Source organism: Hordeum vulgare, chromosome 6H, assembly GCF_904849725.1.
Source record: "Hordeum vulgare subsp. vulgare chromosome 6H, MorexV3_pseudomolecules_assembly, whole genome shotgun sequence".
In the NCBI taxonomy this organism is placed as follows: domain Eukaryota; kingdom Viridiplantae; phylum Streptophyta; class Magnoliopsida; order Poales; family Poaceae; genus Hordeum; species Hordeum vulgare.
Genome location: NC_058523.1, coordinates 552,201,300 through 552,273,070, shown reverse-complemented (window position 1 = coordinate 552,273,070; position 71,771 = coordinate 552,201,300). Strand labels below are relative to the sequence as shown.

General features: G+C 47.5%; 4 protein-coding genes across 5 annotated transcripts in view; 1 reads left to right on the top strand and 3 right to left on the bottom strand.

Moving 5' to 3' along the window:
* LOC123404598 overlaps window positions 1–3,827 on the bottom strand; it is a 4,939-nt gene extending 1,112 nt beyond the window's left edge. Inside the window, exons 1-5 of one of the 2 annotated variants that reach the window (XM_045098535.1) lie at window positions 3,720–3,827; window positions 2,244–2,401; window positions 2,023–2,102; window positions 164–1,918; window positions 1–24 (exon numbers count right to left, since the gene is read on the bottom strand). The exon at window positions 1–24 is cut by the window's left edge and continues 136 nt beyond it. In XM_045098535.1, coding sequence (XP_044954470.1) covers window positions 1–24; window positions 164–1,918; window positions 2,023–2,102; window positions 2,244–2,397 — 2,013 coding nt within the window. In that variant the 5' untranslated portion in view covers window positions 2,398–2,401; window positions 3,720–3,827. Of the gene's footprint in view, window positions 25–163; window positions 1,919–2,022; window positions 2,103–2,243; window positions 2,402–2,710; window positions 3,136–3,719 lie in introns of those variants that run through there. The other variant, XM_045098536.1, reaches the window with a different exon arrangement.
* A 36,533-nt stretch (window positions 3,828–40,360) lies between these two features.
* On the bottom strand, window positions 40,361–41,210 carry LOC123405860. The gene is made up of 3 exons (XM_045099390.1): window positions 40,838–41,210; window positions 40,661–40,713; window positions 40,361–40,547 (listed from the first exon to the last, which is right to left on the bottom strand). Exons 1-3 carry the CDS (start codon window positions 41,208–41,210, stop codon window positions 40,542–40,544), a joined length of 432 nt encoding a protein of 143 aa, XP_044955325.1. The 3' UTR covers window positions 40,361–40,541.
* A 2,625-nt stretch (window positions 41,211–43,835) lies between these two features.
* Window positions 43,836–59,715, bottom strand: LOC123405859. Its single transcript, XM_045099389.1, has 5 exons — window positions 59,259–59,715; window positions 54,033–54,112; window positions 52,139–52,605; window positions 44,087–45,024; window positions 43,836–44,002 (listed from the first exon to the last, which is right to left on the bottom strand). Exons 1-5 carry the CDS (start codon window positions 59,713–59,715, stop codon window positions 43,836–43,838), a joined length of 2,109 nt encoding a protein of 702 aa, XP_044955324.1.
* Window positions 59,716–60,507: 792 nt separating this feature from the next.
* Window positions 60,508–64,645, top strand: LOC123405858 (disease resistance protein RGA5-like). The gene is made up of 2 exons (XM_045099388.1): window positions 60,508–61,519; window positions 62,581–64,645. The coding sequence occupies exons 1-2, from the start codon at window positions 60,693–60,695 to the stop codon at window positions 64,643–64,645; spliced, it is 2,892 nt and encodes a 963-aa protein (XP_044955323.1). The 5' UTR covers window positions 60,508–60,692.
* Window positions 64,646–71,771: the final 7,126 nt, after the last annotated feature.

Below are 71,771 nucleotides of genomic sequence, written 5' to 3'. Positions count from 1 at the left end.
AAGACTTGGCAAAGGAGAAACACCCTAATAGAGCAGAGCAAAACTTTAGTAATTTAACTTGGCTAAAGAAGTATGAATAACACCTGTAATAAGAAATTTACAGGTCTGAAAAAGGAAAAGGTACGAACAACAGCTGTAACAAGATAACTTTTTGGGCAATTACCTTGGCGGGGATGCTAGGCACATTATTAGTGTGGCAAGAACTAGCCATGAGTCTTTGCACAGCATCCTCATCAGCATCAAGCAAAGTGTGTTTATGTAGATTATCCAGTGTAAAATGGCTAGAGCATACACTGCCATCGCCATTAGTCACAGCACTTCCATTCTTGAACGCATTATTAGCAGACAAAACTCCAGGTGGACCTAACTTCTCCCGAGCTGATTTCTTGTTTTTAGAGAACAGGCTGGAAACTCTTTCCCTGAATGATGACGACTTCCTACTTTTTTCATTGTCAGCTTCCTGAGAACCAACGGCAACTACATTCGACTCCCTGCCTCCATAAGACAAAGAAACTGGAAGAGACCGAGACCTTGGCAAACATGAGAAAGGATCTGCAGTATCCAGCTCAGGCGATCTGCTCTCTAATGTTATCCCCCCACACTCCTCCTGATATTTTTTTCCTTCAGGGATTGTGAGCATCTCACCTAGCGTGCCCACACTTCTACGTGCTCCACTTTCTTCCTCGCCACCAACAGTCGACGATACCACCGACCATCTCTCCAAAATCCGCCTTTTGGCTTCCTTAACCACTGACGGTTCACGTCTGTTGGACGCCTGACTGGAGCATGATGCAGAGTAAGGGCTGTCGCTCCTGCTCAGGAAATCCCAGGAACGGCCAGAAGTGGGAGTACCAAACTCCAGATCCTCACTTATTTCACCTGACACTTCTTTAGCAGTTTCAACCTCTGACTTGCTAAAGGAGCTATTTTCAACGTAAGTATCATGGTATTCATAAGAGAGCGAACTATCTTCATCCTGGCTATCTTTTAAGCGCATCCTCATCTGCCAAGTGATCTCCTTGGCCAGTCTTCTCGAGGATACTGTTTCATCAACTGCCATCACACTATCATCGTCACTATCTGGTTCTGTCGATGATTCCAACGAGGACACTGGGATCGTATCTTCATGAGACTTTGGAAGTCCTGGCTTTAGTACCACAATTCTTGTTGGTTCGGACAGGGTTGAATTTGCCGGGTTAACATTTAAGCTCTGGTGGCGCCAGCATCTGTTGCCTTCAGCTTCATTTCCCTCTGAATATAGCTGCCTCCCAACATGAATATTGCCCTTTCTCTTCGCTGATTCTGATGGCTTCAGTATGGTTATTTGCTTTATTTCTGAAGGTGGTGCAACAGGTTCAAACCCATAATGGTTGTTTGATAACAGGGGAGTTGGCTCATCTAGGAACTTCAGGAACAAGTCTTTATTTGAGCTCAAAAACTGCAGCGCTTCCTGGAACTCCTTTGAATGGAGAAGCTTCTCGTCTGTGGCCAGGCGTTTTGCTTCAGCAAACTTCTCGCGGACGAGGGACATTCTCCTCTCGCAAGAAGGATCCTTCCCTTGGTGCCTGTTCTTGCTGCTATCCATCTTCGAAGGCTGATCACGTAAACTGCTCCATGTCTCCTCATGCCGTGTTCCTGCCTTATGGTTCTGGTGGCATTTGATTTCTTTCTTTGGCTTGACATTTCGGCTGTCGTCTTCCTTGCTGAACCGTCTTCCTGATGCCAAATCAGATTGGTGGGCGACTGGAGCATCGTTTAGACCCATCAATCTGGCAACAACATTGAGAGGCTCGTCATCAGGCACCCCTTCTCTCCACATGTCCTGCTCCATGAGCATCTTGACGGGTGACATGCCAGATCTGTTGGTGGGCGAGTTTGATCTCTTTGTTGGAGAGCTCCTTCTTTGCTGACTATCTCTCTGCAGTAAACAAAAGAATGGAAATCAGACGACTGAACTTTCAGTTCAACATTTACATAGTCAAAATACAAAAGGAACATGAAGCATTTATATTATCACATTACCTGTTTATCTTCAATCTGAGACGGGAACTGATTGCTTGCCGTCTTGAAAGCGCCGCTCCGGTCCTTACCCGCCGGAGAAACTGCGAGGCACACACGCTACGTCGCATCAGAGATTGGCCAAGGTGAACAACACATAAAAGGAAGCACAAAAACCAGACTACAAGGCATGGCGCAGAGGAACAAAATTTCAACATGTACTACAAGAGAAGAACGAGCCATACCGTCTCGGTGCGCCTTGTCGGTGAGCATCTTGGTGGCGACGACGCCGTTGCCGAGGTCGAACATGTTGATGACCCTCCCGAGGCAGCCGGGGAAGGGCGCCAGCACCTGCAGGTCCTGCTTCTTCTTCTGCTTCCTATCCTGAGCCCCTTTCATCTATCTGCACGGAGGACGGCATTTAACAACCACAGCCTTCAATGCAGGAGCCAGCCGGTAGGTAGGCGCGTACGTACGTGCAAGGAAAGATTTTGTTTTTCAAAATCTGAAGCAAGCAGGACACAGATGAACAGCAGCCAGCCATAGTTTTGAAATACAAAATGTTTTGAATCGTGTGTGTGTGTGTGTGTGTGTGTGTGTAGGTGATGGGGGTAGGGAGTGCGCCGGACGGGACAAGCTCCCAAGAACGGAACAAAAAGCAGTTTGGCGTCGACGACGAGGTAGGGGGAGGAGAGGAGGGGGGGTCACTCACGTGAGGCGCGCTCCCCCACCTCGGAACCACTGGAGCTCATCATGGCGACGAAAAGGAGATGGAGATGGGGGCACGAATGTGCGCGTACAGCGGCTTTTGTTGTCCTGCTCTCTTATCTCGGCGCGCTCCGGTGATCTCCCACCCGACGCGGCCGGCCGGAAGCGAGTGGCGGAAGCAACCGCACGCCGCGAAAGGTGGGGGATTCCCTGCCCGGAACGGGGGGCGGATCGAATCCGGTGGAAAGGGAAAGCGGCGTGGGCGGCAAAGGGCCGAACCCTCTTTCCCCGGCAGCATGAAGCTGCGGCGGCAACTGCGAGAGCGACGGCGGCGCCCGGATCGATGGTGAAAAGCGCCCGACCGCGAGGCGAATCGCCGGCGGTACGTACGGCGGTGAAGGATAAAAATAGAAAATGGGATCGGATAGTGTATACAGTAGATAGATTAATTAAAAGGGGCGCGGGAATCTCGTGGTTGGTTTGGGAGGGAACCTGGTCGGCGAGACGCCGGAGCAGATACGGCCAAGGAGAAGGGGCCGCCCGGCCGGCGACGCGGTGGTCCGTGGAAATGCAAATGCAAAATCGCTCTTCTCCTCCTGCCCTGGTTTTACTGCTGGTGGTATTGTTATTCTGTGCCCCGTGCGCGGCGGGAGGAAGGGGACGCGGGAGGTGAGGTCGGGGTCGGCAATGGCGACGGGCCCCATGGATGATGGATCGGCGGGACGGGGCTGCGGCATTCATTCATGGATTGGTGCTACGGGCGGCGGGACGGGGAGTATTTCTTGACTTTTTTGGATTTATATTTACGGAAAGGAGAGGTTAATCGAGGGGAGGAATGGAGGGAGGCTCGGCCTGGAAAGGCGCCGCTTTTGGGGAAGAGGAAAGCGACGGGGGCGGGCGAATGGGATGGAACGAACGGTCACCTCGCCGACCCCCAAAACGGCAAAGTGCGGCGCCCGCCCGCCCGCCCGCCCGGAGAGAATAAGGAGGCGGCGAGGGAATGGTATCCGTACCTGCGGTGCGGCGCCGCCGGACGCCGGCGAACGGACGACCTGTCAGACGCGGCCGGACGCGCGGATCTCCCCGCCGGTGGCCGTGGCCCGATGCCGGCCCTCACGGCGGCCGGCGGTGCGGGGCCGGCTGGCGGATGGCGTTAGGCCGCCGATCCGTGGGCGGGCGAGCTCCCACGAGGTTTGGGAGCGACACTAGTCCCCTCACGCACGGAGGAGCCCTGGCCGCGCAGCACCGCCGGAGCCGCCTCCTCCAGGATGCCTAGCCACGGAAGCAGAGCACCACCAGGCGAGCGTGCTGGTTCGGCGGGACGGGGAGGTAGAAGAGGCGGCGCGTCTGCACTGCACTGCAGCAGCGAGGTAGGAGTGCGTGGCAATGGCCGCAATGGCGCTCGCTGAGGGAGTGGGAGCTGGAGCTGGAGCGGGGGTTGGGGTTGGAGATGGAGATGGAGGGAAGAGAGGGCAGGGGAGTGGCGCAGAGCACGTGAATGCTCATTAATGGGCCGCGGCGCCCTCGCCCTCGCCCTCGCCACAGCGTCCTACCGTACCAGTAATCCACCCACACTCACACTGGCCGGCCGCATTACCAGTTGCTTTTGGCTGCGTTTGCTTGTCAAATCCGTCAGTCCCGCTCACGCCACACGTGCCTCTCTCTTCCCCCTCGCATCACGCTCTCATCTCATCCCATCTCATCTCATCTCATCTCACTTTATTAATTAAAATCAGTTGAGCAGAGCTGCAGCTGGGGTGATGGATGGATGGATGGATGGATGTCTGCGTTTTCTCAGCCCGTGTGCCGGCCCGTCGTCTCCATGTGCGTCCCCGTTGGACGGCTGGTTTCTTAACCACGACCGGATCGGAGGGTGGGAGAGAGGAAGGATCTTTATTTATCTCTATCTATGTATATCTATCTACATCTACTCCCTCCGTACCGAAAATATAAGTCTTTTTAAGATATTTTACTAGATCTCTACATGCAAAATAAAATGAGTGAATCTATACTTTAAAGTATGTCTATATACATCCGTATGTAATCCATTAGTGAAACCTCTAGAAAGACTTATATTTAGGAACGGGGTGAGTACTTTTGTTAACCTATCACCAACCTACTGTTCGCCCACCATGAACCGCGCCTTCATGAAAAATGCTCTTTTAGCGAAGTGGTATTGGAAATTAGAAACTGAAACTAAACGGTGGCAGGGAACAAATATGTGGGGGGGGACAAACGTCTGTCTAGCGTTAAGCCTAGCACTCGTGGTTCACATTTCTGCTTCCGGTCCAGCATTCTCGGGGTGAAAGACTTATTCTTACCAACGTTGTAAAAAGATGTCGGGGGATGGAAAAAACGCTAGGTTATGGAAAGATTGTTGGATAGATGATAGACCTCTCAAGCTAGCCTACCCTGGATTATTTATGATTAGCTTTGACCATAATATAATAGTTGATGAGGCCATTGAAAAAACTTGGGAATTTTTCTCTTTCCGCACAACTTTGCATGGAGAAAATCTAGAATTGTGGGAGAGTCTTAAGAGTAGATGTGAAGAAGTATCAATATATGGCGGAAAAGACCAGGTTAGATGGATGTTAACTAAAGATGGAAAAAAATTACGGTCAAATCCTTATATACTCCTTCCGTTACTAAATATAAGCCCTGTTAGAGATTTATTAGAGGACTGTATACGAAGCAAAATGAGTGAATCTATATTACAATGTATGTCTATATACATACGTATATATTTTTATAGTACAAACTCTAAAAAGACTTATATTTAGGAACTAAGGGAGTACTTCCTTAGTAAGATCTCAGGTGGAGTTCCCTCCGAAGCTTCTTCGGAAAATTAAAGTCCCAGCAAAAATTAAAGTTTTCTTGTGGCTTGTGAATAGAAAAAGCATTCTTATTAAAGATAATTTGCTGAAAAGGGGTGGAAAGGGAGAGATGGATGTGCCTTTTATGGGCAACCAAAAAACATCGATAATTTTATTTTATTTGTGCTCTTTGGCAAAACTAATGTGGAACATGTTGAAATGTGCGTTCGATCTTCAATTCACCCCTTCTGGAGTTCTAGAAATGATATTTGTTTTGAATGAAAGCAAGTACTCCCTCCGTCTCAGTTTATAAGTCCGGCACATATATCTAGATCGTCAATTTGACCAATTTAATGAAAAGCATATATGACAAAAAATATATCATTAGAAACTTTAGATGTTCTATTTTCTAATGATAAAATTTTTATATTAAACAATATATTTTATATAAGTTAAATTGACGATCTAGGTACACATGCATGCCTTCTAAACTGTGACGGAGGAAGTAATGGACCCAATGACAATCATGAAATTAACTTGTTCTTGGATCAATGATTGGTCCATTTTGCAGATAAAGGAAACCGCGACAAGAATACTGAAACTGGGCCAAGACTTCTCAAGCAGGTTGCAAGTGAGGTCTACATAGCGTCACAAGGATGGAGGCCGGGGATTTTGAGCGTGGAGGACTTCTCGACAGTTTTGACACTCAGCGGCGGGCGAGGACGAGGACCGCGACGGCGGGGTGTGGTAAGAGTGTGAGAGGGAGGGAATGAGATAGGAACGGGCGAGCCGAGGTGTGGATAAGGTGACATTAGTAGTAGCGCGGGTCGTGACATAGCACTACTCCTAAGCACTATAGGAGTAGCGCGTTCTTGTGGCCCGTAGCACGATGGGACCCTTAGCAGTAGGGTCGTTCTGCTAGTACATAACTACCTGTAGCGTCCGTGCTGCTACTACTAACTACTAGTAGCGCCAACAACTACTCATAAGCCTCCATGTACAAGGTTTTTCCTTGTGGTGAAATCGTCACAAGCGCTTGAGTCCGGGAATTTTGCGCGTGAAGGACTAACGACCCTCTTCTTCTCGACTGTTTTTACCCTGACCTCTTGATTTTATCCGAGTTGCTTGGAGCATTTTGAGCCGTTCGGCTCCTCAGGGGCTTGAAATAATGCCACCTGGGGCGCGCCAGCAAAAATTTCGCCCTCGGGGGTTCGGGTTCACAGTCGTCTTTCAATGGTTGTCCGAAAGGGTTTTAGAAAAATGTAAGTCGCCCCAAGTTTGGCCAAAAACCAGTCAAATTCGTACGGAAGTACATAGATTGATTAAAATTTGTAAAAAAAATTAAAAAAACATAATTAAACATTAAATGTAAACTAAAACTAAAACTAGCTAAAGCCGTCGTCGCCCGCCGATACCACCCGTCGCCGCCGCTTGTAGAAGGTGGTGTAGTCGTCGTCGTCGTCATCGCCGTCGCCGTTGCCGCCCGCTCGAGCGTCGTCCTTGCTGCTCCTTGGGTCGCGGAGGCGAACGGGCGCCGACGCATCCTCGTCGTTGTCGTCGAGGATGATGAGGCCGCCCTGCTCGCGGTCGCGGGGACAGGCGGCGATTTCCTCCAGGGTGCGGTGCTGTAGCTCCATTTTCTCGCGGACGTAGTCGTCCCACGCCCATTTCAGGGCAGCCTCGTCGTCGTCGATGGCCATGGCGAGGTGCTCCTGCTTGACGGGCAGGAGCCTCGGCTCCATTTTTGGCTTGACGAGGCGGCAGGAAGAGTCGGGCTCGTTGATGACGATGTCGGCGCCGCGCGTACGTCGCCCCAACGGCGTCTCCAACGGCTCCGGCTTGACGGGGAGCAACCCCAGTGAGCCTGAGGAGCGGGAGCGGGATCCGGAGCTGCCAGATGACGAGAACGTCGCCGTCTCCATCCTCCTCGACGTCCAGGAACGGCCACAACGGCGGGTGAAGGCGGGTGGCGGTGGGTACTCATATTCGTGCGTGCTACCGCCCTCGATGTGCTCGAGAACGACGTCCAAAGTGCGGCCGGGGATGCCCCACCATTCGCTGCGGCCCTCGGAGTTGTGACGGGTGCGGTGAGCTGATCGGTGTGACGGCGCTCGAAGTATGCCGTCCACAGCGAGGTGTTGTCGGCGGCGTACCTTGGGAAGTTGCGCGAGCTCTCCGACAGGCCGGAGCGGATGCGCGCGAGCTCCGCGCGCTGTTCTGCTCTGGTGGGTCGTGGTGGTACCGGAACGCCGCCGACGCTCAGCCTCCAAGACCCTGACACCCGCATGTCCGGCGGTGCCGGCTATTCCGCCTTGTAGAGAAGGCGGGCCTCGTCCTCGCGGAGGTGCCTTCAGCCGAAACCGTTGGCGGCCGCACCGTCATCGGGGTAGCGTTCAACCATCTCTTTCGGGGGGAGGGAAGGTGAAGAAGGGGCCAGTGGCGAAGAAGGAGAAGAGAGAGCGTTGGTGGGGAGAGGTGTGCGGCAACCGGCGGTGGAAGCGTCCTTATATAGCCGCGGACGGGCGCACGCGGGTGCGGCGACGTGTGACCGCGTGACAGAACCTGACGGGACGTGCGTCGCGGCGCGCCTTCACTGCGCCGCCTATGAGGAATTAATGGAAGGCTGACCGATGACGCATCCTTCGCATTGATTTATGCGGAAAACGAGGCGACGAGAACGACGACCGCACACCCAGTCGCTGACTCGGCGGGCCCACCTTCCTTTCACGCCAAAAACATTCCCGCCGCCGCCCTCGGACGTCCCCCAGCGCGTTGGGTTAGGACTTAGGACCGTCGGGCTAATTTTGATAGCCGGCAAAAAAGAGATCCTGGGACGCGACTGTGCCGTTTTTCGACCGTCGGCGTTAAAAAAGGGCGACTGTGCCGTTTTTCGACCGAGTCGGCGCTAAAAAAGTTTCATGGGAGGACTTTTTTAGAGGGCGAGTGGAGATGCTCTTAGATTCAGGTTCTCTGTGGTTTGTGTTAAGATGTGACTTTTGGGTATCTAGAACCGTGTGAGCTCACTGGAGGGTGTTTCAGGTGATGTTGTTCAAGTCTTCCCGCGTGGAGGGGCCTTTTATGTTGGTGATGTTGTTGAGGCCTTCCCGCGTGGAGGGGCCTTTTATGTTTTCTTTTAGTTTGCATGTAGTTATTTGGACGTAAGACGAAGACAAAAAAGAAAAAGAAACATGGCAGCGCCGTTAACGGTTAACCCCTCGCACGGTCGCACCAGACGCCCCGTCACGTCCAAAATCGAGCTGGCCATTATTTATCTGCTGCTACTGCAAGATTTGGAACAACGACTGATGGCTACGGGTCGGGCGCTTGCTTGGTGTTGGTGGTACGTGCATGTGGCCTCACAGCGAGTGAGCCCCGCTGGACCGCCCCGTACGTACCATGCATGCATGCATGCAACCTCGGCCATGACCGCTCGTCTCGTCCCGTGCCGTCGTGCGTTCGTTCGTTCGTTGCCACCGCCCAAGTGAAAACCTACAAACCAAGCCACGAGATGCACTCGCTCATTCATGTGGGCTGGCCCTTGTGGTGTTGCGTGCGGAGGCGACACGTACGTGCTTGCTTGCTTCGTCCAGTGAAGCCACCCGGCGTCATCTGTCCGACAAGCACAGGACGCGAGCCATGCCCATGCCATGCCAATCACAATCACCACCCGGATTCAGATGCTCTCCACTCCCCTCCACTCAACAAAAAGTTCTCGCATCATCTATCTATCCATCCGTTCTACTCACTCCAGCACTAGCTGGCAGTGGCAGTACGTGGTATACTCCCTTTTTGGCCTTGGCAGTCGTGTCCGTGTGTGCGCTCTGCATCTGCATCTGCATCTGCATCGGACCGACGGACACCGTTGGCCGGCCACTGCCGCACACGCCACCATCATCCGACGCTGCGTCGCCGTACGACCGCGCAAATGATCGATCGCCACTCAGGTCGGGGCATGGATCAGCGAGGGTTCTGCCGCCGCACCTCGTGCATGGTCTCTACAAAACCCGACAGCAAAGCGGATGGCCATGAGAGTCTCTTCTTTTCCCTCACAGGCTGGAAAAAAAAATCAGGGTCCATACAATTTATTTACTACTCCCTTCGTCTCAAAATTTTTGGTTTAGATTTGTCTAGATATGAATATATCATCTAATTATATTTTAGTATTTAGATACATTCATTTCTAGACAAATCGAAGACAAAAAATTTAGAACGAAAGGAGTATTAATTTTCACTAGCAATGGTGCATTGCTTTTTTTCCAACAACAAAAGAAGGTGGTGCGTCTGCCGAGATTTTCCACTCTATGGCAACAGCCGGCCACAAGCTCTTGCTGAGAGCAGTAGCTAGCAGGGGGGAGCCATGATTTGATCATAGGGGAGACGAAGAGACAACGATCTAGTCCCGCACAACACCACATAGCTAAACAGATTTTCCAAAAATCGCTACAAATGTTGTTTAAAAAATCATATAAGCATAATAATACATGTTAAGACAACTGTCTGTTCAAACTTAGCGCTAAGATACTACCTACATGGTTTAGTGGTTATTAATCAAGAGTTGAATATAACTTTCCAGCAACAGCAATATGTTTCATTTTCCCGTTTGTTTCGAAGTATGGTCAATAAATGTTACCAATAATTCATTCGGATAAGTGGATCAGACAAATTAAACAGATTAGCAATATCCCAAGTTGTCGTGCTAGAAGATGAATTAGATATGTATCTCTTATCTAAGAACGTATAATTAAATAATATTACCTCCCAAAAACATTACCAATCAATTCATTAGGCATAACCGCGTCAAACAAAACAGATTAGTAAATAACCTGAGTTCCCGTGTTCGAACGATCAACGATCCAACGGCAGTAACGATCAACCCCGGTTGCTGCAGCATCACCGACGGTGCAATGAACTAGCCGCCAATGTGGTTATTCAACTCGTAGTGGAATTGAGTTGTATTTGTATGCAAATCCATTGCTTGAGGCTCACCCCACGTTCATTTTAGAGCGAAACCACCTCACGTATATCCTTGCGGCAATTTTCTATTGGGCATAGGCCATATGGCAGTTAGGAATCTAATCTAATGGCCGAAAGTAATCATAATTAGGATAAAGACTGCTGAAAAATAGCAATGGCCCCTGCTGCAATTTGCAATTTGTTAGGAGTGGTCGAGCCATAGGGGGGGGGGTCTCGTCCCTGCTCGCTCCCCTACTACCTCCGCCCCTCGTAGCTAGTCATCAAGTTTTATCTTTCTTTTTGAAAAAGGAGGATGATCTCCGGCATGTGCATCTTGTAGATGCATTTAACAATTTTATTAATTAATTATAAATATTTTATGAAATAATACATCAATGTATTTAAAGTCGTCATCTTGACAATTGCCGTTGCTACTCCTATCCAATGATGAAGTGTGGTTTGGCATTTCGTCCAATAGGTTGCGGGAGCCGGAAAAGTTGGCCGTAGGAATCGACCGCGGCCCAGGGGTGACGTTGAAGTCGATGACGACTGTGGGTACGGAGGTAGACGTCGCGATCACGCTGCCATCCAACAACATGGAGAACCAGGTCAAAGCATGCTGTTGTGGCGGATGAAACCTCGCCGTCTCGGAGGAGCTCGATGACTCGTACTGCAAAGGGCGAACGGGCGATGAGTCTGTGCTTGCCACGGCCATGGCAGCGGCGGAGAGAACGGCCGGTGCTGGCACAACCCTAGCACCACGAACAAAAAACGTCAGATTTGTCATTTTTGCATAGCCCTCAATTCAACGTATTTAGTCTTAAAAATTTACACCCTTACGTCTTCATCTATCTATGTTTTTTAATTTTTTTAAAAATATTAAAATACGAATTTCACGAAATTCAAATTTTGCATTTAGAGGCCTTCATGAAGCTCGGCCTCCAAAAGCAATTTCTGTTCATGTTCAATCTATTTGAAACGTGCAGACATCTATCTATCATGGCCGGGCACCCCAACCGAATGTCCGCGGACATTTGCAAACGAAAATTCGATCACGCGCGTTGAAGACATCCCTAAGAACTTGTACAATGCATGGTGCTTAGAGGAGATGTTTAAAGACATAAATCAGGCTTTTCATAAGCATCAATAGTTATTTCTACTGAAGAACTGCCTAATTAAGGGTTTATTTTGTATAAATAAGCACCGATATTTAGAAAAAACTGATTTATTTTTCTAAACACCTCTCTTAAGAATTGTACAAGACCTAAGACGCAGTGCGTTTGAAATCACGCAGTTGAGACACGCACGCAGTTGTCATGATGCACCATCATCATTCAACAACTGTGTCTCTTTCACTCTTTGTCGTTAGCAACTATTTTCATGTCAACTGCATCGCTCTCGACTATGTTAACGTCCACTGCATCGCTTTCAAAGTTTACCAAGTCCTCACGTACCAACGTTTACTCCAGAAGCGCGGAAATGGTAAGATGGAGATGGAGGCGAGTATCTCTTGTAGAGTTAGATGACTTTGTTATGTTAAAGCACTTTAAAGGAACGATTCATTTCATCCGTCGTAGTTGGTTTGGGTTCGTGCGGGTAAAATAATGGCCCTACACGTCCGTTTCGTGTCCGTGCTGATTCATTTTTATCCAAATTTGAGACTGAAATGCTCCGCGTCTGCGCACACGTCCTTTCTATGTCCGGTCCAACCATCACGGTCAACATAACTTATGACGGCCGCCCTCCTTGGGCCCACGCGTCAGCGTCCGCGGTCGGTCTTATTTTTTATCCGAGCGTGTGGTGGGGTTCGGCATCTACTTCGAGAACCCCCCGTCCCCATCTCGCCATCTCGTCGGCAACCAAACCCTAGCCATGTCCGGCTCCTTCCAAAACAAGGGCAAGGCCCCCGTCAATCACCGCCGGCCTTGCGAACGCATCAGCGTCCCGGCGCACCAAGCGCGGTGGCTCTGGAAGCACTGCGTTCCGCTGCAGTACCCCGACGTCACCCTCCCGCACCACTGGCACCAGGATCCAAAGAGGATCCCGGTGTTGCCCGTGCCGCGGTCGACACGGATGCACGCGGAGGAGGTGAGCCACCGCCGGCGTCAACTGACGCCGGAGCAGCGGCTCAACCCGGTGTACGCGGTCGACTCTCCCAACTCGGAGGTCTGGTTCGCACTCGAGAATGAGGAGCAGAGCCGACGCGGCGTGCGTAACGTGCGGCCGGGAGTCTCTCTGCCACCCCCGCCCATCGTTAGCGACGAAGACCGGGAGGCGGAGGCCGCCTACCAGGCGGCACTGGCAGCCGTTCTCCGCGAGAGCGAGGAGGAGGAGCGGCGCAAGGCCGAAGAGGAGGAGGCATCATACGAGGCGCAGCTCGTGGAAGCCACCGCGTTGTCCGCCGCCGACGGCTGCGTCGTGCCCCCTCCGCCGAAGAGTGAGCCGCAGCCGGAGGTCCACCAGTGGACCGACGGCCTCCACGAGTGGGTCGACGCGCCGCCCATCTGGTTGGGCGCGACACCGGAGCAGGAGGAAGCCTACCTCCTACACTGGAAGGCGCAACACTTGCAGGCAAAGCGTGTAGAAGGCCATTGATAGATGGAGCTGGAGAAGGAGGCGGAGGAGGAACAACGGGAGATAGCGGAGGAGGAACGCGTCCGTGCTGCGCTGCCACCGCCACCAACACAGCCACGCCGGCGGGACAGACGACGGAGGCGCGGGTAGCTGCGCTCTGGAACACAACGTTCCTTGGACCGGCCCTGCGCCTACGATGGTTGACCTAATTGATCCCGACGTCAACAACGACGACGCTTAGGACTGCGTGCCTCATAGTTTAGTTTTTTATGTTTAATTAATATAATGTGAACGCGTGGACTCTCGTCGGCCTTCGTGGTTGGTTTTTAATCCTTAATGAACACTTGTTTATATACTTTCATAAATGTTACATTTTCTTCCACGCGTTAATAGCACATGGGTCGGTCAACATTGAGCGCATGCGTCGACCTAAACGCCGAAGCGGGTGTGTGTGCCCGTCGAATCGGTCCAAAGAAAAGGAAAGTAAACAAAATCGTCCTTTATTTAGATCAATCCATGGAACGTGCTCCTACGTCGGGCGCTCTTCATCCGTTGGCCACCGGCAGACGCACCATCATCGATCATCCAAACCTGGCATTGCCATGCCATACGCACGGCCCCGCAAATGATCGCCGTGGGTGGTGGATTAGAACTACTGCCGTTTTTGTACCACGGCGTAGTATCATTATTACCGCCACACGAAACTGAGTTCTGGTGAATCAGTACTTGGCATCTTTGCTCATCACCGTAAAAAGGAAGAGGAAGACGGCCCTTTTCGAAAGGAACAAAGACACAGAGAGAAGCTTGTCTTTCGTGAGCTTTCACAGCGTAGCAAACGTCGCTAGTGACTGGCTCGGCAGTCAACTTGTCAACCAAGGCAGTGGTCAGCAGGTACACTGCCTCGATAAACCAAGCTCGAGCACGTGCAAAGATGCATGGAGCCCGACGGCATGCACACGGGCGGCACAGTATACCCTCATGCACCAACCACTGCGTGGAGCAACCACCGGACAAGTTGGAAAATTCAAAACATATGTTACTCTTGGTTCGTACCAAATTTGCTATTAGTCACGACAGACGTAATGTAACCATGAAGGCATCTCTAACCCTTAAACCAGCCACATCAGTTCGGACCACGGGAGCCATCCAACGTGTTGTATCGGGTTGGGGACGATGCGAACGTGATTTTTTCTGTAAACCGAAGACAAAAGTGATGATGAAATGTATGAATTCGCACCTTTCGTCCATACAATTTTTTTTCGAACCCCGTGACTCAATCCTTCTTATTTTCTCTTATTACTTCTTTCTTTTTTTTGTCTTCGCCTCCGCTCTATCACCCCGGCCACCACGCCACATCCTTGCCGGAACAATGTGTCTCCGTCACCTCCGACACTCAAGCACGGCTCCCCACTGCTTCTCCGCTGTCTCCGTTCAACTCATGTCCTCGAACCGCCCCGCCAGGTCCTATCCTCTACTGTTATTCTCATCATGCCCAACAACTGTTCGTTGAATCGTCTGAGGTGAAAACAACTCTCACTTCTTCTTTCTAGCACTGAATTCTGATTTGGAGTACATATCCAACTTCCGAAATAGAATACGATCACATTTGATGAGTTTATTCGAATGCATCAACAAATTCAGCATCGACCAACTCACGAGTAGTTGAAGGAAGATTTGATTGAGCATCAGTAGACGGTGAAAGTGGATAACAATGTTGGAATGTAATATTTTTTTTAAAAAAATTTAAAAACTTGAAAAAAAAGTAAGGCTCGATGTATGCGGCTACGTTTGGATGTTGTCCTCCCGCATTCGTGTCCCCCCCGTCCCTCCTCGGCGGTTTGTGGACAGATGCATGAGGAAATTTGTTGGTTGCTGTTGGAGATTCCGTAAGCAAGGTATGTGAACATACCCTGGATCTAGGCCCTTGCCTGTGAGAGGGCTTCGTTTTTTGATGCTTTTTTTTAGCTTTGTTAGGTTTCTGTCCTGCTCAGAGATGCAAGGCGGTGGCTACCCTATGTAGATGGAATAATGTCCTCCTCAACTAGCCCCGGCCCCGGTAGTGTTTTCAGCATCGTCGGAGGATGCATGGAGATTGGTCTCCAACGGATCTCGTGGGATTTGGTCGGCGTTTGTCTTCGGTGGATCTGCGTGGATCCTTTCTTCATTCTTCTGTGTTCCTGTGTCTACCTGTTGGATCTTTTCGATCTACACTTCTCTTCATCGACAACGTTTGCTATTCTGATGCGTTAATCCTATGGGACCTTAACACGACAATTTCCCAAGTGTCTACTATAATAAGGCTTGCCTGGCTTCGATGAGGACGCTGGTGAAGCCTCTTGGAGTCTAAAGGGGGTCGTGACCTCCCTTCAAAGTGTGAAAATATTTTTTGACTACATATATTAAGGTTTTTGGTACATTTTATCGGTGAAGTATACATACATACATATATATATATATACACACACGCGCGCGCGCACACACACACACATATAATATATACATATATATACGTGCAAAGCTAGTTACCTAAAGTAAATTGATTGATTTTTCTTTGTGTGACTTCAGACCTGTTTTTCAAGCGCATTTTGCTTTTGGTTCAAATTTGGGCCCCTGTTAATTGTGTGTCACGCTTCGCAACTGAGTGAGGCATAGGAAATGACTGCGACGTGCCTTCGACTCGCTCCTGTTTTTGTAATAGTCGTTAGATGTTATATGAAATCTGGATGTATTTTGTTTATTTCTAGTGTTGTGTGTACTACTTCGATAGTTGATGAATTAATAGAGAAATGTTTTCCTTAAAAAGAAGAACTAACGAGATCATGTGCTGACGAGTGAGCGTTCACCCCGTAAGAGTTGAAAGTTGTTGACATAATGAAGACACGAGTTGAAAGTAGTTCACCTCGTTGCTTTCTCATCGATTGTATACATGTTATCACAAGAGACGTGACATAGCAAAGGCGCAGGCTAGCTCAAGACATAAGGCCGAACCAAAGCCAATCATGCTGACTCAGATTCTCCCCCCACTCACAAAAGTTTTCGTCCCGTCTATCAATTCTAGCTGCACCAACTTTTCACGCCTTGGCAGCTGTGCCTGCCCTCTTCAGACGCGCACACCGCCATGATCCATCCAACCACACCGGCGTCGATCGCCGCCACCCCTCGCACGACCGCCCAAATGATCGCCGCAGGGCGGTGTGCAGGATCACTGCCGTTTCTGCCGGCGCATTATTGTCACCGCCACACACCCCGCGCCAACCTGACGCCCATGCATGCCCATCCAAGCCAAGGCCAATGTCTACCCACGGTAACAAAATAAGCCATGCATGCCTACGACGACACTGGTGATCACCAAATACCGGCTTGACAAGCACCCGCAGGAGCACGTGCGAAGATGCATGCGTGGCGAGGGCAATGCAGTGCTCACGGGCGGTACTGTGCCCTCGTGCACACCACACCAAGCACGGCCGGAGGAGCCACTGGACAAGTTGGAAACTTCACTTGTGGAGTATCTTGTATGAAAACCAGCTTCTTCTTCATAACGTACGTAGTACCCTGGATCCAGTACCCGATCACCTACGCACAGCGGTGATCACTGCACGGCATCCTACGATCCTTTCATTAACTCGGCCTGTGGCTTGCCCTGGCCGTGCACACATGGGCATGAATACGCACAGAGAAAATGGACGGCGCTGCTCTGGCGTTGCCTTTGCCTTTGCCTTCGTCGGTAGTCCTGTATGGATTGGACGTCCCGTCCGCGGAACCGGGACCGGCACGGCAGACGGCACAGCCTGCCCGCGGGCGTGGTCACCGCGAGCTGCGCGCCGCCCAGCCGCTTCAGGCGCCAGCCTTTCCACCACGCACTTCAACACGGCCTGCGATGCAACCGCAGTGCAGCACATGGTCACTTGCTTGCTAACTAATCACGCAGGTTTTGTTCGTGGGCACGATCCAGAAATAACGTGCTGCATGCAGGGGTTTTGATGCCTGCAATGCCAACACATGCAGCGCAATGGCGATTCAAAGAGACGCAGCACATGGTGATTAATCAGGCGGCTTGAGCTCGGTCAGCATTCAGAAAGAACATGGAGTTTTTATGGCATTTGAATGCTCATGTTTGTTTCTCCTTTAAGGACAGGAGAGATGGATGTTCATGTTTAATAGCCAGATTAAACACAGACAGCGCAGATGTGCAATGCAGCACATCGTCGACATTGATGGAGCGTGGTTTCAGAACACAACATGCTGCTGCAAGAGTTTTTAAGGTCTTTGAGTGCTCGTGCTTTTTTCCTTTAAGAATAGGAAGAAGAGGGAGAAATGAGTGTCGTTGTTTCTTACCGCCGGGTGGATTTCACCTGTTTTGTTTGATCATCTGAATGAGTTGGAGAGGTACAGTATAGAAGAAGATGCAGGGCCGGGTCAGGGATTCAGGATGCACACATGGGGCGAGCAGTGCACAGGATGCACACTAGTGTACGCGTGCAGCGATCCGAGCCGAGATGCCCATCAACACTGGACAGGGATTTGATGTCTGGTGGATCCAAGTGAAGGTGCCCATCAACATGGTCAGATTATTAGTATTAACTCAATGGGGGTAGGCAGCACAACCGTGTATATTGATGAATCCCTGTTGAATTAACTCATGAACATGTTCTGCATCTCATCATCAATCCTAGGTACTGGTGTGCATGTGATATTTATGGTCTTGCAAGAAGAAAATGAGGTTCCTATGCAGAATTTGCACACTACTGAAATTGCCGTGATCAGATGAGGTTCAGAAGAGGTTTTGAGCTTCAGACTTCTTGTGATTCAGACATCTAGGACTCTGGGAGAGATTTTGTCAAATTTTAAGATTCTAGATGCATGGTGCCATGGGCTTTTGCTCTCGTGATTTAGGCCTCTGGGGGGATGAAAAAAAAAGACCATATTGAAAACAATATCCAGGACTGCTGGTGGGAATGTTGACCGATGAGTCACATAGTCTAGAATGCACAAGAGCTGACTGGGTCGCTCATATTCTTCGTCTTGTGCGAAGAATAGACGCTGAGGCGCATAGTCTTTCATCATTATTTTGTGTTTTTTTCATGAGTGTTCTAGAATTTTAAAAATGTACATGAATTTCAGGAAAAAAATAATGAATTTAAATTATTTGTGTGTTTTAGAAAAAAATAATGAATTTTATAATATGTTCCTGATTTTTTAAAAATATTCTTCAATATTTCACGAATCTAAGAGAATTCCTCATGAACTCTAAATAATTATCGTGGAGTTTACAAAACATTTATGAATCTAACAAATTGTTTATAAGTTCCACAAAGAAAGTGAATAGAACAGAAAAAATGGAACAACCGAAAAAATGGCTGGCAAACTGACGGAAGATGCAGCATAAAACACACAAAACCCAGAAATAAACCAGCAAACCGCATGAAACAAGCAGGTCCAAGTAACGGTAGGGATATTTATTTTTTAAACTTGTACACAATATAAATTCAACCTTAAGATTTAAACCATGCAAGCATTTCCACAGAGACAAAAAGCATATATATATATATAGGAAAAATGGTGTCTACCACCTACCTCAACCCCATATGACAACAAATAACATTTCATATTTCGTACACCCACAGAAATGCTTTGATGACGTTCCAAAAAACAATGTTGCATGTTAATTTAACCTTCCATCAAATATATATAATAATGCTGGCCATTAATTGCCCCTAGTGTGAGAGAGTCACAATTAAGTAATTGCATCCTGTTGCCATGTACAGTAGCTAGTGGTTAATAATTAACGGAAACAAGTGAGCAGGAATTTAAATATGCCAAGATTGTTTCACAATATTACAAAATAAAATATTCATCTTGCGGGGTTGAGGTATGCACATCACAACATAAAGAATAAATAAGATCCCATTTTATACTATTCGGTCACATTAATTAGTATACCCGTCCTTAATTTTTTAAGTACTAGATACCTTGGAAAATTAGTCATCAAAAAGTGTGATCCGTCCTTAAATACTAGATACTTTTTTTTGCGAAATTAAATAGTGGATAACTTGAAAAATAATGTATTATAAAAATACACAGGGATGTCCTGATTATACATACAAACCTTTTGGATGATGAATCAGATTATTTGGTCGTATATGATGCCTTAAAAATCAAAGAATATAAATAATACATTTTTTATTCCAATAGGTATATACATACCCTTGAGTATCTTGATATGCACCTATAGTCAAAGTGTGAAAAAAATTATGTGTGGGTATTAACATGCATGCGTTCATTCGTGAAAGTAATAAAGAACTAAGATCACATTTTATATTATTTGGTCACCTTACTTAGATACCTTGAAAAGTAAAACAATAAGAAAACACATAATAACATTCTAGTTATACATACAAACCTTTCGGATGATGTTTTATATTATTTAACAACATCAGATACCTTTAAAATATTAGAAGATATATACATAACCATTTATTTCATTAGGTATACATACATACCCATGTGTATCTTGGAATGCGGGTATGGTCAAAATGTGAGAAACATAATGCATGTGGAATAAATAGAAGTATACATGTACCCACATCATCTTTTCTCAACAAAGTGTGAGAAACATAATGGATGTATGAATAACTAGTATAATGGTTATCTATGTACGCAGGTCATCTTTTTCTAGAGTGCATTGTTATAGAAAAATAACATGCGGTTTTAATTTGGAAAGGAAACATTCTAGGAAACCAATAGTATATTGTTTTTTGCAAAGAAATCATTGACCATTAATGGTTGGAGTACATGCAAACAAAACTTGGAAAGTCATTATATGGTGGATTATACACATGCATCAACAAATATGACTTTCTATAATAGGACTAGGTGCCCCAGATAATTTACCTATATATATACCGTTTGGGACACCTACGTGCCCAGGCTCCTAACCTACATGGCGTTGGATCATACTTGATTTCGGTGTTAAGATTGATTTAAATTTTACATGCATGCATGCGTTATTACTTTCCTATTTGTTTGCATGCCTAATTGGTACGTGTCATTAATTGTTCTTTTAGTAGAAAATTGTAATTAATTATTAACCATACTTGTTGTCATGTATGGTAGCATGTACGTCAGCGCATATGTATTTTTGTTGGCTATAACATTAACACATGCGTCTTTTCATTTTGTAAATAGCAATACATATATATTTTCTTTAGGTATAATACTCACTAACTTGTATACATATCTCGAATACATGCATGTACCATTTACTAAACGGTGTGTCATTTATGGGTATATATTAAAATAAAATTAAAATTAAGGTATTTATATTTATGTGTATATTCACATTGAGGTATGTATATTCATGTGTATATTTATGTGTACATTCACATCGAGGTATGAATATTTCTATGTATATTTTCATTGAGTATAACACCAAAACATATTTGTTAAAATGTATGATATTTATGTGCATATTTTTATTGAGTATAACACCGACACATACATATTTTCGTTTAATATAATACCCAGTAACACGTATCACGGTCTACGTGAGAATGTCATATACAAGCACATATATACAAACCCATGTATAAATGTTCAGACCATTTTTGTTTTGAAAAGCAATAACCATTTAATATATTAGTACATGCAAACAAAATATGGAAATACATTATTTTGACGATTGGATGACATGCACTAATAAATATGACTACTTTCCGTACTCCTAGGTGTATGTACTCCCATTCTTAATATACTTCATATACAGATTGGTTATAACTCTTTATCATTTTTAATATACTTCATTAAATATTCTAAGATACCTCAGTTTGAGTTTTGTTGAAAAAAATATCAGTTGCGACGTACTTTTTATAATATACCCTTTTCACCTTTAAATAAAGCAGTATATATGTAAACCTTTAAAAATATGTAAACTTACATGAATGTTTTTTCATGAAACTCACTTTAAAGTATCTAGTAATTATTAATGACATATAAAAGACTCATCTATGTGGTACATGAGGAGCGGGAGTACGTACTCCCAAGAGTACATAGCCATTTTCATATATATATATATATATATATATATATATATATATATATATATATATATATATATATATAGGAATAATACAACCTACCATTAGGTGGTAGTTAACTCTATTCATCACCCAGGGTGCAGAATAAATTATTCCTCACTCGAGGTAATTTAACACCATTTCATAAATAAATTAAATTTGAAATGCAAATAAATACATTTATATTGATTAACTACGGAAAATTTGTCATAAGAAAACAAAAATATAGATCATAAGACCAGAAAAATCGCATTTTATGTATAATTTACACTATGTTTTTATGTTTGTAATTTCACGTGACATAAAATATTTTTTACGGTGACTATGTATTTTTTACGGTCTCTTTTTATGTATGAGATAAGATTAAAATTTAAGAAACGTAAAATTACGGTGTATTAATGTGAAAATAAAGGGGGGGTGAAGAATAACTAATCCATACTCAGGGTGACGAATAGCGTGCAATGACATCTAAAATTTATTATGCATGCTCCAAGATAGAGAGACTCTCATATTAAGACCAAGATGATGTTAGTTGACTAAGCTAGCATATAAAATTGTTGTAACAATTTGAATGTCGTGGAAGCATGCATGCACGGAAGAAATAGAAATTAAGATGCCCCATAAACATGATTTCATTTTAGGAAGGTGGTTTATTTAGTAGGATGAAAGATGCATTACCCACCATACGCTTACCATTTTCTTGGTGTACCCTTACCACAATGGAAATCGTTTCCACCCGGCGCGCCGGCCGAATCGTTCGGCCGGTCGCGTGCGGGCCACGCGCTCGCTAGCAGATGCTTGCAACTTTTTTTCGTTAAATTTGTTGTAACCGTATGTTTCTTTGATACAAACGTTTTTCCATGTAGCTTTTTTTCTCATGTAAATTTGTTGCAACCAACGTCATATTTGCTGCATATACGTTTGGTTACAACTCCAGTTCTTCGATTTTTTTGTTACAATCGATGTTTTTTACTTTTGCTACAACCGTGTTAATTTTTGCTACAACCGGCATCATGTTTTGCTGCAACCGTTCATTAAAAAAGTTGCATACACGTCACGTAAATATTTGCTACAACCGGCGTTTGACTTTTGCTATCACGCATCATCAGCTTCGTTTTTTTGCTACGATCACGTAGATATTTTTTTGCTACAAATTTTGTTTTTTGTTGCAACCGTTGAAAAAAATTGTTGCATCGCATCGAAATTTTGTTGCATAGGGAAAAAAATATTGCATGTGGATCCAACGGTGCGGACGACGCGGGGTTGGTGCATCCTGCGGCTCGCGCGCGGCCGGCCGAAAGTTAGAGCCGGCGCGCCGGCGCAGATCACTCCCCTACCACAATTGTGGTCGTTTGGAGCAATTTACTCCTGTGAAAGGAATCTTGTCAAATTTTAACATTCTAGATGCATTGTGCCATGGACTTTTGCTCTCTTAATTTAGGTCTCTGGGGAGATGAAAAAAAGACCATATTGAAAACAATATCCAGGACTGCAGGTGGGAATGTTGACCGATGAGTCATGTGGTCGTTGCGCGACTGTCGACGGAATCACGAACGAGGAAAGAAACTTTTTTTTAGAAAAGGAGGATGACCCCCGGCCTCTGCATCTAGGGGATGCATGCGGCCATTTTATTGATTATTCTCGAGGACCTTACAAAGCAGTACAACAATATGACTGAATCCGTCATCTTGGCAACATGTGCCGCTACTCCTATCTATATGATGAAGGGATGCAAGCTGGACCAAATACCCAGACCTCTCACCTAAGCCTAACATCTAAAGCCGGAGACCCTGACCGAGCCACATACCGGGTCTGGGGCACAAACCGGTCCGACGCACTCACATGTGTCGTCGCCGCCATCTTCCACTGGTCCATCTTTAGATCAGATTAAGGTACCAGCCTTGGCAGGTGCCTCCGCCATCGACGGCACCATGACGCCAAACGACGACCTCCACCTACGCGAGTCCATCTCCAAGCAACGGACGGAGATCCATGCTAGAACAGGGCCGCATCACCGCCGTCGCCCACCACCCACAAGCGCCACCGAGCCCCAAGGTTCCCAAAGCGGCGCCTTCAAGAAGGGAACGACGCCGTGAGCGCCGCCGCCGCCCAACAAAGTTAAGGCTTTCGCCCGGGAGACCTTGGGGAAGGGTAAGTGAGGGGATCAGTCCATACCGACGCCTCCAAGGAGGGGAACGGCGCCCTCAGGGGTCGCCGTCGACGCGGTCGGACATGGCCGACCAGGGATTTCGCCAAACTGGATCCCCGCCACCAGCAGCGCCTCCTGTACAAAACTGACGACCCAAGGAAGCGCAGCCCGACCAGGCTGACCTGCACGCCAAACAGGGGAGGAGGGGAGGCGCCAGATCGCGCGCACCGGCCACCGCAAAAGCCGCCGCCGGACGCCAACGACCACCAGATCCCGCCGCCCGCGCGGTCGAGAATCCAGATCCACCGCCCGCACGGCTGCTAGCCTGCCGTGCCTCGCCAATGAAGCCGCCGCTCTAGATCCGGGGCTCCCCACGCAGAGGTAGGGCAGCCTAGGCCCCGCCGCCACCATCCTTGGCGCTCCGGGCTTGCTCGGCGGCTGCCTCACGCGGCGGCGAGGAAGGAAGGGGGAGGGGGAGGCGGCTATGGTTGGGTGGGAGGGAGGGGAGGCCTACGAGGAAAAGGAATTGTACGACTCACACAGTCTAGAATGCACAAGAGCTGACTGGGTCGCTCATGTTCTTCGTCTTGTGACAAGAATAGACGCTGAGGTGCACAGTCTTTCATCATTATTTTGTGATTTTTTGATAAATGTTCTAGAATTTTAAAAATGTACATGAATTTCAGAAAAAATAATGAATTCAAATTATATGTGAGTTTTACAAACATTTCATGATTTAAATAATATTTGTTCCTGATTTTCTTAAAAATTCTTCAATGTTTCACGAATCTAAAAGAATTCCTCATGAACTCTAAATAATTATCGTGAAGTTTACAAAACATTTATGAATCTAAAAAATTGGTCAGAAGTTCCACAAAGAAAGTGAATAGAAAAAAAATGGAACTGCTGGAAAAAAATGCCAACAAACTGACGGAAAATGCAGCATAAAACACACAAAAGCCCAGAAATAAACCAGCAAACCGCATGAAACAGGCAGGTCCAAAGTAACGGTAGGGATATTTAATTTTTAAATTGTACACAATATAAATTCAACCTTAAGATATAAACTATGCAAGCATTTCTATAGGGACAAAAAGCAAAAATAAATAAAAATAAAAATCTGAACATATCATAAGTTAGATGCGATGGCATCTAAAATTTATTATGCATTCTCCAAGATAGAGAGACTCTCATATTAAGACCAAGATGATGTTAGTTGACTAAGCTGGCATATACAATTGTTGTTACAATTTGGATGTTGTTGAAGCATGCATGTGCGAAAAAATAGAAATTAAGATGCCCCATGAACATGATTTCATTATAGGAAGGTGGTTTATTTAGTAGGAGGAAAGATGCATCATCTGCCATACGCTTACTATCTTGGTGTTTGTGGCACACGAGGCCAAAGACACATCCGCAATCGAGATAGTCATGCAGTGTCGTGATCAACCAGTGACGGATCTAGGGGGTGGCTAGGGTGTGGTCCATGGAATACCCTGAGACTTCCACATACTCTATATATCATAGAAAAAATGAATTTTTTTTTATAAAGAATTACACTGTTGGACCACCCTGCAATATTGAGCTGGATTCGCCGCTGTGATCAACACACCTCTCGTAGAGAAATGATTTTCATCATTGTCGCTCGTGATCCTTCATCTACCATAATGTGTCTATCTCCACCTTCAATAGTTGGAGATACAAGTTAACATCATTCCTTCATTGTGTCGGCCCTTTAATTAACATGTTGATGTGCATATAATCCCGCTTCATGCAGAGCCAAGGTGGAAGGTCATAGATATGTACAAACACGAGTTAGGTGATGTGTGTTGCCCTGGTTACCAAAAGGGCTCATTTTGTTTCTACTCGCACCCATCTTGAGGTGCCTTCGTTCTTCTCCGAAAGCGGGATATTCCCAGTCGAGCACTTACCATTTGTCATTATCTACATGATGTCTCCGCACACCATCATCTTTATCCATTTTCTCCCTATTTGAGTGTTAGGACATGAACTTTACGTCTCTTCTTTGTGTGTAGACACTGCAAAGGAATAATGAGCAAAATGTACCAAACAACCTTTTGAGGAAACTTTCTTCGCTGCTTTTATCAACGTTCCTATCATTATGCACACTTTGTATGGCGAGGAAACTTTCTTCGCTGCTTCTATCAACGGTCCTGTCATTATGCACACTTTGTGTGGTCCACATGGTGATTCCTATAAATGATGCATTCGTTGATACAAAGGTGATACCTTACATGTGAGAAATCAAGGGGGTACATGGCCTTATTGGCCTCATCGATACTACTGAGCAACGTGTCATCCTCAGGTTGAAACTTTAATGTGCCATGGTGGCTTGCATGCATTAGTGGAAAACGGGTCTTTCGCCCCTGTTCCAAAGGGCCTTCAGTCTCGATTTTGTTACGAACCGAGCTTAACATTGCTCCACGTGTCAGCTTTGGGACGCCGGGGGGGGGGGGGGGGGGGGCGGGGACCTTTAGTCTCGGTTGGTGACACTAACCGGGACTAAAAGGTGGCTACGCGTTAGCAGATGTGAGGCACTGTTTTTTTATTTTTAAAAAGGGGTTTAGAGGGTTTTTGAAGGGTTTAGGGTTTACATTGTGTTTTCCCCTTTTCTTTTTGTGTCCATCATCTTTGGTTCCTTATGCTTGTTGGTGTTTTCGGTTGGCGTCAACTAGACGCTAGCTAGTACGTACATATAGCAATGAAGAAAGCATTACACGACGTCGTATATTACTCTCGTCATTGTACATACTAGTTAAAAAGCTCTTCATCAATCTAGGTAAAATAGTATAAAAAAGGTGAACTCCTCATCATTCTGGTTGTTATCATAGTAGCAAATGACCAAATTATCACAAGGTTGAAACATTAACTACTACTCTCTCCTAGGTAAAAAGCAAAATAAAGGCGAACTCCGACATCTCCGTATTAAAGAACAAAGATAAACATATCTCCAACTTGTGGGATGCGCAAGTATTCTTCTCCAAATGGTATCATGGATGCTTGTATTGCATTTCTCCATCCTTTGATTTTTAGAAAGTCGTAACTTTGAGACATCCTGTATTTACCATGATAATTAATCGGGGTTGGTCGTAAGCTAACCATTTGCAAATAACCGGTGATAAACATCCATTTAGGCACGGTATGCGACGGAAGTGTTAGTGATAATAGTATAGTTAGCAAACCAGTTTTTTTAAGAACAATATATAAAAAAGATGGATTAGTGACGTAAAAAAATCTTATAAAGTTGTTTGAAGTGATGTTATAATGGCTCAACTTATGCACTAGTGGAACATATCCATGATAAACGTTGCGAGTCATGTAATTTTAAGCATGATTGTCAACATCATAAATAAATAAGATGAGATGATTTTACAACTCATGCCACATGGAACACCATAATATGATGGTGTGTCCGAATGTTGTAGGCATGCCCTATTAGATATGATGCACACTATGATGTCTCTTATCAATTTATCACTATCGTTTTAGGGTTATGGATTAGAGACAACCACATGCATTTTAAATGCAAGCTCCAACAGTTCTTCTAGGGCTAGCATCTCGGAGTTGGAATATACATTTTGATAAGATGATCAAAGTTATCCGTTTTATACAAAGTTTATGAGAAACTTGTATTTACAAGAAAGTGACTGCGAGCACTATAAAATTTCTGATAAATATATGTAGTTGATTGGAAATGACAAAGAATTTCTGAAAAGCATATTGATGGGGTCATAGTCCTAGGATAGGGTCATAGGCCTGCCGTACGTGTCCTACCCAAGGACTACCCCACACGAAGAACAGGACCCTAAGTCTGCCCCGACTGAATTAAGGAATCCCCATCATCCAGTCGGTAAGAGGCCCTGAATCATCCAGTCGGAGACTAGCATTCGGAGGACACCAGGCTAACCGACTGGATACACTCGGTACATCGTAACCTCTCCGGAGGAAAACTGCCGTACGTTTCCGGGTGCATTTATTAGCATTTAGAGCATACGTTACCTGTAACGTACGCATTCAATCGCCACTACTCCATCCCTGAATCAGAACCGTTGTGGAGGGCAGCACACTCTATATAAGCCGCCCTCCCCCACTGGTAAAAGGGTTAGCGAATCATTGTACTCCATATTACACTCGGTAACAAGCTCCGAGAGCACTGAGACGTAGGGCTGTTACCTCCACCGCAGAGGGGCCTGAACTCATACAACCTCGCCGTAGCTAGGACTCTGCCCATCTCATTCGTACCCTACACATCTACTGTCAGGCTTATACCCACGACAGTTGGCGCCCACCGTGGGGCAGGCGTCTAAGCGACTTCCGGCGAGTTTGCGACTACTTCCTTTCGTCATGTCGTCTGATGGAGATTCGAGCATGGGTCACCAGATCCTCTTCGGCGCTCTCTCCTTCACCGTCGACGATTCGACGTGGCTTCGGGAGGCGCCTCTCGACGTCGAGGCGCTTCCCCGTCGCGGGGCCACGCACTTCCGTGCCGGCGCTCGCGGCGTTCTTCTTCTCCAACAATCGGCTCCATTGTCGGCTTGCGCCTCCGTCGTGCGCCGCAACAAGCGATCCGGCAGTCCGCGTCTCCAACGTTGGGTGCAGCATGCCCGAGCGCGTCAGATCGCGTCCTCTCAAGTGGCAGTTCTGGAGTCTGTTGTGGTTGCCCCGCGTTCCCAGTGCTCGGGCTCGGTTCCGACTGAGCTCCCTTCCAAGTACACGGGCCGCGGGCCTGCAGCAGAAGTACACATGGCTAACACCCATGAAGATCCCCATCAGGCCGGCCGGAGCGAGCGCGAAATCGGTGAAGCATCCGGTGCACGCCGTCCGCCTCGTCGTTCTGCCAGTCGGCACACCCGGCGGAGCAACGTGGAGTTGTTCCGCACACCTCTCCTCAACTTGGCTGCAGCTGCCAAGATCGCTGATTCCCTCCAGCCGACTGATTCAGAGGCAGGAAGGGGAATCGAGCAGATTCGTGCTTTGTTGCACACGGCGCAACAGCAGAATTCGGCAGTCTCCCAGTCGCACAATCGGATCCACAATAGTTCCGTCCATGCAAACACGCATCGGTCGGTTCACAGCCCTGGTTCCCATCAGCGCCACGGGGGAGGCAGCCGTTCCATGATCCGTGAAGATCGCCGCCGCTCGCGCACCCCTCCGCGGGGTGGGCCCTATGGGTCCCGACATCATGATGATCGGCGTTCAGTCGGCGACACTTACGACCCAAGACCCGATGCAAGAGGGCGAATCGCCCAGCGAAGAGTCGACACGGGTCGAGCCCACCGCGATGGTCACGATCAGGATCGTCCAAGTGGCAGCAGGACCATCGTGTCCGGCCCCGAGTGTTTTAGTCGAGCCATCCGCTCGGCTGACATCCCGCCCAACTTCTGATTGGCAGCGGGAATCGATAAATTTACAGGGGAATCCAAGCCTGAAACATGGCTAGACGACTACCGAGTGGCAGTCCAGATCGGAGGAGGGGACGACCATGTCGCTATGAAGCACCTCCCTCTGATGCTCGACGGCTCGGCACGAGCTTGGCTAAACCAGTTGGCCCCCTCAAGCATTTACAGTTGGGCAGATCTGGCCCGAGTGTTCATCAGGACCTTCGAAGGGACGTGCAAACACCCTGCAGGCATTGTGGAGCTTCAACACTGTGTCCAGAAGCCGAATGAGCCCTTGCGCGACTTCATCCAGCGATGGACAACTCTCTACCACACGGTGGAGAACGTCACTGAGCATGAAGCAGTCTGCGCATTCAAGGCAGGCGTACGGTACAGAGAGTTGTACCTAAAGTTCGGCCGGACATGCGACATCTCCATGAGCAAGATGATGGAGATAGCAGCTCGCTATGCAAATGGCGAGGAAGAGGACCGCATCCGAAGTGGCAAACACAAGACAGTCGGCGATGCCGACGGAGGAAACACTCGGAAGCAAAAACAGAAAGTTCCGCCCACACCGCAGGCAGAAGCTGCAGCTGTGACCAGCACCAAGTTCAAAGGCAAAGGGAAAGCGCAGTCTGCCCCCAAGAAGAAGCCGTTCAACAATCCCATCCTGGATCAGCCTTGTCCGGTTCACACGAAGATGGACGAGGAAGGCAACCCCATATACGCGAAGCACACCACTCGACAGTGTCGTCTCCTGATCCAGGGGTTCAGCGAAGGGCAACCGAGTGAGAAGAATCATGAACAAGATGAGGAGGATAAAGAGGATCCGTTCCCCCAATTCCATGCAACCCTCATGATTTTTGCTGACGTCGAAAGCAAGAGTCGACTGAAGTTGGTGAACAGAGAGGTCAACATGGCCGTTCCGACTGCTCCCAAGTTCCTTAAATGGTCTCAGACTGCGATCACCTTTGATCAGTCGGATCATCCAACGCATGTCCCCACCCCAGGAAGACAGGCTCTGGTCGTCGACCCGGTGGTGGAAGGAGTTCGACTGCGCAAAGTCCTCATGGACGGCGGAAGCGGACTGAACAACATGTACGCTGACACTCTCAAGGGAATGGGCATTCCGATGTCCAGACTCAGCGAGAGCAGTATGCAGTTCCACGGAGTCGTCCCTGGACGGAAGGCCAGGTCACTCGGCCAGATCGCGTTGGACGTCACCTTCGGCTCCGACAAAAACTTTCGCAAGGAGAAGCTCACATTTGAGGTGGTGGATTTCCAGAGCGCTTACCATGCAATTCTGGGCCGCCCGGCATACGTGAGCTTCATGGCACGCCCATGCTATGTGTACTTGAAGTTGAAGATGCCGGGCCCAAAAGGCGTTATCACCATCACAGGCAACCACCAGCGAGCCGAGGAGTGTCTGCAAGAGGAATCAAGAATCGCCGACCAGCAGATGGCAATACTCGAGCTCGACGAATACAAGAAGACAGTCGACCCTGCCGACCTGATGCACTCAAAGAAACCAGCTTCTGAGTCCGCGTTCCAGTCGGTGGGAGAGACGAAGAAAGTTAGCATCCACCTGACGGACGATTCTGCCGCCCCGACGAACATCTCCACCACCCTCGATCCTAAATAGGAAGCCGAGCTCACCCAATTCCTCCGTGAGAACTGGGACATCTTCGCATGGAAACCATCTGACATGCCAGGTGTACCCACGGAGTTGGCTGAGCACCGACTGCATGTGGATCCCGCTGCTCGGCCCGTCCGAGAGCGCCTGCGTCGGTCCGCCGTGCACAAGAGGAAGGCAATCGGAGAAGAGGTGGCCAAGCTGTTGGCTGCCAACTTCATTCGCGAGGTTCACCACTCCGAGTGGCTCGCCAATGTCGTCATGGCGCCCAAGAAGGACAAGTCACTCCGAATGTGCATTGACTTCAAGCACGTCAATAAGGTCTGCCCGAAAGACCATTTTCCGCTCCCCCGCATAGATCAAATTGTTGATTCGATTAAGGGATGCGAGCGTTTGTCGTTTCTTGATGCCTATTCGGGCTATCATCAGATCTGTCTGTATGGTCCCGATGAGTTGAAAACAGTGTTAATCACCCTGTTTCGGTGCTTCTGCTACATCACTATGCCTTTCGGTCTGAAGAATGCAGGAGCTACCTTTATGCGCATGATCCAAAAATGTTTCCTCGACCAGATCGGTCGCAATGTGGAGGCATACATGGATGATATCGTAGTCAAGTCACGCAAAGGTTCCGACCTGCTGACTGACTTGGCAAAAACATTCGCCAACCTTCGTAGGTACGATATCAAGCTCAACCCAGCCAAATGTTCATTCGGTGTTCCCAGCGCAAAGTTACTCGGTTTCTTCGTTTCCGAACGAGGGATCGACGTTAACCCCGAAAAGATCGGGACCATCGTCCGAATGGAGAGGCCGGTTAGAATACACGATGTTCAATGGCTCACAGGTTGCTTAGCGGCTTTGAGCAGGTTCATCAGTCGACTCGGCGAAAAAGCACTTCCTCTGTACCAACTCATGAAGAAGTCAGATACCTTCGAGTGGACAGATGAAGCCCAAGTCGCATTCGATGACCTCAAAGTCCTACTTTCCACCCAGCCGGTTCTTATTGCTCCGCTCAGTAAAGAGCCCCTTCTTCTATATATCGCGGCTACAAATCAAGTCGTCAGTACTGTTCTTACAGTCGAGTGAGAAGAAGAAGGTAAAGCATACAAAGTTCAGCGGCCAGTGTACTACGTCTCCGAAGTCCTGACCCCTTCCAAGCAGAGGTATCCCCATTATCAAAAACTTATCTATGGGATCTATATGACTGCGAAGAAGGTGGCCCATTATTTCCAAGACCACTCGGTATCTGTCGTTTCTGATGCTCCGTTGTCGGAAATTCTCCACAATCGGGATGCGTCAGGCCGAGTGGTGAAGTGGGCAATGGAGATGCTGTACTGTGACATCAAGTTCGAGGCCAAGAAAGCTATTAAGTCTCAAGCCCTGGCTGACTTTATAGCAGAATGGGTAGAACAATAGCAACCGACTCACATCTACTCGGCTCATTGGACAATGTTCTTCGATGGGTCTAAGATGTTGAATGGATCCGGCGCTGGTGTTGTGATCATATCGTCAAAGGGTGACAAGCTCAAGTACGTGCTTCAGATACACTTTGATTCCTCCAACAACGAGGCAGAGTATGAAGCTCTCCTCTACGGATTGCGCATGGCCATCTCACTCGGCGTCCGTCGCCTGATGGTCTACGGCGATTCGGATTTGGTGGTCAACCAAGTGATGAAAGAGTGGGACGTAAGGAACCCCACCATGACAACATACTGCAATGCAGTGAGGAAGCTGGAGAAGAAGTTTGAAGGTCTAGAACTTCATCATGTTCCGAGACTGAAGAACCAAGCAGCTGACGAGTTGGCGAAACTCGGATCCACTCGGAGACCAGTCCCGAGTGATGTCTGCCTCGAGCATCTCCATCTTCCCTCAGTCAAAGAAAATCCCTTCACAGAAGAACCGGTACAACCCAAGAGCGCAACAGATCCGACTGAAGTTGATGTACCTGCTGTGGTTGATCTGGTCACAGAGATTCTGGTTGTCATTCCCGATTGGACTGTGCCGATCATTGCATATATCCTAAGACGAGAACTTCCAGAGGATGAAGTCCAAGCCAGGCAAATAGTTCGCAGGTCGAAGGCATTCACTGTCATTGACGGTCAATTGTACAAGGAGAGTATTTCAGGCGTTCTTCAACGCTGCATTTCCCCAAAGGAAGGACAGTTGATTTTAGAGGATATTCACTCGGGAACCTGCGGTCATCACGCTTCTTCAAGAGCAATTGTCGCCAAGGCATTCAGAGCCGGTTTCTTTTGGCTGCAGGCCAGCGAGATGGCTAAAGATATGGTCGACCGATGTGAAGGCTGTCAGTTCTACTCCAACAAGTCCCACAAGCCAACATCTGCATTAAAGACGATCCCACTTGTGTGGCCATTTGCAGTTTGGGGATTAGACACAGTCGGACCATTCAAAACAGGCCAAGGAGGCTACACACATCTGTTGGTGGCAGTCGACAAGTTTACACAATGGATAGAAGCTAAGCCCATCAAGAAACTCGACGGCTCAACAGCTGTCAAGTTTGTCAGGGACATCATCTCCAGATTTGGAGTACCTCACAGCATAATCACGGACAACGGGACAAACTTCGACTCGGACGGATTCAAAGGCTTCTGTGCGAGTCAGGGTATCCGAGTGGATTTTGCTTCCGTAGCACATCCGCAATCCAACGGACAAGCTGAGCGTGCGAATGGAATTATCCTTCAAGGTTTGAAGCCCTGACTCTTGCGAGAGGTAGGACACGCTGCTGATGCATGGGTCACCGAGTTACCTTCAGTGCTTTGGGGCCTCCGCACCACTCCGAACAGATCAACGGGGCGATCACCGTTCTTCCTCGTTTATGGAGTAGAAGCGGTCCTTCCGAGTGACCTGCTTCACAATGCCCCACGAGTCAAACTCTTCTCCGAAGCCGAAGCGGAACAAGCAAGGCAAGATGGAGTCGATCTTCTAGAGGAGGAGCGCGAGATGGCACTTACTCGCTCAACAATTTACCAGCAAGATCTGCGACGCTTTCATGCGCGTCACGTCAGGAGTCGCACATTCCAAGCTGGCGATTTAGTGCTCCGAGTGAATCAACAAAGACCACACAAGTTGGCTCCGGCCTGGGAAGGGCCTTTCATCATCTCCAAGGTGCTGAACAACGGAGCATACAGACTCTACAACATTCAGAGGGAGACAGACGAGCCGCGCACATGGAACGGGGATCTCCTCAAGCGTTTTTATACGTGATCGTCGACTGAAGCAGTGTAACGAACAAGTTTTGACGAAATAATATATACAGCAGATTCAGTTTTGTGCAGATTCAGAGTTCTCCCACAGTCGCAGACTCCGATCACAAAAAAAAAACTTAGCTGCGATCCTGAATCGCCTAAGTACTAACTTCCTCCGAGTGTGCACTACACATCGCACTCGGGGACTTAGCTGCGATCCTGAATCGCCTAAGTACTAACTTCCTCCGAGTGTGCACTATACGTCGCACTCGGGGACTTAGCTGCGATCCTGAATCGCCTAAGTACTAACTTCCTCCGAGTGTGCACTACACGTCGCACTCGGGGACTTAGCTGTGATCAAGAATCACCTAAGTAATAACTTCCTACGAGTGTGCACTACACGTCGCACTCAGGGACTTAGCTGTGATCAAGAATCACCTAAGTAGTAATCACCTCCTCCGAGTGTGCACTACATGTCGCACTCGGGGACTTAGTTGCGATCCTGAATCGCCTAAGTACTAACCTCCTCCGAGTGTGCAATACACGCCGCACTCGGAGACTTAGCTGTGATCAAGAATCACCTAAGTAATCACCTCCTCCGAGTGTGCACTACATGTCGCACTCGGGGACTTAGTTGCGATCCTGAATCGCCTAAGTACTAACCCCCTCCGAGTGTGCAATACACGCCGCACTCGGAGACTTAGCTGTGATCAAGAATCACCTAAGTAATCACCTCCTCCGAATGTGCACTACATGTCGCACTCGGAGACTTAGCTGCGATCCTGAATCGCCTAAGTACTAACCTCCTCCGAGTGTGCAATACACGCCACACTCGGGGAATTAGCTGTGATCAAGAATCACCTAAGTAGTAATCACCTCCTCCGAGTGTGCACTACATGTCGCACTCGGGGACTTAGTTGCGATCCTGAATCGCCTAAGTACTAACCTCCTCTGAGTGTGCAATACACGCCGCACTCGGAGACTTAGCTGTGATCAAGAATCACCTAAGTAATCACCTCCTTCGAGTGTGCACTACATGTCGCACTCGGGGACTTAGTTGCGATCCTGAATCGCCTAAGTACTAACCCCCTCCGAGTGTGCAATACACGCCGCACTCGGAGACTTAGCTGTGATCAAGAATCACCTAAGTAATCACCTCCTCCGAATGTGCACTACATGTCGCACTCGGAGACTTAGCTGCGATCCTGAATCGCCTAAGTACTAACCTCCTCCGAGTGTGCAATACACGCCGCACTCGGGGAATTAGCTGTGATCAAGAATCACCTAAGTAATCACCTCCCCCGAGTGTGCACTACATGTCGCACTCGGAGACTTAGCTGCGATCCTGAATCGCCTAAGTACTAACTTCCTCCGAGTGTGCACTACATGTCGCACTCGGAGACTTAGTTGCGATCCTGAATCGCCTAAGTACTAACTCCCTCCGAGTGTGCTCTACACGTCGCACTCGGAGACTTAGATGTGATCAAGAATCACCTAAGCCATATTTTCCGCCGAGTGTGCACTACGCGTCACACTCGGGGACTTAGCTGTGATCAAGAATCACCTAAGTACTAACATCCTCCGAGTGTACACTACGCGTCACACTCGGGGACTTAGCTGTGATCAAGAATCACCTAAGTATCAATCTTCTCCGAGTACGCACTAAGCGTTGCACTCGAAACATCATTCAAACAAAAGACTAGATGTTTTCATTCCGATTCCAAAAGTCTCGAAACGATAGCTGACTCGGTGCGGATCAAGCTTACCCGCACCGATTTAAAAGTATGACAGCCAACAGAAGTGGCCAGAGTATCTTACAGGTAAACACTCGGCATACCGAGGACAAAGTTTTATCACGCGTCAGCTGGGCCGGCGGCAGGACTGGAGGGCTTCACAAAAGTGTCCAAGTTGATTCCATCAGCGATGCGGGTAGCAGTTTCAAGGAACGTCTCCATGAAGTCTTCGAATCGAAGCTTCTTCCTGTTGGCGACCTTCAATGTCTTCAGCTTATCTTCCTGCACCTCCTTGCAATGGACTCGGACCAAGGACAACGCCACATCAGCACCGCAACGCGCCGCCGATTTCTTCCACGATTGCACTCGGCTCGGAATCTCCTCCAGTCGCGCCAACAGAGTCTCCATCTCCTGCCGCGACTTGTCTTCTGGCCAAAGTTCCTTGTCAATTCGGCCGACGACTTCTCTCAGTCGGCCGATGAAAGGACCCACTTTGCCTACGCGGATATGCGCCCGGAGCAGATCCCGGTTGGCGTCCTCGCCGAGTGGCAGATTGTCCTTAATGGACTGCTCCACAGCCGCCGTTTCAGCTTCAGCGTCACCGCAAAAGTCTGCAACAAACGGGCAAGCAGACAATAAAAACCGAGTGTAGAGCACACGGTACAAGCACTCGGCAAAACATAAGACTTACCAGCCAGACGAGTCATCATCTGCACAGCCCAGTCGTTGACATACTTCTCCTGAGCTGTCCATCGTCTGTTCCGAACGACCATCTGATTGTGCAGATCAGTCCTCTATTTCTTCAGTCTCTCCACCTCCTCTATCAACACCTTGTTCGCCTCCCGAGCCTCCTCCAGGGACTTCTCTCGTCCCTCCAGCGCATCCTTCATGCCGGCCATGGCGCGCATAGCAGCATCAAGTTCACCAGCGAACTGGTTCCTCTCCGCCCTCAGGGCCTCATAGGCAGTTCCCATTTCACAAGTTTTCTGCCACCAAGAAATGAAGGGTAATCAGCAAGTTTATCAGTTCACAGTCTAAGTTCTTCAGACCCCTTCCTACGCAAGCAGTCGACAGCGGTCTCGGGGACTACACCCAGTGGGTTCACTAAGAGTGACCCCACTGGCATGCACCTCAAGCAGGCATGCCCTATTGAGATGCATGTTTTCACCGACGCCTCAGAGGCCAATACTACCCGACCTGCGTGCAACTTACTCTCGGAGACTCTTACCGCAAGAGCACTCTGACTGCAACAAATACTCGCACTCGGCAATCCTATCTACAGACACAACCAAACTAAAGTCAAAATGTGTAAAGACAACTGTCGGTGCAAGCACTCGACAGAAGTCTCGGGGACTACACCCACTGGGTTCACTCTGAGTGAACCCATTGCAGAAAAAACAACAACACCCAGTGGGTTACATGAGAAAAGCAAATACTTACTAGACTACTTACTCGGATATCATCGCGCAGCTCCAAGCTCCGCTGGTACAAGGCCGCAACGGAGTCATAAGCCCTCTTGGCTTCTCCAGCCATCAACTCCACCTGCACCATGGCTCCCTTGGCCGCTCCCACCTGCTCCTCTGGAAGACGCCGGATGCTGAATTCAGCATTCGACGAACCGGGAATCGTGGGAGGCTCCTGGGGCATCCCAAGGTTCGCCCGAGTTGGTTCTTCCCCCACCGGCACCGGTTCAGTCGGTGGAGGCGCTTCAGTCGGTGGAGCGTCGGCGGCAGGGGTGGCGGCAGGAGGAGCAGCCTCGGGGACAGGCTCCAGGACAGGCTCCACGGCAGGGTCGGCTCTCCCCTGGTCGTCCTCGTCCAGGCAAATCGCCCCTGACAAGCCGAATGACATGACACCTCAGAAAAAGAAAGAATGGCACAGTCCGCGGGGATAAAACACCCGACTCTCCTACAACTCACCTGGCTGGGACGAAACGACGTTGTCCGTGTCCATGGGGTCGTCCCCTTGGCGGGCCGGAGAGGTTGCAGAGGTGGCGACCCTGTCGAGTGAAATACATTCGACTTATAAAGTAGGAGTTCACTCGGATAACAGAAAGAGCCAAAAGTTAGATTCACTTACGTGGAGGTGACGGGGATAGCGACCCTCATTCACGGCAGAGCCTTCCGAGGTTTGGGCCCACTCAGCTTGGGCGCCCTGGAAGACTGGCCTGCGGGCTCTGCGGCGGCGTCCCTGGCCCTCTTGGTGCCTCGAACACTCGAGACCACCGGAGCGGCAGGCGGAGCACTCGACGATGCAGGAGGAGATGAAGGGACGGCGGGCTCGTGTCGGCGCTTGCTCCGATGCTCTGGCCGTGGAAGGGGCGAGTCTTGCTCTTCGTCCTCTTCCTCTTCCTCGCTGTCCTCCTCCTCCGACTCCCCGCTGTCGGAGACATATTCAACGCTCTCCATGCTGCCCTCCTGACTGCCTTCCTCCTCTTCCTCCTCCGGATTCCCGTTCGAGACGGGGGAGAACCAGTTGGTCCACGCCTGCATGAAGTTCAGTCGGAAACATTAGGCATCACACGGATATATAAATAAGCGACTGGAATCAAGACTGTCCAATGCACTCGGCTAATGCCACTCACCTGATTCGGCGGAGGGTGGTCCGCACTATAAGGCTTCACTCGGGGAGCTCCTTTGGGGTTCTCACAGGGGCCCGTGATTTGGAGCACCCACGAGGTCACCCTCTCCTTGGGTACGCCCACCACGTTGGTCCGAGTGGAATCCTCGGGCCCTGTGTAGTGCCACATAGCATGGTCGCGAGCCTGCAGCGGTTGGATCCGCCGACCAAGGAAGACTTCCAGCAAGTCTATACCGGTGACCCCCTTCCTGACGACATCCACGAGTGCCTCAACCAAAGGCTGGATGTCGTTCTTCTCGGCCTTCGAGAGCGCGAGCTGCTTAGGCGGGGCGGGCCGATCTAGACTAAACGGAGGCAGCCCAGTCGACGCATTCGGGCAGGCGATGTCCTGGCAGTAGAACCACGTCGACTGCCAGTTCCTAACCGACTCACTCAACTAGAGAGCATGATAGCTGCTCCGACTCTTCTTCTGGAATCCTAAACCTCCGCAGAGCTGGAGGAGGTGCGTCTTATCGTCCGACTGACTAAGACGTTTGATAGTTTGGGATCGGGCGGAGAAGATGTGTTTGAACAAACCCCAATGGGGGGCAACCAATGAAGCACTCGCACAAAACGATAAAAGCAGAAAGGTGGCCGATGGCATTCGGAGGAAAGTGGTGGAGTTGAGCCCCGAAGTGATTCAGGATACCCTTAAAGAAAGGATGCGGGGGCAAAGAAAAACCTCGGTGGACATGGCAGAGGAGCAGGACGCGCTCCCCCTCCCGAGGCGCTGGCTCGACCTCGTCCTCTGCCGGCAGTCTCCATGACTTGTGCACGAGCATTCCGTACTCCACCAGCTCCAGCAGGTCTCCCTCTGTCACCGACGAAGGGAGGAAATCTCCCTGGATCCACCCCGCCGGCAGCGGCCGCTACCGCCGCTGAGCAGGCGCCGCCTTGCCCTTCTTCTTCCTTGCCTTCATCTTGCTGGTTTGACCCTTGGTCATGGAGGCGACGGCGAACCCTCGAAGAGAGAGGAGAAGGAAGGGAAGTAGGAGCGCTAGAGGTGGCGGGGAAGACGGAGCAGGCGAGAGCGAAAGATTCGGCAAGGCGTAGCGAAGAAGCCTCGCCGCCCAGATTTAAATAGAGTTCCGACTGAGTCACTGGTGGGTGGCCCCGAAACCCTATCCGCCCGACCGGCCGCGGCGATATCAGTGGAGGAATTGAAGGCGCGTGAATCGAGGCGTCAGGCGCTACTCGAGCGCGCTGGCGTCATCCCCGCTGAGCGCGCGGAACCCGAAATTTGAGATCCCGGAAAATCCGCTGCTGTCAGTTGACCGGTCGCGTCAAAAGATGCCGCAGAAGCACTCGGTTTCCAACAGTCCGTTTCGCGAGCACTTCCACTCGGATCGCTGGTCAGGAAAGATAAAATGGATAGAGGCAAGCAACGCCCAAGTCGAACCTAGTCCAGTCGGATCCGAACCTCAAGCACCGCTTCGGCGTTTCAACCCCAATCCATTCGGGGACTAATGATGGGGTCATAGTCCTAGGGTAGGGTCATAGGCCTGCCGTACGTGTCCTACCCAAGGACTACCCCACACGAAGAACAGGACCCTAAGTCTGCCCCGACTGAATTAGGGAATCCCCATCATCCAGTCGGTAACAGGCCCTGAATCATCCAGTCGGAGACTAGCATTCGGAGGACACCAGGCTTCCGCTGCCGGCCCTGAATTAAGGAATCCCCATCATCCAGTCGCGCCCGGCTGCCGCTCCCTACCACCAGGGCCGAGTGCCCCGCCAGATCCGGCCATGGAGCCCCGGATCCGCCCTCCGCCGCCGCCGATTGACGAGATCACACCGGATCCCGCAACCGTCGACGCGGGGCGCCGCCGTCAGAGCCCGAGGGCCAACGCGAGGGGCCCCGCCGCCGCCATCCCCGGGGCGCGCGCGGCTTCGCCGGCGTCCCCTCCGGTAGCGGCGAAGCGGGCGGAGAGGGGATCCGATGACGGCGCGGTGCGTGTCTCCAGATTTGTTGGATCCTGCTGCCGTGACACGACCCTCCCCTGACGGCGGCTAGGGTTTGGGCGGGGTGGCGCGGGTGGGGCGAGCCGCGAGATCCCAATGCCCGGCGCTGGGGCGAGCCACGAGATCCCAATGCCCGGCGCTGGACGGGAGGAGGAGGGGGCGGGCGAGCGGGCTCCCTCCGGCGGCGGGCGAGGTCTCCTGGAGCCGAGGAGGAGGGCGTCGTCTGATAATTTTCTGTGGCTAAGTTTTCTCTTATTATGCTGGAAAGCTTCCTGGTTCACATCATTGACGATGATCTTGTGCCTGATGCGGAGGAGCTTAATCACTTTGTCATTGATAGTGATGTTGTGAGCTAAAAATCTCACCAGCATATCAAAAGGAGGCTTACAGCCATAGAAAATTATTAGATACTTAGTTAAAAGGCCACGCAAACAGCAATTAACATAGCTGATACAGCTAGAATGTAAACAACGAGCTACTACAGCAGCTGGCTAACCTCCGTCAAGCATACGCTGCATACATCAAACGTACTATGCATACGATGCGATGTACAACAGCTACACCACCGTCTACCCATGAATCTGGCAACAACATTGAGGGGCTCATCATCAGGCACCCCTTCTCTCCACATGTCCTGCTCCATGAGCATCTCGACGGGTGACACGCCAGATCTGTTGGTGGGCGAGTTTGATCTCTTTGTTGGAGTGCTCCTCCTTTGCTGACTATCCCTTTAGGGTAAAAAAAAAATAGAGAAAAGAGATCAGTTAACAAAGCTCAAGCTCAACTTACTTATGCAGTTAAGAACAAAAGAAGCATGAAGCACATCGGCATTATCACGTACATGTTTATCCTCCATCTTGAAACCGCCGCTGCGGTCCTTACCAGCCGGAGAAACTGCAAAGCATACGTGTAAATAAACCGCTTCAGAGATCGGCCGAGGAGGAGAACGCCACCGCGTAACCGGAAGCAAAAAAACAGCACAAAACATAGAGCAGAAGGGCGAGCAGCGGCATAATACCGTCTCTGTGCGCCTTGTCGGCGAGCATCTTGGTGGCGACGACGCCGTTGCCGAGGTCGAACATGTTGATGACCCTGCCGAGGCAGCCGGGGAAGGGCGGCAGCACCTGCATGTCCTGCTTCTTCTTCTGCTTCCTTTCCAGAGCCCCAGCCGCCGCCGTCGCGTCCAGGTCTCCAGGAGGCCCGGGCAGGGAGGCAGCACCAGCACCGATCGCACGAGGCGATTCAGGCGAGCGTGCTGGGGGAGAAGAGTGGAGGCGGCTAGGATAGGCGGAGTGTGGCCGCAATGGCGCTCGCTGAGGGAGGAGTGGGAGCTGGAGCGGGGGTTGGAGATGGAGATGGAGAAGTGGGAACAGAGGGCAGGGGACATGCATGTTGCCACGTTTGCCCGTATGCAAGCATGGCCCTACTAGATTTTTTGTGTCGTTGAATCAAACATGCATGTTGCCACGTATCATGTCTACTCTAATGAACTGATATCTACTCCCTCTGTACCATAATACTGGTTGTTGAAAAAAATTAGTCTAGTTCTTCCAACAACAAGTATTTAGAAATAAAGGAAGTATATTATTGGGACCTGAGTGTATATACAACGCGTGTGGCTGTTGCAATTTTCCAGCGATTCTATTGCGGATCAAACTTGCTGTTTGACCGGCGGTGCATTGCGCTGCAAGGAAAGCTCGAGCCTGGTGAGCCCCTCGAGATTGACTTGTCTTTTGGCTGGATACGTGATCGACTTGAAAAGAAATGATCTGAGTATCAACAATATGTGTCACTCGGTCGAGAAACGAGTTCGCTTCATTTTAGATCGATAGCTCGTTTTAGGCCCTGTTTCTTTTTTGTCCCAACTAAAAAGTCTCTACTCCATATCCTTTTTTTTAAGGACTAAACATGTACTAAAGGTCATTAAATGACACGTAAAAAGACCATGTTATTCCTAGTAATATACTAGAAGTTATTAAATGACATGCTAAAAGTAGGGGCAGTGTTGGGAAAAGAGCCAAAAAAGTCCCTCCCATAGGGACTTCTTCCTTTAGTCCCAAATACCCCTTTTAGTCCCTAAAAGTCCCTCCTGTTTCTTTCACATGAGATTAAAAGGGACTTTTTTAGTCCCTACACCAAAAAGTCCCTGAAAAGAAACACCCCCTTAACATCATCATGTTAAATGATCATGTTATATATTAAATAAAAATACAATAATTTATTATCATATATGTTGTCCATGTTTTTTTTCGATTTTATTTACTAACAGACATGAAAGTTTAATGAAGTATAGAGAAAATTTAGGCCTTATTACAGTACTTGATCAAGTGTGTTAATATCTTGTTGCTTTTGGGTAGTATTCCCAAGCATATGCTTGGTTATCCTATCTTTCTTTCACGAAGGCCATCATTTGTTGAAAGATGAGCTCTTCAAAAAATAATGTGATGGCTGTACAATCGATTAAAGTAAGCTTTTTTTTTAATTTTCACATTAAATGATATTTGAATACGTTTGCGGTTCTTTCTCAAGATTTGAGTTATGGTTACACTATTTACGTGTAAAATACTTTTGGATACGGTGCATGTGATTCAGCGTACTATAAACCGAAGTGAACATTTATTTTACGATCTCATTTAGCTTTAAAGTAAGGCCCTCTTTGTTTAAAAAGTTTTAGGATTTTTTTTAGTCCCAACTAAAAAATCCCTAGTCCCTACATGTTTGGTTTCAGAGACTAAACATGGACTAGAGATTATTAAATGACATGCTGAAAGTCCATATTACCCCTACTAATGGACTAGAGGTTATTAAATGATATGCTAAAAGCAGGGACACTGTTGGAAAAAGTCCCAAAAAAGACTCTCCCTTAGGGACTTCTTTCTTTAGTCCCAAATGCCCACTTTTAGTCCGTGAAAGTCCCTCATGTTTGGTTTAGATGTGACTAAAAGGGACTTTTTTTAGTCGCTACATCAAAAAGTCCGTGAAACAAACACCTCCTAACTCGAGATCGACTCAACATTGTTACAAACTGAGCATGAGTCATGTTTTACGGCTCGATCTTGAGCTTCACTCAGTTTGAGCTCGCTCGATTTTTAATATGAACTGAGCCGAGCCAACTACAACTCGCTCGAACTCGACTCGTTTGCAGCACTACATGCATGTAGAGGTGGATACGGTTGGAGAGGGGATTAAATGAGATTAATTAGTCCATCCCATTTAATTTCCTTTAGCGGATTTCCGTTGGAAAAGGATAATAATTATGGGCAGTGCTCTGCGTCCGCGTCGACCGAAACGTTTGACCGATCGCACACGGGCCATCCAATCCGTCGGCCGCACGCGGGTCGCATAGTTAGATCTATTCATTCATCAAAACTTCTCGATGCAGCAAATTTCGGTCACGATGCAGCAATTTTCGTCTATGGTTGCAACAAAAATATGGTTGTAGCAAAAAAATATTGACGTGGTCATAGCAAAAAAACGACGCTCATGATGCATGGTAACAAAACAAAATGTGGGCTGTAACAAAACAATTCGGTGAACTCGGATTGCAATTTCGACGAACATGTATGCAACTTTTTTAGTGAACTGGTAAAGCAAAAAATGATACCGATTGTAAAAAAAATTAACACGGTTGTAGCAAAACTCAAACGCCGGCTGTAGCAAAAATAATCCAATAAACTCGAGTTACAAACAAACGTGGATGTAGAATTTTAATGGATAAATTATAGCAGAATGAAAAACGCTTGTAGCAAATTTAAACGTGGTTGCTGTAAATCTGAACGAAAAAATGTTGCATGCCCTAATCAGCCAACCGCGCGGCGTTTCCGAAACAATTATCGGGCTAGCCCATTTTTCCCATTGGGAGCCTACCTAGCTCGTGCCTGAATGACAAGTGGTGCTGCACGTGCTCCCGCCGTCGCCAGCCCGCCATCGCGCCCCTTCTTCTTCCTCATTACACCATGCTAACCCCGGCTGCCCCGTCATGAGTGTGCGGGGCGACCCGGCGGCCTGGCCACGCTCTACAGGTGTCCAACCATGTGTGTGCGGGGCGACCCGGCGGAGGAGCTCCTGGCGCGCGTGAGGGGCTTGATGCCGGCGGCGTACACGGCGACAGCGGCGGAAGGGTTCCCGGGCGGTGGAAAGCAATCGCGGCCAAGCTGGGCACGTCCCGGCGCGTCTGTCCGACCTTTGGGGTTTCAATTTTAGATCATCTTTTACTTATCTACAAGATTACAACACTTGCTGACACCTCACACTAACAGGTTCAAACTCCAATAGCTGGGCACGTCCTCCCCAGGATTGGTTCGACACCTTAGATCTGCCGCTCCGAGGGACGGCAAGCTATAGGCGTAGAGCGCCATCACGTGCTCAGTGTTGGGCTCGACGTCAACCTCCGGGACTGCGCTCTGCTCGTCAGGACCGGCGTGTTGTACGACTCCCACGCATCCGCACTCCCGACGACGGCAGCTACCCCATCGGGATTGAATCACATCAAAAACATGCTCCACATCCTTCCTAACACTCTCTTGCGTTTGGACAAATCTCTTTCTCTTATCTTCTTGAAGGTTTGAGATTATCTTCATAAAAGTTGACCACTTAGGACATATACCATTAGCCAGGTAGTATCCCTTGCTGTAGTGGTGGATATTGATCTCAAAGTAGACAGGTGGGGAGTGGCCTTCTGCAAGCCTACCGAACACTGGGGAACGCTGCAGCACGTTGATATCATTGTGAGAACCATCCATGTCGAAGAAAGCATGCCATATCCAAAGATCGTGCGAAGCCACCGCTTTTAATATGACAATGCAGGCTTTCACATGCCCTTTGTACTGGCCCTGCCAAGCAAATGGACAGCTCGTCCACTCCCAGTGCATACAATCTATGCTGCCAAGCATGCCTGAAAAGCCTCTATCGGCGTTGATCGCCAACAACCTTTCTGTGTTTGCGGCATTTGGCTGCCTCAAGTATTCGGGGTCAAACACCGCTACCACGGTCTTGCAGAAGTTGTACATTGACAACAGACATGTGGACTCACTCATGCACACGTACTCATCCACAAGATCGCGTAGAATTTCATATGCAAGCATGCGAATGGCGGCGGTGCATTTCTGATAAGAGAAGAATCCAAGCTTGCCAAGAGCATCCGTTTTGCACTCAAAGAATGGGTCATATTGAACCACTCCCCCACGAATGCGATTGAACGCATGCCTTGACATACGAAAGCGGCGACCGAATTTCTCCGATTTGAAGAGTGCGGTGTTCTCAAAGTAATCAACATAGAGCAAGACGTGGCCTCTCTCTCTCTCGCACGGTTCAGGTTAGGCGTGCGTCCCGACACTCACCCCCTGTACCGAGGCCGGTGCCTTTGAATGTGGTCATAAACGACGAGTGCAGCCACCACAAGTTCTTCGTCATCCGAGGACGAATCATCGGATGAACAAATGAAGTGGTTGAAGAAAAAGCATCTCCACTATCCGTACCTTTCTGGGCAAAGTGTCAAACATCTTGCGGTCGTGATGGCAAAGAGGCCGCGAATCACCTCGAGGCAGCGGGGGCGGATGGCGGCCGGCTACAGGTCGCTCTGTAGCACCCCCGATGGAAGCTGTTGTTGCCGATGGGCGTCGACGGTGGCCGGATAATAGTGGCGACGCTGGCGGCAGGGTTGGGTGGGGAGGGGCCGGTTGAGGCTTGGGGGGCAATGAATCGACAGAGTCCCCGACAGACGGGCCAAGGGAGTACAAGGACGTGCGTCCCGTCCGTCCGTGCGATGTTTGTTTCTCCCCAAACGCCGCGCAAGTTTGGGCTGGGGATAGATCGAAAACGGATGAAAAACGGACATTTGCCGTTTGAGGCCACGCGTTGGTCCATACTATTCGTCAGTTTTAGGCCAAACGGACGCACCCGACCGGATGGGGTGGCGCGATGGAATTGGCCCGACTCGTCCTGCGGCTTGCCCTGGCGCTCCACACATAGGCATGAATACGCACAGGAAAAATGAATGGAGCTGCTCTGCCTTTGCCTTTGCCTTCGTCGGTAGTCCTGTATGGATTGGTCGTCCCGTCCGCGGAACCGGGACCGGCACGCAGGGGCGGAGCTAGCTATTTGGCAAGGTCCGGCGGCTGCCACACCTAATATTTTCTGCAAATACACATTAGTATGCATACTAGTACATGTATAACTTTGAAACGGTAGGATTCAAGCATGTTAGGCTTGATTGTTGACCTAGTGTTGGACCTGATACACTGGTTTGTGCTTGCGATTTGGGGCTTGACTGGATGGACGAATTAAAACCAATGTTCAAGAAATCGGTAACCGGTAACTGCTCGGTCGGCTTGGGAGTAGCGATTAATCAGTGAATCGGCCTATTAACTGGATTAATCGGTAGATTAAATCAAAACTTGCCAACTTATATTTAGATTTTTATGTATTATACCATAATTCCACACGCCTAGCTATGTAATATACCAAAATATTCTATTGTAGGCATATAAAAAATAGACAAGAGTTAAAATTAATAATCGTTATACATCCAAATATATAAATCTCAAAATTCAAAATTATCAATTAAACATTTAAACTTATCCATATACCTGCTAACATACATCACACGATATACTACAGATAAAAACCAAAAACAACAGTTCCATCCACCCATCTACAAAATTGTATTTCATAATCTACTAATATATGAATCTAAATTCTCCACTAAGATAGGGGGAAAGATAGTAGTGCCTTGCCTACTAGTGATGCCATTAAGGAAGAGATTGGGGAGCATCCCATGGGAGAGGATGGGGAGTGGCCATGGTGGGTGGGGTCCAGGCACACGACCAGAATGGCGGATCAACTAGATCTTGTAGGTGTAGTGTGGTGGCCGGCACTCGCGAGGACACGACTAGCCACCAACCAGGTTAGGAGTGGATGAAAGGAGCATGAGGAAGCGGGAGGAGGGCCAAACCCTAGGTATTTAGTAGCAAGAGGGGGTGGCAGGGGTTATGTGTCAAAATTTTGGGATTCGTTTCCCCACTAGTTAATGGGCCAGTAGTGATTAATCGGTATGGCAACTGATTAATCGGTATGACAAGTGATTAATCGGTCTAACTGGCCAATTAATCGGCATGGCAAGTTAACACGATGAATAGGTGTTATTCGATTCGGTCACCCTAAGAGTAGCGATTAACTGGCAAGTTAACTGGTTAATCGGATGAATTCTTGAACAGTGATTAAAACACAGATATACGATCCAACCGACCAACTGACAATCCAAGTTCAAAAATCCTAGAAACTCAAAACGCTCGTGAATCCATAATTTTGTATAGAGGTGAAAACAATTAGCGCATATCGTCCGTCTGCCAATGAGTTGGCTCAGTTGGGCAAGAGAGTGAGAGTGGGTATCAATGGATGTACGCAGAAGGCGTCGAAGAAGAAAAAATGAAGTGCATAATAAAATATAATTTAGAATTAAATTAACATCTATTTTGAAGAAAATTTTTTGAGGTCAAATAAAATAAGACCCACTATTCTAATGATCTCCCGACACTGAAGCTAATCTATTAGTTTTATGTTATACTTGCTAAACACAAAATAACATATATCAATATTTAGTAAGTTTTTGCATAGTTATATACATGTATTATACTATAATTTTTACCTTCGTAAAACCTGCCACACCTTAAAATTGTTCCTGCCTTCGCCACTGCCGGCACGGCAGACGGCACAGCCTGCCCGCGGGCGTGATCACCACGAGCTGCGCGCCGCCCAGCCTTTCCGTCACGCGCCAGCCTTTCCACCACGCACAGCAATACGGCCTGCGATGCAACCGCAGTGCAGCACATGGTCACTTGCTAGTTAACTAATCACGCAGGTTTAGTTCGTGGACACGATCCAGGAAGAACGTGCTGCATGCAGGAGTTTTGATGCCTAGAACTCGGACAGCATTCAGAAAGAGCATGGAGTTTTTATGGCCTTTGAATGCTCATGTTTGTTTCTCCTTTAAGGAGAGGAGAGATGGATGTTCATGTTTAATAGCCAGATTAAACATAGACAGCGCAGATGTGCAATGTATCGTAGTAGACAGTGCAGATGTGCAATGCAGCACATCGTCGACATTGATGGAGCGTGGTTTCAGAACACAACATGCTGCTGCAAGAGTTTTTAAGGTCTTTGAGTGCTCGTGCTTTTTTCCTTTAAGAATAGGAAGAAGAAGGAGAAATGAGTGTCGTTGTTTCTTACCGCCGGGTGGATTTCACCTGTTTTGTTTGATCATCTGAATGAGTTGCAGAGGTACAGTATAGAAGAAGATGCAGGGCCGGGTCAGGGATTCAGGATGCACACATGGGGCGAGCAGTGCACAGGATGCACACTAGTGTACGCGTGCAGCGATCCGAGCCGAGATGCCCATCAACACTGGACAGGGATTTGATGTCTGGTCGATCCGAGTGAAGGTGCTCATCAACATGGCCAGATTATTAGTATTAGTCTGGTCGATCCGAGCGTACATATTGATGAATCGCTGTTGAATTAACTCATGAACATGTTCAGCACCTCATCATCAATCCTAGGCACTGGTCTACATGCGATATTTATGGTCTTGCAAGAAGAAAATGAGGTTCCTATGCAGAATTTGCCCACTACTGAAATTGCCGTGAGCAGATGAGGTTCAGAAGAATTTTGAGCTTCGGACTTCTTGTGATTCAGACGTTAGGGCTCTGGGAGGGATATCGTCATATTTTAAAATTCTAGATGCGTGATCATGATTCTAGACTAGTTTTCTCCAACAACAAGCATTGCGATACATAAAGAGTAGATGCATTGCTCTCGTGATTTAGGCCTCTGGGGGGCTGAAAAAGAAGGACCATATTGAAAACAATATCCAGGACTGAAGGTGGGAATGTTGACCGATGAGTCATGAGGTCGTCGTGTGACTGTCGACGGAATCACAAGATGCAGAATGGAACGAGGAAAAATTCATGGTTTTTATAAAATGTTCCTGATTGTTTTAAAAAAATTCTTCAATGTTACAGGAATCTAAAAGAATTCCTCATGAACTCTAAATAATTCTCGTGATGTTTACAAAACATTTACAAATCTAAAATATTGTTCAGAAGTTCCACAAGGAAGGTGAATAGAATAGAAAAAATGGAACAGCCGAAAAAATGGCTGGCAAGCTGACGGAAAATGCAGCATGAAACACATAAAAACCAAGAAATAAACTAGTACTGTTCATATGGATGCATCTGAGCTCGAGCTCGAAAGGGTACTTTCTCTCATGAACATGCTTTCCGGAAACTAAAGTTAATGTAGCTACATGGTGCAGGTACGCTACGTACGTACGTACCCTGGATCTCAATCCAGTACTCTACAATAACGGTGATCACTGCACTGCATCCTACGATAGATCTCTCCTCCCCGCATTAATTAGATATCCACTTTAGGTTAGCCTTGCCCGTGCACACATGGCCGTAAATACTGCTCCTACGTACACGCAGGAAATTAAAGCTCTGGCCATGCACACATGCATGGGAATAAATGGCGCTGCCCTTCCTTTGCCTTCAGCCATGGATCGTCCTCGTCGCTAGTCTTTGCCTGCGTTGATTGGACGCCCGCGGGCGTGGTCACCATGAGCTGCGCGTCGGCTAGCTCCAGCAGCAGCAGCGTCGGCGGCCCTAGCCTTTTCACGTACGCACATCAAAACAGCCTGCATTATATGTGTTGTGCTGTGCTGTGCAGTGCAGCACACTGTAACTAATCAGGCAGGTTTAATTGGTGGGGCGGGAGAAGAACTCGGTCCGCATGGAACGGTTCAGAAAGAACCTGGAGTTTTAATGGTCTTTATTAAATGTGCATGTTTGTTTCTCATTTAAGAAGAAGGAGAAGAGGAGATCAATGTTCCTGTTTCTCATTTAGTGTCCAGATTAAACACGCGCAACGCAAATGTGCAATGTAGACAGTGCAGCGCGCAATGTCTACATTGCACATTTGCGCTGAAATTGCCGTAAGCAGATGAGGTTCAGAACAAACTCACGAGTTCCAGGCCTCTTTAAATCCTAGCACAAAATTTGGATGCTGCTTGTGAGAATGGCCCTATGCATGTTTTAGCCTACCTAGCTCAACGGAGGCCTTTGCGCACTATACAGAAAATATTCTTGGGTTTCAGACTGCTTTGAAATTCTAGCACAATGTTTGGATGTTATATATGGTTCGTGCTTGCAAAGTCCTAACTTGTCAGCGTTGCTGGACGCTGTCACCCCAAGCTCTCCGTGTGCTTCACTTCATTGCTTGCTCCATACGCCTCAAAGCCTCCCCTTTTTGCCGGACCCAACGCTCGTGGGTTTAGAGGCGGTGCCCCCCTCCGACGGCAAGTGCAGCCCCGCCAACTTCGTCCCGACATGGCTGTTCCGACCAATGCAAACTTCCCCATCTCCGGTTCCCGACTCGACGACTATGGGATTGCTCAGCTTCACGTCACGGAGATATCCCTGCTCGGCTTGCTGGTGCTGACAGTGACGGACCTGCGGGTGTCGTTTTCCTTCTTGAAGGCGCCACCAAGGCCTTCAGCTACGCCCCTATTCGAGCTCAGGGGAAACACAGCTCTGGTTACCCCAGACAAGATGAGGACGGCGTCTCGACATCGTCTTTCTTCTTGAAGGCGCTATCTTGCTTTCTGGCGGTGTCTTTGGTGTTGGTTCGGGTGATATTGGAATTCTTGTTGGTTCACCATTGTCGCTCGTGGTTGGGACTTGGTAGGTTTAGTTGTGATGTATATTCTGTTCGGGCTGAGCAACCCCTGTCTCTTTGCTTCAGACACCATGTTCATGCCTACATGCGTTCGTTTTTTTAGAAAAGGAGGCATAGTCCCGGCCTTTGCATCGAGAGATGCATACAGCCTTATACTAAAATCGAAACCAAGTCTGAATAGAGTACAAAAGAGTCTTAACAAAGCCTACATGCGTTCGTGTCATGTGTTGTATCCCTATGTACTCATTCTACTATTTTTATCAATGAAAAGATGAACTATCTTTACGAAAAAATAAATTCTAGCTGACCAACACAATGTAAACATATTGTGATTCGTGCAAGCTAGGCCTCGGCAGTTGCAAGACGACCTGCGCTACCGTGTTAAGTTTTCAGCTTCGGATGGTTCCATGAAGTTGCTTTCATGGGCTTTGTCTATTGCTGAACTTTCAGTGAACCAAATTCTGAGCCTGAGACAGGTTTAAATTCTAGAAAAATGTTTAGATGTGATTCATGCAAATTTTGCAGCTTGAATCAAATTCTGCAAGGACCGGACGGTTGCAAGACGACCTAGGACCTGACTTATATATCACGTGAAGCTTTAATCTTCTACAGACTACAACTATTTGGTTCCCTGAACTCTTGCTTTCAGGATTCAGACCTCGGGAAAATGAAAGAAAAGGGAACGGTGTTTCCAGAAAATTTAAAGATGATTTAAAGCACAACCTATAAAAGTAAGTGGGAATGAATGAACCGTGTGGATACATGGACCGTGGTTTCGAAGGTGTCCAAGACCGCGGGTAAGAACGTTGACAGAAGAGCCACGAGGTCGTCGTGTGACAGTCGGGTCACAAGCTGCAAAAAGCAGAGTAAGAGCATCTCCAACAGCCACGCTTCGCGCCGCGTTAAAAAAATATGTTTGTCGCGCGCGCTTCGGCTGGTTTAGCGTGAGGATAGGCGCTGGCTCCAACAGCCGCGTTATAATGCAGCGCGCGCCGCTCCAGCAGCGCCCAAAAATGCAGCGCGCAGCACGCACAAACCACATGTATATTTCAGAAAATAGGAGCAAAAATGATCAAACAAACAAAATAAATCAACAATAAATAGTCATTACAACTCAAACAAATAATTTATCGTTCAGTACAATAAAAAATAAATAAACACAACCAATAGTTCATGAACAATACAATACAAATATGCAATAAACACAATCAAATCATGCTCTTTGTCGTCCATGCCATGCCCACCACTCTTCAATCAGATCCTTCTGAAGATCATTGTGCATTGCTGGACGCCGAATGGCATGATAGGAGGCAACAAAACGGGCTACCCTTTCAGCCCTCTGTCGTACTCGCACGGGATGTCCCAAGAGCTCATACTGTGAGTAGTCTAAATCTTGGCCACGCTCATTCTCGATGATCATGTTGTGCATGATCACACAAGTGTGCATGATGTACCAAAGTTGTACGTACGGCCATTTGCTACAAACTGCACCGGTGGCAACTCACCATTTGCAATCTTATTCATCAGTGGTGACCGGTTGACAACATTGATGTCATTCAAAGATCCAGGCATTTCAAAGAATGCATGCCAAATCCAAGTCTCCTGATCGGCCACCGCTTCAAGGATTATAGTGGAACCCTTTTTTTGGCCGTGGAATTGCCCATGCCATGCCTTTGGACAATTCTTCCAACTCCAATGCATGCAATCTATTGAGCCAAGCATGCCAGGAAAGCCGCGAGATTTGTTCATCGCCAATAGCCTTGCGGCGTCTTCAGCAGTGGGAGATCTCAAGTACTTCTTGCCAAACACTTGCACAATTCCCACTGCAAAGCGCTTGACACACATGATGGCTTGGCTCTCACCCATAGCCAAGTGATCATCAACTAGATCAGCCGGGATACCGTATGCCAACATACGCAAAGCGGCTGTCACCTTCAGAAAGGTGCTATGCCTGAGCTCTCCGGCGGCATTCCTCCTTTGCTGGAAAAACCGGTCATGGCTCGCTAGTTTCTCTGCAATGCGCTTGAACAAGTCTGTGCTCATCCTAAACCGGCGACGAAAATACGACTCCGGGTATGTGGGATTCTCCACGAAATAGTTCTTCATCAATCTGTTATGGGCATCAATCCTATCTCTCCAAATTTTCTCCCGACCCATAACCGAACCACCGTGCTTCGGTTTTTTATTGATATGCATAGCTATGATCATTGCAAGATCCTCCTCCTCTTCCATATCAAATTCTTCTTCGGAAGAATCATACGACGAACTCATCTACAATGTTCAAAACTACACTATAAAAACTACAATTCAAAACATGCACCAAATTCATAAATTTGGAGCAATACATACCTTGTAGGCGTTTTCTCGAACACCTTGCGGGCGCGGCGCGACAGCGAGCGCTTGGGCGCTGTTCCTCGGACGTCGGAGGCGCACGAGGGCCGGCGGGACTAGGAGGGGGTGGGGCGGAAGCGCGGCGGCGCGGGGAGGCCGGGGAAGCGCCTGAACGGTCACCGGGGGGCGCGGGCGGCTGCCGCAGCGGAGACAGGCCGGGGAAGCGCCTGAGTGGTCGCCGACGGGCGCGGGCGGCGACGGCGGCGCGGGGATAGGCCGGGGAGCGTCTGAACGGTCGCCGGGGGCGTGAGCGGCGGCGGCGGCGCGACCGGATGGGGGTGGCAGTGGGGAGCGAGCGCGCGAGAGTGGAGGAGCGAGCGCGGGAGAGAGGAGAAGCGAGCGCGGGAGACTCGCGCGCGCGGGAGCTGGCGCAACAAATAAGGGGCGCGCGATTGTGTTTCGGCCAGCGCGCTGAACTGAAAATGCCGCACGTGCCGTTTTTGCGCGCCCGCTGGAGCTGCCCGACGCGTTGCGCGCGCGCTAAAACTGCCTTTTTTGCGGCGCGACGCTAGTATAGCGCGGCTGTTGGAGATGCTCTAAGGAAGGAAGAAATACGCAGTTAAAAAACGAATGTTAACTACATTTTTTTCGATAAAGGGTGAATTTTACTCACTCAAAATGAAGCTTCAAGTTGATACAGACACGATGAAAACACACCCGGCCTCTGCATAGTTAAGATGCACACAGCTTACACCAACACACACAAAACCTCGCTAGCAAAAAGCAAAGCCATATAAGACCAAAGCTATGCCTAAACGAGAAAAGAAGACCCGAAGTGAACAAATCTACGATCGACAAACTACAACAATGACCGTATTCACACCAACCATCTCATGACATCATTTTTTTTAGAAAAAGGAGGATTACCTCCGGCCTCTGCATCAACACGATGCATACGACCCCTTTATTAAAGAAGCAAACAAAGTACGGTTCAACATAGTCTTGAAAAAATGAAATTAAGATGGAAAATTAAAAAGAAAAGTGCCACAACCGGCAAAATAGGCCTAGATGTCTACTCATCTATCCTATTAGTGGACTGCCATCTAAACCGGTTGAAGATATCCCGTGCTACCGTCTCCCATCGGATAGACCCAGTAACCATAGGCTCCCTGGTTTCCACAAGAGTGAGTAATGACCAGGTATGAATCGATGCCGCAGCTCTGTGTAGTACCTGCAAAAAATGTATATTTGTATATCTGTCAAAAACCACATCATTCCTAGAGTTCCAGATAGCCCACATAAGTGCACAAACTCCAATGCGAATGTGTTTAGCAATACTCGAATCAACTCCATCTAGCCACGTTTCAAATAACATATCAATACTGTCCGGAGGTATAATATTAAAGGCTATGTGAACCGTCTGCCAAAGAACTCTGGCAAGTGGGCATTGGAGAAATAGGTGTGAAATATTTTCTTCTCTATCGCAGAAACTACACCTAGTACTACCCCCCAATTTCGTTTAGCCAAGTTATCCTTAGTTAGATTGACCTTCTTGTGCACAAACCACATGAAGACCTTGATCCTTAAGGGAACCTTGACCTTCCAAATATTTCCGGACTTTGGAATATTGAAGGTATTAATAAGATCTAGGTACATCGAATTGACTGTGAAAGTTCCACTATTCGTAAGCTTCCAACGCACCCTATCAGGTTCCTCCGATAGATGTATATCCATGAGTCTCCTAACAAGGTGTAGCCAATCAGCCCATCGATGTCCTATCAATGCCCTTCGGAATTGTATATTTAGAGGATTTGACTGTAAGATTGTAGCTACATACGCATCCTTGCGTTACACAATATTATAGAGAGCTGGATATTGCCTGGCTAGAGGCGTCTCCCCCAACCACGAGTCCTCCCAGAATCTAGTACCCTCACCATTTCCAATAATAAATTTTGTTCTATGAAAGAAGGCTGATCTCACTTTCATCAATCCCTCCCAGAATGGTGAATCATTGGGTCTTACATTTACATGTGCTAGGTTCTTGGAATGTAGGTACTTATTACGCAAAATTTGTGCCCACATTCCTTCAGTCTCAATTGACAGTCTGAACAACCACTTACTTAGCAAACATCTATTCTTCACCTCTAAATTTTCAATTCCTAGGCCTCCTTGGTCTTTGGGCTTAGAGATAATGTCCCATCTGGCTAATCTGTATTTCTTCTTGTTCCCATCACTCTGTCAGAAAAATCTAGATCGATAAAAGTCCAATCTTCTTCGTACCTCTACAGGTACCTCAAAGAAGGACAGGAGGAACATGGGCATACTCGTCAGAACCGAGTTGATTAAAATTAGTCTACCTCCATATGAGAGCAATTTGCCCTTCCAGCAACTTAGCTTTTTCTCAAATCGATCTTCTATACATTTCCACTTGCTGTTGGAAAGTTTCCGATGATGAATAGGTATACCTAGGTAATTGAACGGTAGGTTCCCCATTTCACATCCGAACAATTGTTTATATGTGTTCTGTTCGTCTTGGGCCTTCCCAAAGCAAAACAGCTCACTCTTATGGAAATTTATTTTTAAGCCAGACAATTGTTCAAATAGACAAAGTATAAGCTTCATGTTCCTAGGTTTTGCTATGTCATGCTCCATGAACAGTATCGTATCATCATCATATTGTAGGATAGAAACGCCGCCGTCCATCAAATGTGGCACAAGTCCACCTACCTGGCCTTCCTGTTTAGCCCTTCCTATTAGAATTGCCAACATATCGGCAACTATGTTGAATAGAATGGGTGACATCGGATCCCCCTGTCTGAGACCCTTGAAAGTTTGGAAAAAATGCCCAATATCATCATTGACTTTAATTCCAACACTTCCATTTTGTACAAAAGATTCAACCTGTTTCCTCCAAATTTCATCGAATCCCTTCATACGTAATGCCTTTTGCAGGAAAGGCCATTTGACCTTATCATATGCCTTTTCGAAATCTACCTTAAAGATAACCCCATCTAGTTTCTTCGAGTGGATTTCATGCAACGTTTCATGCAGGACTACCACACCCTCTAGTATGTTCCTGCCTGGCATAAAGGCCGTCTGACTAGGTTGCACTACTTCGTGTGCTATCTGTGTCAATCTATTTGTGCCTACCTTTGTGAATATTTTGAAACTGACATTCAGAAGGCATATAGGTCTAAATTGCTTTATACGCACCTCCCCTTCCTTCTTTGGTAACAGCGTGACTGTACCATAATTTAGATGGAATAACTGCAGGTTTCCGTCAAAAAGTTATTGGAACATCGGTAACAGATCACCTTTGATGATGTGCCAACATCTCTTGTAAAACTCCGCCGGAAACCCATCTGGGCCAGGTGCCTTATTATTCTTCATTTGCGATATGGCCTCGAACACCTCTTTATCTGTAAAAGGCGCGATTAATACCTCATTCTCGTCCGCCCCGAGCTTAGGTATGTCATCGACCATTAGTTCATCCATGGAGATAGAAGTATCCTCGGGAGCCCCGAAAAGTTTTTTATAATATTCAGAGATGTACAATTTCAGACTCTCATGTCCTATTATTGTACCCTCGTCTTGCTCTAACTGGTAGATTTTCTTCTTTCTATGTTTTCCATTAGCTATTAGATGAAAGAACTGTGTGTTGTCATCGCCTTGTACAACATGTCGAACTTTCGTTCTAAGAGCCCACTTCAACTCCTCCTCTCTAAGAAGTTGCTTTAATTTTAGTTCAACCTCCGTTTTTAATGACCTATCATTGTCATCTAATAACGTGCTTTCGGCCTTAATGTCAAGCAAATTTATAAGTTCAAGTAACCTTTGTTTCTCTTTCTTATAAATTCCACTTTCATGTTTTGCCCATCCCCTCAAGATCTCATGACATCATGAAAACAACGAAGTTCTTCAACATCAACGCCTTCATGAAGGAAGCGACGCTCGAGCGCCGCCGTCACCGGATCCAACCACCAAATGTCAAACTCTAGGATTTTACCTTGAAAATCAGTCTAAGCATATAAGAGCAATGCCTTCAGCAAAGGAATGAAGCAAAAACATCACCATTGCCATGTATGACCACTCGTGTCAGACATAGGTTTTCACCTCGAAGCTCAAGAGTGGATACTCGAGAAGCACAACATTCGAAGTCAATCATATGTTGTCTCCACCGCTTTTCCAACATCCCAGCAGCTGCATGCACTGCCTCCATTGTACAACCATATCCTTTGCGTCATGTCGTTGTCATAGATTGCATCTCGTCGCCGAACAAAACCACAAGAGTAATCCCCGTGAAGATCTTTTGGTGGCCATCGCGATCCGCAACAAGGCAGCCGCTCGTCGCCGCGACCCAGCCGAGTCCCGACGCATGCCGACGTGTCGCCCTACAGATCGGAGGCCGTCGCGAGAAGGCGCCCTGCCGACGCCATCGGCTGCGTGAGCTTTGCCAGCGGCATCCTCCAATAGCGGCATGGCAAGGCGTGCAGAAAGGAGCGGTGGCGGCGCTAGCAACCGCGTCCCGCCCGAGTCGCCCAGGGCCTGTGATAGAAGTGGAAAAAGTTAACTACATGACTCACTTAACTACTTCCTCCTTTCCGGTTTACAGGGCTCATCTAAATTTTTTCAGATTTCTATTATATTAGGCTTATTTTGAGTCTAAGTGAGTTAAAGTGCTTTGAGTCTCACGTCATATTTAATACATAGAGTTTAGAGAAAGGAAATAAGTGGCTATGCATGCATCGTTTTCTACATCCATCATGCAAGTCCAATGAAAGGAAGGATGCTATATTTATTGCCTTGGAAATTGCATATGTGAGAAATATTTCATTAGCTAGTTTAAACTAGTGTCATCCACTCACAATTCACCTTGGTTGATGAGATTTCAGATTTGAGCCCTATAAACCGGAAAGGAGGGAGTAATAGAGAGATGGAAAAAAGAAGTAACAAGTAAAAAAATGTGCTTCTAGTGATATTGGCTGGATTAAGCACGAGCTTATCAACAACATAACGAGTAACTAAATTGATGCTAATGTTTTTATTTTTTGCTAAGGGTCCATGTGTGTTATATGAAAATGAATGTGGTGGGAATCCCACCCCGGAAGCTGGATTTTTTATAACGGATTCTTTTTCATATGTTATTGGAGCTTGAGGAGAGAAGTGGTTTTTGCGCTGTCCTTCGCCGTACGCCTCGCCACGCCATGCCTCGTCATGACGCGTCGCGAATTGCGGGATTGAGGCTAGATCACACCTATGTCCTTATTTTTGTCGGCCAGGAACGAAGATTTTTTAATAGAAGAGCCACGATCTGAGACGTTGGATTGTGGGTCGTTATTAACCCAAACTTAGGTCTAGCCCATGTTTCTCCACACGAGAGCACCTATATGGGCGAGGCGTCTGCCAACCCTAGTCGCTAGAAGCAACCGAGCGGATCACATCTGCCTCCATGCACACCCGTTCCGTCGTTCGTTCCTTTACTACTGTTGTCGTCGGTGATGTCGTCCAATACGTTGCATGCATGGTTGACGGAAGAGCAGAGCCTCAAAACCCCGCCTATCCAGATCATGTACACGGGGAGGGTGATTAGATTTTTCGGGAGCGTCTTCTACACGACCGCTCGTCACCCTATGTCCACTTCACCTTCATCATCACCATATCCAACAACACACACGCCCAGAAAGCTCCTGCTGACTTGAAGGCGGCTGAGGACGTTGTTGTGCTGCAACCACCTGGCTTACTGGAAGGTATAACACGTTTATTCCATTATTATTTTTTGTTTTGCAGTACTAGCTATGTGCGTAGATATTTCTACTATATATGTATTACATGCTTATCTAGTAGTAATACTATTCATCATCCAGGATGCAGAATAAGTTATTATTCACCCGAGGTAATCTTACGATTATTTTATAAATAAATTACATTTCGAATACAAATAATTACATTCAAATTGATCCACTATGTAAAATTTGACATAAGAAAACAAAAATATAGGCCATAAAATCAGAAAAATTGCATTTTATGTATAGTTTTCACTATATTTTTACATTCGTAATTTTACGTAGCAAACATATTTTTTACGGTGATTATAAATTTTCTTACGATCTCTTTTTATGTATAAAATAAGATAAAATTTGCGGAACGTAGAATTATGGTGCATGGATGTTGAAATAGAGGGGTGAAGAATAACTATTTCTCACCCAAGGTGACGAATAGCGCGACCCGCTTATCTAGATAGTAATCAGTATGTTATTAATTCTATCAATGACATGATCGTGATTATAACATGTGTTAACTTAACTGAAAAATTGCTTATATACTCAATAGATTGGAAATACAAACTCTACAAGTAAGTGGGAATGAATGAGCCTTACAAATGTAATGGATGTGTGTTTTAAAGGTGGCCGCGGGGAGGCGAAGGTTGGCGGCGGCCATCTCGATGTGCTCGAGGACAACGTGGAGCGTGCGCCCGGGGACGCCCCACCACTGAGGATGGCCGTCGGAGTTGTGGCGCCCCCCTTGGCGTCGGGAACCCGTTGGTGGAGGCGAGCTGGTCGACGTGACGGTGCTGGAAGTACGCCGTCCACATAGAGAGATTGTCGGCGGCGTACCTTTCTTCCTGCATCGCGTGCTATGACAAAGACGCCGAATGCGCACGATCTCGCCATGGCGTTCCATGGTGGATGGCGGAGGGGGCATGAGGACTCCTCCAACGCTCAATCTCGCGCCCGGTAGGCGCATGTCTGGCGGCGCCGGGTAGTTCGCCTCGAGGGGGTTTTCCCTCCCACTCGTGCAACGAGCGGCGGCCGAAGCCCTTGGAAGCTGCTCCATCGCCGGGGAATCGCTCCGCCATGGGCTCGAGAAAGGTGTTGGCGATAGAGGCGAGAAAGATTGGAGAAGAGGATGGAGGGCGAGTGTGCGGTGAGCGGCGGCGATGCACGACTTTTATAACGGGGAAGGGGCGGGAGCAGTGTGCATGCGTGGCGAGAAAGTGCGGGACACGCGGCGACATGCCATCACTGCGCCGCGAGACCTTGAAATTCGACACATTGAACCGACACGAGAGCCAAGGCGAAGAAGCCGACGAATGTTCTCGGCGACGCCCAATCTCGCTGACTCGGCGGGTCCATTCGGAAGGGATTTGGCGCGGTTTGTTTTGGCGCCAAATTTCATTCCCCCCCTTCGGTCTAAACCGGCGAAAAACGAGGTCCTAGAGACGCGATTGGATGGATTTTTTTACACCACCGTTAAAAAGGGCCTCGGGGGCATGTTGGGGGCGCGAGTGGAGATGCCGTGATATTCAGACTTTTACAGCTTATATAGCTACACCAGAAGTTGACAACCAGTCACCCACGAAGGCTAGCATTGGATACTCCCTTGCTCAATGATCGTTCAAATCTTGGCCACCAGTTGTAAATCACTGGCAGCAGGGCATCACGCTCAATTATTCCACTGCCTTTTTTCTGCTTTTAGAAAGTCATGATATGACAAGATAATGGGTGAGAGAACAAAGCATATTTATCTTTGTGTAAGAGTCACTTGCATATGGGCTCCTCACGCTGCATTTCCCTGTTGGTCCGACAAGCCCTACAGAGCCGTGAAGCAGACTGTCCACAGCTACAGCCATGGTTAGGTCCATCTAAAGCAAAAGCTCAAAGAATCTTACAGCTATTACGAACCCCATTAGTCCGTCCTCTTCCTGCTCTTCTCTCCACTCTGAGGTCTGAGCACACCAACCACGAACCCAAGCAGAGATGGGTTCGAGAGAGGAATAGAGAGATTCCTTGAACAAGAAAAAAGAGAGATCAATGGAGGTGGTGAGTGCTTCACACGGCGTCTTGGGTCCCCTGCTGGGGAAGCTCACCGGTTTGCTCGCCGGTGAGTGTGCCCGTCTGAAAGGCGTCCGCCGCGAGATCCGGTCGCTCAAGTCCGAGCTGACTGGTATGCATGCAGCGGTCCACAAGTACATGACGCTGCAAGATCCCGATGTCCAGGTGAAAGTGTGGATATCGATGCTCAGGGAGCTGACCTATGACATCGAGGATGTCATCGACAAGTTCATCCACCAGCTCGGTACTGACGGCCACCAGCACGGTCGCTTCAAGGACTTCTTCCGCAAGACTGCTCGCCAGCTCAAGACCCTGGGCTCCCGCCGTGGAATCGCCAGCCAAATCAACGATCTGAAGATCCGTCTCAAGGAGGTAAAAGATTTGAAGAGTAGTTACAAGCTGGATGAAATTTCCTGTGGCACCATTGAACATTCAGCTGTGGATCCCCGCTTGTCTGCTCTTTTTGTTGAGGAAGCACACCTTGTGGGAATCGATGGTCCAAGGGATGATCTTGCCAATTGGATGTTGCAAGATGAAAATGGCTCGACCAAGCATCGCAAGGTGTTGTCCATTGTTGGATTCGGTGGATTGGGAAAGACAACACTGGCAAGGGAGGTCTACCGCAAGATCCAAGGGCATTTTCATTGTCAGGCTTTTGTCTCGGTCTCACAAAAGCCTAATGTAAAGAAAATTATGAAGGATTTGATCTCCCAGCTGCCTTGCAAGAAAGATTTTACCGAAGGTATCGATACTTGGGATGAAACGATATGTATTGCGAAGCTAAAAAAGCTGTTACAAGATAAAAGGTAATTTCAGCCTCCTTTTTAAAAAAATATTTATGATAATTTCTTAATACTAGCCTGACTATACTGCGATGAAAAGGAATCAAACTGTAAGCAAAAAATTTAATGACTTGCTGCGGCACATGAACCACAGTAATAATGAACAAAAGGAGTGAGAGAGAGGGTCCCCTTGACATAGCCCACCCCTGATATTTATCGATTCCATCCAACAGAATAGCAGTTTTAGCGGTTGTAGTAAGGGAGTAAATCCACATAATCCATTTACCATCGAAACCTTTAGTTTTCATAATAGCAAAGAAAGCATCCCAAGAAACTGTATCAAAGGCCTTCGTTTCTGTCTGTCTGAACTTATATCCATTTGTGCATATAAGAAGTTATAAGCGACGCACCTGTTTTTGACAAAGCCATATAGACCATTATCAACTACTCCCTCCGTTCCTAAATATAAGACCTTTTAGATATTGCACTATGAACTACATACGGATGTATATAGACATATTCTAGAATGTAGATTCACTCATTTTGCTCCGTATGTAGTCTCCTAGTGTAATCTCTAAAAGGTCTTATATTTTGAAACGGAGAGAGTAGTACAGTAATAAGAGCTTGAAGCCTAGCCGCCAAAACTTTCGTGATTCATTTCACCGGGCAGTTAAGAAGCGAAATATGCCTGAAGTTACCGGGGGAGCAGCTATTTTCTTTTTTCCGAAACATAATCATGTAGGATCTGTTGATTCTTTCTAACCATATTAGTTGGTTAGTTTTGAGTTCCAGCTATGGCTAATGTCTCAGTTAAGTAAGCAAACTGCAAATGGTAACATAAGGAATAAGCACACGGAACGGAAGACCCTAAATAACTTGTTGAGTACTTGCAGCTTGTATGATTCTCAGGCAATCATGGTTTATTTATTGTGTTCCTTCTGAATTTTTTATTTATCATCCTCTTAGAGATCGTAGTTTTTTTGGTCATTAGAGTTGAAGTCCTTATAAATGACATTGGTATCTTTATGTTCTGTACTTGAACTGCTTTTCATAGTTGGTTAACAATATCTACTTATATGCATCAGGTATCTCATTGTTATTGATGATATATGGTCCATATCAGCATGGGACGCTATTAAGTATGCTTTCCCGGAGAATGGATTTTCCAACAGGATTATAGCTACCACACGAGTTGTTGACGTAGCAAAATCATGTTCTCATGGTGGCAATGGCCGCATGTATGAAATGGAAGCCCTAAATGATCTCCACTCCAAACGATTGTTCTTCAAAAGAATATTTGGTTCTGAGGACTGCTGCCCTGATATGCTAAAACAAGTTTCGAATAAAATATTGAAGAAATGTGGAGGCCTCCCACTGGCAATTATCAGTATAGCAAGTTTATTGGCAAACAAACCGGTGGTCAAAGATGAGTGGGAGAGGGTCAGAAGGTCTATTGGTTCTGCATTGGACAAAAACCGAAGCTTAGATGGAATGAATAACATATTATCCCTTAGTTACAATGATCTTTCACCCAATCTCAAGACCTGCTTGTTATATTTATCTATATATCCTGAGGATTATGTGATTGAGAGAGATATTTTAGTGAGCCGATGGATAGTCGAAGGCTTTATCTCCGAAGAGCGCGGACAAAGCAAGCAAGAGGTTGCCGAGAACCACTTCTATGAGCTAATAAACAAAAGTATGGTCCAACCGGTTGAAATTGGCTATGATGGAAAGGCTCGTGCTTGTCAAGTCCATGACATGATGCTCGAGCTCATTATTTCAAAATCACTTGAAGATAATTTCATCTCTTTGGCATGCCATGGTCAAACTGATTTGGCAAAGGGTGATGGTCTTATTCGGCGACTATCAGTCCAGCACATTGACCAAGAGGTTGCATCTATATTGGCAAATGAAGATCTAAGCCATGTACGATCTTTGACAGTGATAACATCAAGTTGCATCAAACATTTGCCTAGGCTTGTTGGGTTTGAAGCTTTGCGCGTACTAGAATTTAAAAATTGTGAGAGTCTGCACAGGTATGATATGAATGGTATAGATAAACTATTTCAACTGAAGTTCCTGAGCTTCAGGGGCACTCCGATGTCGAAGCTACCATCAGGAGTTGTGAGGCTATATGGTCTGGAGACGCTAGACCTTAGAAATACACATATAAAAGAATTACCCAATGGAATTATTCAACTTGTTAAGCTACAACATCTACTGATTGCATATTATTTCGGTCGTACTAGTACTCCTTATGGTGAAACGAAGATACCAAATGGGATTGGAAATATGAGGAATTTACAGGCGATCTCGGGCTTTAATATAATCAAGAGTTCATTATGTGCAGTCGAGGAACTGGGAAACCTGACCAGTTTGAAAGTCCTCCATCTAGAGTTTAGCATTGGAGGATCTCAGGAATACAAGAGGCATGAAGAGATGTTACTCTCCTCACTGTGCAAGCTTGGCACATGCAAACTTCAGTCTTTATGGATACACTCTGTTTATTCGACACCCATCCAGTTCTTAGATTCCTGGTCCCCTCTGCCATATAACCTCCAAATGTTTCGGATGACCACTAACTACTATTTTCCAAAGATGCCAAAGTGGATCGTACCAACACTCAGCAGTCTTGCATACCTGAACATTAATTTGATTGAAGCAACAGAGGAGGATCTGCGGATGCTTGGAGAGATGCCCGCCTTGCTCTGTCTGAGTATAACAATCAGCACTCTCCAAAAAGAAAGGCTTGCCTTACAAGGCATTGGATTCCCGTGTTTGAAGGAATTCCGCCTTATTCGTGCAAACCATTGTGGGAGTGCAATTTACTTGACCTTTGAAGAAGGGGCACTGCCAAAGCTGGAGAAACTGGAGCTGCCGTTCTTTGTTTCGGTGGCAGAAGAGTATGGGTTCTACTTGGGTCTTGGCCACCTCCCATGTCTGAGAGATGCCCATGTTAGTCTCTGCAATTATGGTGACGCATCTTACGAAGGCAACTCTGCTGCAGCTGCCGCTATAAGGAAGGAGGCAAATAGCCATCCCAATCACCCCAGGTTATCTATCAGGGCTGCCGCTATAAGGAAGGAGGCAAATAGCCATCCCAAGCCCTTTGGCCTTTCAGACGGGAACGCACGTGTGGAAGCTTAAATAAAGGTGTCCAAGAAGAAGACGTGTTAGTTGCTCTGCTGCGTGGTACTATTTGGTTTTCAGTGAATCTTGTATCCAATTTAGTTGCGTTGATTACTACTGTTAAGAATCAATTAAGTTCTTGCTGTCGTGTGTGTACTCAAGCACTTTGTGTGTACCAACTTATTTAATTTGATGGACCATGCATTCAGTTAAGTTGAAACAGCTGGGTTGAAAAGAAACAGTTGTGTTGAAAGATTTATGCCGTCAGGTTTCAGAGTTGTAGTATTGTTTTGTCAATCCTATGGGCATACCCCCTAACTACTGATATAAGAGCATTTAGATCACTATGTGTCGTTGAATGAATTCATGGAAATGTCGAGTTGTGCTACTGAACTTGCCGTGAGCGCGTGAGGTTCAGAACAGGTTCTTGAGTTTCAGACTGCTTTAGAATTCTAGCACAATGTTTGGATGCTATTGTTCGTTCATGCTTTGCAAGTCCTGGACGGATATCTTCGCAAGACAGAACTGGGAGGGATATCTTGCCAGATTTTAAGCTTCTACTCCCTCCGTTCTTAAATATAAGTCTTTTTAGACATTTCAATAGGGGGCTACATACGAAACAAAATGAGTGATCTACATTCTAAAATATGTCTATATACATTCGTATGTAGTTTAATAATGGATTTTTTTAAAAACTTATATTTAGAAAATGGAGTATGAGCTATTGCCCTTGGGATTCAGTAGCTGTGTTCACAGGAAAAATGAGGATGATTAGTCTTAAACAGAATCCATGGAAGTAAGTGAGAAGGAATGAAACCTTCCCAACATATGGGCTATTTAAGATTTTCGAAGGCATCCAAGACCATAGGTAGAAATGTCGACAAACGAGTCATCAGTCGGTCCTGTTATAGGGGTCGAATCTCAAGCGTCCAGATCGAAATAGAAAAAGAAAGTAAAAACTTTTGTTTTTGAGAAACAGTTGATTTAATATTTTTTAAATGGAACGATATTTTTTTTAGAAATGGAACGACAGTTAACTATATGACTGACTAACACTGGTGAGTTTTTTTTTTGGCAAACATGAGCCGTCAAGGATGGCTTAATTTTATTATTTCCTTCGTTCTTAAATATAAGTCTTTTTAGAGGTTTCATTAAGGGACTACATACGGATATATATAGACATACCTTAAAGTATAAATTCATTCCTTTTGCTTTGCATGTAGTTCCTTAATAAAATCATTAAAAGACTTATATTTAGAAAAAGAGCAAGTATCACTGGTGAGTTCCTTGGGGAAAGAGATGGCCTCCAAGGAGAATTACATCCAAGACCTTGCTGCATCGAAAGTTGCATCCTTTTTTTTAGGGAAATAGAAAGTTGCATCTAGAAGAGGATCTAAAGTAGAAAGCTCTCTTAGCAAGTGAATGATCTACACCGGTGAGTGTTGTTGGGCTTGTTTCTACACAGTATATGTTGTACAAGAGAAGTGTCTTTCACCTCTAATATTCGACCCGTACTAGACCGAGGGAGAGGCCCCCGCGTCGCCCGCGTCTTGCGACACGGGGAAACCAGGGCCGCCGCCTAGGTCACCTCCGCCACCACCGCTCCCCGCTGCGTCGCTGCTGGAGGGCCAGCGCCCAGGGATGGCGGCGGTGGGGTGGTTTCTTTCCCTCACGCGGGAGCCCCCTCCCCGCCACTCCTGGATCTGGCCGGGACCCCTCCACCATCGTCCCCGTTCCTCCCGCGCGACCTTCTTCGTCTACGGGGATGGAGCTCGTCCCCTCTCGGTCGGATCCATGACGGCGGCGGTCCGATGCATCCTCGCGCGCGGCCTGACCGGACCAGTTCCGATCTGGCGATGCCCCTCTCTCCGTTCGGCTGCTGCGTCAACATCCACCGGCCGCTGCCGCCGAAGGTAGCAGTGGTGGCGGCCACGTCATGGCTGTTGAAGACGGGCGGCTGGGCTAGCGCAGCCTACCTGATTCCCTTCGTGCTGGGATGGTGTGGCAGCAAGGCGGCGACGCTCGCCCATGCGCGGCGACTGTCGGTGCGATGCAGGGTGGCATCGATGGGCTGAGGGGGGAGGATGTACGGTGTTGGCTGAAGGCGACGGCGCGGAACCTACGACAATGATGGGTCCTGCTGGGGTGATTGAATAAAGGTGACGGTCCTAGGGTTCCTCTTGCTCCAAGATGAAGATTTGCCAGATGCCCGTACTTTTGATCTGGCCAGAGTGGCGGGTTCCGAAACTCTCTGTCGGCGAATTCCCATGTGTGTGTTATGCCTGAAGATTGCTGGATCGGGTGAAGTTCGACCGTGCCCATTGGTTCTTCATTAAGGAGGGAGAGGCGCGAAGCTTTGCTATTTGTTTCCATCGAGAGATACTTTCCTCTATGGTGAAGTCAAAGGCAGAGAATGTTAGGAAAGTCGAGATTGAAGGACTAGTAATGGTGATTGTAGTCTACACCGTTGAAGAATTTGCTTGGAGTTTCGGGATTTATAGCAGTGGTATGTAAGTGGGGGCGACATCACTGGTGAAGTTCAAGGTCCTACCTTTCAGGGTGAAAATCCAAGGTGTGGCCTTAATTGGTTTTGCCTCGCAATGGTCTTGTTGAAGACATTGTTTTGAGAGTGGAGATTATCTCCAGGGTGAAAACCCAAGATTTACGATCGGACGACGACGGTGCTAGTGCATTGTTTCCTTTTTGGAGGCGTCATTTTTGAAGGACATGGACGTCAGGTGTTGTCTTGGTGGTGGTTATGCTGCTGCTGCAAGTACTGAATCTTTGTAAGTGGACTTTTTTTTTTAGCTTCTTCTTCGTTTTTAGGCTGTGTGCATCCGTCATGCCATTAGGGCATCGCGTTGTTGCAGAGATTAGGTGTAATTGGTATATTCGCGATATTAATATATATTCTTTATAAAAAAAAGAGAAGCGAAAATCGCTGGGTTAGCCCTTTTTCTCAAAAGAAAAAAAGAGGATATGGCCCAAGTGGCCTCTGTTTGGTTTCGTTATGAAGAGCGAAACAGAGTTGCTCTGCTCCCTGCGATTAACAGGTGACAGGTCAGAGTCCTCCGTTCATTTCTTTTTCTGAAACCCTTCAGGCAACATTGAATTGTAGTTGCACGCCGTCATGCCTTGAACCATCAGACGTTCGTCCTGGACCTGGACAGCCTGATCGCCGACGTGGCCACGGCGAGCTGATGCAGGCCTGCAGCTGCGCACCGCCCAAGCGCTCCAGGTGCGGCACCACCGCCGGACCCAGCTTCAGGTACGTGTCCACCAGGCACAGCAAAATAACCAGCAATATATGCAGCACAGGTTTATTCAAGATTGATATGGTTCAGCCGCAGGAATTTTTCTGGTCGACTTTCAATGCTTTTGTTTTTGGTTTTTTTCCAACTGATTTTTTTTTTGGAAAGGAGGCAACGCCCCGGCCTCTGCATCGAGAGATGCATACAACCCTTTATTAAAGAAAAATAAACCAAATCCGAAACGAGTACATCAGAGTTGATAGTAAAGAAGAAGAACGAATCGATACAAAGCGCCCAGAACGCCCAAGCAGCAAGAGAATAATAAGTAGATGCCTAGCCACCTATCCTATTAGCTTGCCGCCATACAAACCGGTTGAAGATAACATGTGCTACCATCTTCCATCGAATACACCCAGTAACCATAGGCTCCCTGGAATCCGCAGGAGTGAGTAATGACCACATGCGGGTCAGTGCGGTAGCCCTGTATATAACCTGTAAAAAATGGATAGACGTACATCTGTTAAAAACTAAATCATTCCTGCAGGTCCAAATTGCCCATAGCAATGCGCAAGCTCCAACCCGGATACTCTTTGCCAGATGACCACCAACTCCCTGTACCCACGTCCCAAACAACGTGTTGACACTAGTAGGGGGGGTGATATTAAAAGCAATGTGTATATAACGCCATAAGATTTTAGCCATCGGACATTGGAAAAAGAGGTGCTTGATAGTCTCCTTGTTGTCACAAAAGTTGCATCGATGGTTACCTTTCGATTTACGTTTTGCCAAGTTGTCTTTCGTGAGGATAACACCTTTGTGAACAAACCACATAAAGATCTTTATCCTCAACGAAACTTTGACCTCCCAGACATGTTTGGATCTTGGAATGTACCCTGAATCGATAAAATGAAGGTACATAGATTTTACCGAAAAGGAACCATCCTTAGTTAGTTTCCATCGAATAGTGTCGGGCCTATCCGATAATTGGATTTGCATTAATCTTCTAACTAAGTGTAGCCATCTGGTCCATCTTTCACCGATCAAAGATCGACGAAACCTGATATTTAGAGGCGTGTTGCTCAAGACTGCCGCAACCGACGCTTGTCTGCGTTGGACAATATTGTATAGCTGCGGATATTCTAGCGCTAGGGGCACATCCCCTAACCATGTATCCTCCCAGAATCTAGTTGATTCACTATTATGAATGACAAACCTAGTCTGGTTGGAAAACACGTTCTTACACCGCATCAACCCTTTCCAAAATGGAGAATCATTGGGTTTAACGGTGACCCGAGCTAAGGTCTTATGTTGTAAGTACTTATTCCTTAGAATTTGCACCCACATGCCTTCGGTTTCTACCGAAATTCTAAACAGCCATTTACTTAGCAAGCATATGTTTTTAACCTCTAAATTCTCCACCCCTAAACCTCCTTGATCTCTAGGTCTGCAAATTATGTCCCATTTAGTAAGCCTATACTTTGTTTTCACTTCATCACTTTGCCAAAAGAAACGTGACCGATAGAAATCTAACCTCTTCCTTACCCCTTTAGGTAACTCGAAGAATGATAATAGGAACATCGGCATACTGGTTAATACTGAATTAACAAGTACGAGACGTCCTCCATAAGATAGAAGCTTGCCTTTCCAGCAACTTAGCTTCTTTTCGAATCGGTCTTCGATGCATTTCCACTCCTTGTTTGTAAGTTTCTGGTGATGTATAGGCACCCCCAGATAAGTGAACGGAAAAGTCCCACACTCACACCCAAACAGTTAGTTGTAAGTATGTTGTTCCTCCTTTGCCCTTCCAAAACAAAAGATTTCACTTTTGTTAAAGTTAATCTTTAACCCAGACAACTGTTCAAACAAGCATAAGATGAGTTTCATATTTCGGGCCTTCTCTAAATTATGCTCCATGAAGATAATGGTATCATCGGCATATTGTAAGATTGAGACACCCCCATCAACTAGATGCGGTACAAGTCCTCCTACTAGATCGTTATCACTAGCCCTCCTAATCATCAAGGCCAACATATCAGCAACAATGTTGAAAAGAATCGGCGACATAGGATCCCCTTGTCGTAGACCCTTCAGTGTCTGAAAAAAATGACCGACGTCATCATTCACTTTGATCCCGACACTGCCTTTTTTAATGAAACAGTCGACATGCTTCCGCCATAGCTGGTCAAACCCCTTCATACGTAGAGTTTGTTGCAAGAAAGACCATTTTACTTTATCATATGCCTTTTCGAAATCAACCTTGAAGATAACCCCATCTAGTTTCTTCGAGTGAATTTCATGTAATGTTTCATGCAGAACAACTACCCCTTCCAGGATGTTCCGACCAGGCATGAACGCCGTCTACGTAGCCTGCACCACCGAGTGGGCTACCTGATCTAGCCGATTAGTACCCACCTTTGTGAATATCTTAAAGCTAACATTGAGTAGACATATAGGGCGAAATTGTTCAATACGCGTCGCCCCTTCTTTCTTCGGTAACAACGTAATGGTACCGAAATTGAGATGAAAGAGTTTTAATCGTCCACTATATAGGTCATGAAACATTGGCATTAGGTCATCCTTGATAATAAACCAGCATTTCTTATAAAACTCCACCGGGAAGCCATCCGGACCAGGAGCTTTACCATTTTTCATTTGTGTAATCGCCTCAAGCACCTCTTTCTCCGTGAAAGGAGCGGATAATACGTCGTTATCGGTGTCTCCGATTTGAGGTATATCCGCAACCATTCCTTCATCCATAGTGATAAAAGAATTAGCGGACTCTCCAAAGAGCTGTCTATAATAATTTGTAATGTACAATTTCAAGTTCTCGTGCCCCACTATAGTGCCCTCATACTGTTCTAACTGCACAATCCGCTTCTTCCTGTGCTTGCCATTCGCAATCAAATGGAAAAACTTCGTATTGTTATCCCCATGGACAAGCGTACGTACTTTAGCTCGAAGGCCCCACTTCATTTCCTATTCTCGAAGGAGTAGCCGAACTCTCTGTTCGGCTTCATCCTTGGAAGCCCGTTCATTTGCATCTAACACACCAATCTCCGCTTTGCGATCAAGATCATCAATATACTTTAAGAGTCTATCCTGCTCCTCTTTGTATATCCCAACTTGATCCTTTGCCCATCCCCGTAAGAACTGTCGAAGATGCTTAATCTTGTTTTGCCATCTTTCAACATTAGACCTCCCTCCGCATCCTACCTTCCATTCTCTAGCGATCATGTCCATGAATCCCTCCCTCAGGAACCAACTGGACTCGAATGAAAAATAGTTTTTGTTACCCGAACGGGTTGCCTCCCCGGCATCCAGAAGCAATGGTGTATGATCAGAGAGCGCCCGATTAAGTGCACAAACAGAGACTAATGGGAACTTCTGTTCCCACTCCGTACTCGCGAGTACTCTATCTAACTTTTTGAAAGTTTGTTCTTGTAGGGAATTAGCCCAGGTATATTTTCTTCCTGAAAGTTCAATCTCCCTGAGATCCAGACTTTCAATAATAGTGTTAAACATAAAAGGCCATCTGCCATCAAACCTATCATTGTTTTTTTCGTCTGACCGTCGAATATTGTTAAAGTCACCCCCCACCAATAGAGGTAACGTGTCATCGCACATCCAGACCAAATCTGCTAGGAAATCTGGTTTGAGCTCTGCCTGGGCCGCCCCATACACCGCTACTAGAGCCCATAGAAAACCGTCACTTTTCGAGCGCAGCCTATACTTAACTACAAACTCCCCGACCACCACTTCGCGTACCTGAAGTGACTCACATCGCACCCCAAGTAAGATCCCACCGGATCGTCCTCTTGGGGGGAGACAATGCCAATCAAAATCCACTCCAATGGTTAAATTTTTCAGGAACTGTGGTGTGAAACTATCGCGAC

Coding starts and splice junctions, on each gene's coding strand:
- LOC123405858 (XM_045099388.1), top strand. CDS start 60,693: ATGGAGGTGGTGAGTGCTTCACACGGCGTCTTGGGTCCCCTGCTGGGG. Junction 61,520..62,580: donor AAGCTGTTACAAGATAAAAG/GTAATTTCAGCC, acceptor TATATGCATCAG/GTATCTCATTGTTATTGATG.
- LOC123405859 (XM_045099389.1), bottom strand. CDS start 59,715: ATGGAGCAGCTTCCAAGGGCTTCGGCCGCCGCTCGTTGCACGAGTGGG. Junction 52,606..54,032: donor AGGGAGCCTATGGTTACTGG/GTCTATCCGATG, acceptor TCGTATTTTCGT/CGCCGGTTTAGGATGAGCAC. Junction 44,003..44,086: donor GGACGTGCCCAGCTATTGGA/GTTTGAACCTGT, acceptor GAAACCCCAAAG/GTCGGACAGACGCGCCGGGA.
- LOC123405860 (XM_045099390.1), bottom strand. CDS start 41,210: ATGCATGTCCCCTGCCCTCTGTTCCCACTTCTCCATCTCCATCTCCAA. Junction 40,714..40,837: donor CGACAAGGCGCACAGAGACG/GTATTATGCCGC, acceptor TATGCTTTGCAG/TTTCTCCGGCTGGTAAGGAC.